General features: G+C 40.0%; 2 protein-coding genes and 2 non-coding genes across 4 annotated transcripts; 2 read left to right on the forward strand and 2 right to left on the reverse strand.

The window, feature by feature from the left end:
* The first annotated feature begins 11,328 nt into the window (after window positions 1-11,328).
* Window positions 11,329-11,435, forward strand: LOC141589241 (small nucleolar RNA R71). Its single transcript, XR_012520190.1, has one exon. It is a non-coding gene; the product is annotated as a small nucleolar RNA R71 (small nucleolar RNA).
* An 8,189-nt stretch (window positions 11,436-19,624) lies between these two features.
* On the reverse strand, window positions 19,625-20,224 carry LOC141588778 (uncharacterized). Its single transcript, XM_074410204.1, has 2 exons — window positions 20,132-20,224; window positions 19,625-20,023 (listed from the first exon to the last, which is right to left on the reverse strand). The coding sequence occupies exons 1-2, from the start codon at window positions 20,222-20,224 to the stop codon at window positions 19,625-19,627; spliced, it is 492 nt and encodes a 163-aa protein (XP_074266305.1).
* A 20,904-nt stretch (window positions 20,225-41,128) lies between these two features.
* On the forward strand, window positions 41,129-42,627 carry LOC141585790 (MLP-like protein 31). Its single transcript, XM_074406836.1, has 2 exons — window positions 41,129-41,442; window positions 42,136-42,627. The coding sequence occupies exons 1-2, from the start codon at window positions 41,256-41,258 to the stop codon at window positions 42,402-42,404; spliced, it is 456 nt and encodes a 151-aa protein (XP_074262937.1). The 5' UTR covers window positions 41,129-41,255; the 3' UTR covers window positions 42,405-42,627.
* An 8,701-nt stretch (window positions 42,628-51,328) lies between these two features.
* LOC141589468 (small nucleolar RNA R71) lies at window positions 51,329-51,435 on the reverse strand. Its single transcript, XR_012520405.1, has one exon. It is a non-coding gene; the product is annotated as a small nucleolar RNA R71 (small nucleolar RNA).
* Window positions 51,436-72,089: the final 20,654 nt, after the last annotated feature.

Consider the following 72,089-nt stretch of genomic DNA (forward strand, 5'->3'; position numbering starts at 1 on the left):
GTAACATCACCTATAACATTAGTTTGGGAGTCATTATTTTGAGTCAATGTTATAGTATCATTAATTATAACTTTGGTTTTCTCCTTTTTATCTTTTGAAGAATGATCAAGTTCATCACTTGTTCCTTCTATCTCATTGTCCTCCAATTCCAATTCTGGGGGATCGTCTCTTGAAAGACGAAAGTCGGGTTCATCCAAGTCTTCTTCCTCATCCTTGATCCTCCTCTACGCCTTACCTTCATAGGTCCACATAAATACATGTGTACTAATTCCAAGGCTTGATTTGTGCTTACTACTCTTTTAGGTTTGAATGATGATCTTACTTGTTTGCACTTGGCACACGTATCACACATCTTTTCTTGGTCTAATTTGATTTTAGGTAACCCTTCAACCAAGTCCCACTTCTTGAGTTTGTTCAAGGTTAGTAAGCTAATGTGACCAAACCGTTTATGCCATAAACAGGGATCATGAAGTGTAACTTTCATGCATGAAAAAGAGTTAGTAGGCACAGCATTTAAATCTACCATATAAACATTTCTTTTCCCGTGGCCTTCAAGAATAACATTTCTAGTTCCTTCGATTATAATGCGACAACTATCAGTATGGAAAACGACTTTGTTACCTTTGTCGCACAGTTGAGATATGCTTAGCAAGTTATGTTTTAGACCGTCCATGAGATAAACATCACTGATCGCGTGAGATTCAGAAATTCCGATTTTGCCAATGCCGATTACTTTTCCCTTTTTGTTGTCCCCGAACGTCACTTTTCCTCCGTTGAAGGGCTTGAGTGAAAGAAATAGATTCTTATCTCCGGTCATGTGTCTTGAACATCCACTGTCAAGATACCATTGATTGTTTTCTTTCACTACTTCCTGCAGAAGGGATTAGATACAGTTTTTAGGTACCCAAGCTAAGTTGGGTCCCTTATGATTTGTTACTCTATATACCAAATCCTTTCGAACCCAAACTTGTCTAATAACCGTTTTTCTAACCCTTGGGTTATTTTGCTTGGGAGGAGTTCTAGGTTTAGGGTTTTCTCTTGGTCTAGGAATTTCTTTAGGTCTATCATGACTGTATCCCTTGTGAACAGGTTTACTAGGCTTAGGTCGACAGGGATTTTGTGAAGTGCTAGGTTTCTTGGTGTAGTCAAAGGCCATGTCATAGAACCAACGAAATTTGTTATTCTTTTCTTCGTTAGGTTCATTTATGGGGGTTTCATCATCCTCGACAACTGTGTCAACAGTTTTAACATGTTCGGTATTTTTTCGTATATCATGAGTCTTTTTGACACAATTGTTTTGGATGTGACCTGCATGACCACAATAATTGCAAATCAGATATTCAGGAAGATCAGCATACTTCCTTTTTCTGAAATCAAAATCCGAAGGTGTTGATTTGCATTTAGCGTGATCTCTACGGCTGTAGCACTCATGTCCTAACCCCATCTTCATATTATTGTCAGATTGTTCGGTTAGGAAGTTTAGGACTTTTGTGCTACCCTCCCACTTATAATGGACCTTCCTAGCATGTAAGAGTTGATCCTTTAGGGTTTTAATCTCTTCTTGACATTTCGTGTGATCTACATCATTATCCTTTTTAAGGTTATCACGAAAGTCTTGGAATCGTTTGTTAAGAATAAATACAACATCGGAATGTTGTTTCTTAACATTGATCATGTCGGTCTTATATTCCTTTAATTGCTTTGAGAGAGAATCTATCTCTTTCTTTTGGTCTAAGATCACTGCTTCATCAGATGTGACCTTAGTTTCCAAAAGTTCTTTGGCTTTTCTAAGTTCTAAAGTTATAGCTTCATTAGCTATAACTTTGGCTTGAAGATGCTTGACATTAAGCTTTAGGTCTGAAGTTATAGCTTCATTAGCTATAACTTTGGACTCTAATTCGTTCTTTTCAGCCATAGTTAAATCTAACGTTGTTGCTTTCTCAGCTATAACCTTAGACTTTAACTTCTTAGCTTTAGCCTTCAGAGTGTGATTCTCTTCTGCAATTTCGAGAATCTGTTCCTTTAGATCTTTTAGCTCCAAGTCCGGTTCGTGACACTTATCGAGAGATTGTTCAAAGAATTTAATTAAATCACTTTTAGACAATTTCTTAACACGTTTTTTAAATTCAAAATAACTTACCTCTTCATCGTCATCTTCGTCTGATTCTCCGAGAAAGCAATAGTTTGAGTGAGAGTTTGTGCTTTCATCGTCGCTGTCGGAGATTAGGTCAAGACTAACGCTGCTGAGACAAAGGTTGGCTATTTCGTCATCTTTAGATCTCTCGTCATCTTCTGAGTCAAGGTCTCCCCAGCATGAAGCCATCATTACTTGTTTGAACTCTTTCTTTGTCTTCTCGCGTTTTGTCTTGTCCTTGATCTTCTCCCATGTAGGGCAGTCCTTGATCATGTGATTAGATTCTCCACACTTGAAGCAACCTCTGTTTGTGAAAGATGACTTTGATTCAGTAACTTTCTTGTTGGACGACTTGTTGTTGTTGTTGTAGGATGATTTTGTTTGTTTGTTTTGAAAGATCTTATTTTTGAACCGACGTGCAAACAGAACAGTTTCATCCTCTAGTTAAGAGTCAACTTCTTCGCTCTTTAAGGCCATACTCTTGTTTCGGCTTGGTTCAGCGTCATCTTTGTTAAGAGTAATTTCATGGGCCATGAGAGAACCAATGAGTTCTTGATACGATAGGTTTTCAAGATCTCGTGATTCCTCCATTGCAGTGACTTTGGCACGCCACTTCTTAGTCATGCTCCTAAGAACCTTTCTAGCAATGTCCTCAGTACTGAACTTCCTACCTAGGTTTTTTAGTTCGTTTATTGGTCGGTCCGCTTTGAGCTTAGATTTCGGTTACTTGTCGTTAGGAGCACCTAGACCAAAACAATATTTATAACTTCACAAACAACTCTATATTAGTAAAGAGGCAAGTAAAGGTCGGATCCCAAGGGACGGGTATTGATGTAGGATTTTCGATTGCAAGTAGTGGTGTCTAGGGGTGTCACAATTTGGGTTGAGATAAGAAGATCACTAAACTAAATAACAATAAAAGTAAACAAGCAAGATGACTAAAATGAGATGTAAACAATTGATTAAAAGCACTAGGGTGTCATGAGTTCATAGGGGATTCATGGGAATTGATCATACAAACATATTCTCAAATTATAAGCAAGCCATTATTGTTGTGATAGGATCAAGTTGGTTTATATCTTACAATCCTAGGAAGGTTTGGGTCCCGGAGCCGAATCGATTAGATTGTACAACACCTACAAGTCGACTTAATCCTCCCTACTCAACTATATGCATGGTCTAATGAGACTCGAGTTGGTTTATGTCTTACAAGTCTCATTGAAAGGGTAAGTGATGGGTAAAAAATGCAAGGATTCATAGGCTCGCATTTCATCAAACATAACATGTGCATAAGTTGAGATCACAACAAGCAAGCAAATAAATTATGTGAACATATTAAATTAAGCATGAATTATCCCCCATGTTGGTTTCCTCTAATTCCCCATTAACCCTAGTTAAGGAAACTACTCACTCATTACCAAGTTTAACATGTTAACAAGGCTGTCAATCATATTAACAAAGCAAAACATGATGAATAAATGAAGATGATTAACAATAATTAAAAAGGGATTAAGAGAATTACACCTAATGATGATTCCAAATAATAATTCAAAGAATAATATAAGTACTTGATGATTGATGGAAGGTTATCAATCTCCCAATAATAACCCAAATAATCTTCAATTACCCAAAATAAAAGATGAACAATAGAGAAATTAAAGAAATGAGATTTGTATTAAGACTTGATTAGAATTTGATTATAAGATTAAAGAGAGATTAGAATAATATAAACTACACTAAAGATTGATAACAAGAACATGATAATCTAATTAGACTAATGGGGTATTTATAATGGGAATTAGGTGCAGAAATTAGGGTTACTAAGGGCTTAAATGACGATTAAGTCCTTGAGAAATCGCTCCTCTCAAGAAAAGATGCGGGTCTCCTTTTAGCTAGTCTTTCAAAAATATGCGCATCTCGAATGGAGAAAGAAGAGGACGTGTTGCACTGGAGGACAATCCGAGCATCCAAAAGGTTGGGACGAGCGGATTGTGTAGGCGGTGGACGAGCGGCCTGGCAGCTTGGACGCTCGGATTGTGGAGCTTCTGGACGAGCGTCCCGATAGGTGAGACGCTCGGATCCTAGTCCAGCGTGCCATTTCTTCTTTTCTTCTTTTCTTCTTCCAACAATCCTCCTGGATTTTGTCGGAGATGCAAGGATCTTATTCATCATTGCCCATCTACTACATTATGTACAAAGGCCTTCTAGTCTGGTCTTCTCTGTGATGCTTGGTCATTAGATTCGATCAATTTAGCTCTATTTTGCCATGAATATGCAAGGTTTGCACTCCTCTCCTACCAAGGAAACAAAACCTCAAAGAATATGCAAAACAAAGGACTAAATATAGTAAATGACCCAAATATGCACTAAAAAGCATAGGAACGAGGCTAATTTGGGGACTAAATATGCTCAAATATTGATCACATCAAATATCCCCAAACCGAACCTTTGCTCGTCCTGAGTAAATAGGTGACAAAAACTAGGACCCTTATTTAAACTATCCTACTAATATAGCCGATATGAGACAATTAGCGGGTCTCACTCCGCCCCTTCAATTCACAACAAGACAACCATGAGGTAGGATGCCTTCTTGCAAGGCAAGGTGGGTCTTTCCAAAATGGTGACACATCCAATCATTAAAGCACACAAAATCAAGTAATGGATGCATCTACAAAAGGAATAGCCTCTTTCCTCATCTAAGTGGCGGAAATTATCTAAAGGGGAAGCAATCTAAGGGTACACACTCCTTCATAGATATGGTTTCTTCAAACTACTAAGCCTAGAAGGATACCAATAAATCACCTCCAAGTTGTGTCAAGCTAGGGTACCTTTGTCCTCAATCTTTAAATGTTTTCGTCAAGAGTAGACTCCCTATGGTGTTAGAAACACCGGAGGATCGCGGAATTCCCCCTCTTGCCTAGACAAGAAGAAGGGCCGTCCCCTCTCTACCATGCACAAAAATGGATACGATGGATAAAGGAATCAATAGGATTTGAGTTTCATTTGGGAGTTTGCTTTTGTTGTTATTTTCCCCCCAATTTCTTGTGGCATTTGACATTTGAGAACACTTTCTTTTTGCCATTTCTTTTGATGTTTGGCATTTCAATACTTGACAACTTTCAACTTTTGCATTTTCTTTTGAATATTTTCAAAGTCACCCCAATTAGTAACGAGGGTGCCTTATATTTGAAGCATAGGAGTTTTCATTTTTGTTACTCCTCTTTTCTTTTGATGCAATTTTGCAAACTTTTTGACATTTCATTTCACTTCTTGAACTCAGATTTGAATAATTTTTGTGCCCATTCCCTTTGATGACAAAATATATGGTAGAACATGGATGAATGATGGTTGCATGGTTTCAAGGGTCACTTTGGAATAAACGGTAGCCAATGAGTTATCACACCACAAGGTACTCTTGACTAGGCCTTAATCCATGGGTCAAAGGATACTAGCATGACACATCCTAGGGTGTTTTACAAGTATTCTAACAAGCAAAGTCTTAAGAAGAAAAAGTATCTACTAGGGCCTATATATACTTGTCAAGCTTCCCAAATAGACGGTTTCGCAAAATTTTCCTAACATGCAATCTATATGCCATGATGCAACTAACATATATACATCATAATGCATATGCTTCTACCAACTAGTATGCCAAATAATCTAAATGCAAGTCCTAAATTCACATTGTTTATACCGCATCAATCTTAACAAAAAGAGGTAAATGGAGATTGGAAAGATCATACCATGCGGTCTTCAATATCCTCATGTCTCAGATGTGGCGTAGTCAATCAATGTGAACAAGGGTGAACAAACACAATATATACAAAACAATATATACAAGACTATACTACAAAGGAAATTAACTTGTTTTTTTTTTGGATTTTCAATTTTTCAATTTTTTTGGATTTTTCAAAATTTTTAATTTTTTTTGGATTTTGATATAAAAGTCAAGTTATAATTTCCCATCCCCACACTAGTATGGGCATTGTCCTTAATGGCCAATGCGATAGGAATTTATACAATGAATATGCATGATTTCTAAACTAAATGCAAACTACAATAAACTACACTACATGATGCATGTGTTTTTGTTATGGCGGAGAGCATAATTTTAATTAGCTCTCAATGCATATGCATGGACTTCCCCAAACCAAAATAGACATTATTTCTAATGTCATGAATTTCGGGGGAGTTCATGCACATGGAATGCAATGCATGAAATTAAAGATTGTCATTTTGGATTTTACAAGTCGGGAACAATAATAATGAACACCTTAGTGAAGCCAAGGTGTTAGTCCTCCAATGTTTCTAGGACTCCACAAAATGATCAAGATAAAATAAAAAAACAAGAGAAGTAGACAAACCATAAGGGAGGTGTAAGAATGTAGGAGCCTCCAAAGTTTGCTAATCCTCACCCATCGTATCATCATCATCATCATCTTCCTCTCTTGAGACATCATCAACCTCCATAGATGTGGAATCATGTCCAGTCTCACTTTCACTTGCTTGTTCTTCCTCACTTTCCTCTTCATCTTCTTGGACTTCTTTTTATTAAACCTCTTCTTCTTCTCCTTCTTGGTCACCACCCTCTTCAACAACCATCTCCTCTCCACCCGGTCTACCACCACTAGAAATGCTAGGAAAGAATACTTCCCTATCCGCCCAACTAGGCAAAGGACAAGACGGATCAAGAAGTCCTTGCCTAACTAGATGTAGGAGGGGCGGATATTGGGCCTTGTAAGCATCCACTCTATCATTGTAAGCTTGCTTATGCATTTCCCTCATGAGTAGAGTCAAGTAATCATTTCCCACTTCGACATCTTTGGGTTTGAACTCGTGGTATTCAAATAGGTAAGGTGGGGTGATAATGGAGGAGGAGGGCTCGGCAATTTCGCCCCTTTGTTGTTGAATGATGTACCCGGTCTCTTCGGAGAGTGGGAGAAGGTAGTTCGGTCGGTGAACATTCAATCGGCAAATTTTGGAAGGCAAGGTGAAGGATCTAGCTTCATTTGTTAACCACCCATATTTGTTGTCAAGAGTGTTGTGCTTGACCCACTTAAACTTGTGAATCATGGTGTTCATATCAATAAGATGGCCTCCTTTAACCGGCACATAAGTGTTGTTTTTGTTGAAATTCTGGTTGAAATGCTTAGCCAAATGGGTAACTAGTCCTCCATTGACAATAAAGGCGGTGCCTTCTTTGCCACAATCGACATTAAGCCATCGTTCAACCAAAAGTCTTAAAGCATTGTATGGCTTGGTAAATTCCCTTCCAATGTTCAAGGCCGACTCAAGAAGAATCCAATCGAGCTTGGAAAGATGATTTGTGCCATTTCTAGCTATCAAAGTATTCCCAATGACCTTATGCCATACTCTAATGCCCGGATGGTGGACTAAGAGAGCACGACAATCATGAAAGCGTATGAATTTCTTTCCGGAAATTGCCATCCAAAGAGGAGCGGGGTCATACTTGATAGGAATCTTTGTATATTTCGGGTTATCACTAAGGCCTAATATCTTACCCAATTAGCCATAAGTTATGCGTCTATCAACATTTTCAAGACGAAACTCGATGTTGGTTCGAGTCTCCACCCTTGTCACTTTCGAAGAACTTAAAAATTCCAAGGTGAGGGAGGGGTATGTCAATTCTTTCATTGTAAACAATTTACCCAATCCCATAGACTCAAAGAAGGTTTTGGTTTGTTCAAGGACACCCAACTTTGACAATTCATCTTCGCAAATAAACTTAGTAGGCATTATGGTTTTCTTAGCAAAGAGAATGAATTTCTCCCTATGAGAGTCGGAAGTGAAAATTACCTCCGGATAATTGGATAATTGTTCAATGACCGGAGTTGAAGTAGTAGCTTCCATAGGGGGATTTTGTTCTTGAACCTCCAACCTTGCCTCATGGACTACCAATGCCTTTGATACTTGTTTTGCTTGAAGAGCCAATTGCCTTTTGGAAAGTGTCTTCTTTTGGGGTGTCTTGTTGCCTCCTTTAGTTCTTGCCATTCTCCTTTGCTTGATTACACCAATGAAAGATTGAAATCTTCAATTTTTAGTGATACCCAAATCGATTTAGGATGAAAATAATGTTGCTTTGTATCTTGAAAATCGACTCAAAGGTTTGAAGATTTTGGTGTTTGAATCACTTGTTGTTGCAAAAGGAGTGATTAATTTTTGTTGTGAGGAAGTTTGGATTTGATTTGGTTGAGTTTGGTTGAGGATTTTTGTTTTTGTTGATGGAGAAGATGAGGATTTTGGGGGTTTTGGGTTTTGGGTAGTGTTTGTATGTTGAAGAAATGAGAATGAATGGGAGAAGAGGGTTTTAAAAAAGACCCGTTACATTTGAAACTGCAGGGGAAGACGAGCGGATCAGGTGTCGGGACGCTCGGATTCTTCAAATTTTGGCTCAGGGAAAGACGCCTCAGGACGAGCGGATTCCTGGAAAGACGGGCGGATTCTTCGTGGTGAGACGAGCGTCTTTCTGGGTGGACGCTCGGATTCCTTTACAGTGAAAAATCCAAAACTTTTGCAGCAAAAAGACGAGCGTCTTTCTTAAAGGACGACCGTCCAGAATGAGACGAGCGGTTTCTCAGCTGAGACGCTCGGATTCACAGTCAGACCAGATTTTTGATTTCTGCAGCTCTACCAGACGAGCGTCTAGTAACTTGGACGCTCGGGTTTCTTCAGGACGAGCTGATTGTCCATTTGGCCGCTCGGATTCTTCCTTGACCACACGGATTCAGGTCCATCCGTGGGTACTTTGTAAGCCGTGTCATTTTCATTCTTCAATTCTCGTGCTCTTCGTTGTAGGGGCACTACAAAGGCATGAATAGCCTAGGCAATTGCTATTCCTACACTAAGGTAAAGCACTACACATCAATAAAATCATAAGCCCCTCCCTCACTTCTTTCAAAATGATGAATATCTTGATTAAGGCACAAAAATATAAATCCAAAAATGACAAAAATGCAATGTAATAATTGAAATTCAAGTTAGGGAGTTAGAATATTTACAGATGGTGGTTTAGGGAGGACTCCACCAAACTCTCATTCCAATGTGAGATGTCAAGGGGGCATGTTCAAGGTGTTGTTGATGTTACTCAACACCTTGAAGAACTAGTCGAAAGCTTGCTCATTATCATGATAAAGGTCCTCAATAGATCTTTGCACTTGTTGTTCTCCATGATGGTCTTGGGTCATAGCATTACCAATATAGGGATTGAATATCCCTTCAAACTCATCATCCCAAAGACCGCAAACTTCGTCTACTTGATCACTAAAAATGTCTTGAGTTGATAAAGACAAATCTCCTTCTTTCTTGTCTTGACCAATGGGGCCATCTTCTTCACTTGTCATGGGTGAGCTTTTAAAGCTCTCATTGTTGCAATTTCCTTGTTCTTTTGATGGAGCATCATTCACTTTCTTTTTCCATTGAAATTCCAACTTCTTCCTATCATCCTTCCGGCTATAGTGATCAACCATAAAACATGGCTCATGCAATCAGGGAGCTCTCATGATCTTGTCAAGATTAAAAGTGATGGTTTCGTCTCCCACTTCAAGGGTGAGATCTCCATGCTTCACATCGATCACCTCTCCCGCGGTGTACAAGAAAGGTCTTCCTAAGATAATAGGAATGTTGGAGTCTTCTTCCATGTCAACAATAACGAAATCCACCGGGATGAAGAATTTTCCAATTCTCACGGTAACATCTTCCCGTACCCCTAAAGGTGACTTTGTCGATCTATCCGCCATTTGAAGTGTGATGTTGGTACATTTGAGTTCTCCCATTCCTAGCCTCTTGCTAACCGAATATGGCATGACACTAACACTTGCCCCAAGGTCACATAAAGCTTTGTTGATTGTAGTGTCACCAATAGTGCATGGAATGAAGAAACTTCCCGGATCCTTGAGTTTTGGAGGTGAACTCCTTTGAAGGATAGCACTACTCACTTTAGTGAAGGCAATAGTCTCAAGCTTCCGGATTGATTTCTTCTTCGTAAGGATGTCCTTCATGTACTTGGCATAGGTCGGAACGTGATTGATCAATTCCGTGAAAGGAATCGAGACTTCTAAATTCTTCACAATCTCCATAAATTTTCCAAGTTGGTCATCAAACTTAGGCTTAGCTTGACGACTCGGGAATGGAAGTCTAATCACGATGGGCTCCTTCTCTTTGGCCTTTTCTTCACTTTTCTTTGAAACTTCTTGATTGGTGGGTTCTTCTTCCGTAGAGTTTTGCACAACTCTTTCTTTGTCACTAGCCTCTACAACTTTATCCTCAACTTGCTTCTTTGGCCCTTCATATCTTATACCACTCCTCAAGTGGATGGCACTAACCGTTTCATGTCTTGGGGGATTACTTTGAGGTGGTAATTGCCCCTTTTGTCTTTGAGAGCTTGAAGATGCTAGTTGGGTTATTTGGGTTTCGAACATTTTTGTGTGGGCTAGGATGTTGTTGATGGTGATGTCTTTTGCTTGGCTATCTTTTTGCATTTGAGTGAAAAATTCTTGTTGATTCTTTTGCATTTGGAGGACCGCTTTTTGAACATCAAAACCTTGGTCATTTTGTTGATTGTATGGAGTTTGATTTTGATAACCTTGGTTTTGGTTGTAAAAGGGTATTTGATTTTGGTTTCTCATGGGAGGTGGGGTGTATGTTGGTTGATGGTTTTGAACATTTTGGCTTTTGTATGAGAGATTTGGGTGGAATTTGGTGTTTTCATTGTAATAGTTGGAATAAGGGGTTCCACTTTTGTATGCTTGAAAAGCATTCACTTGCTCATTTGTTCCCCTACATTCAGTTTGGTCATATGTCCCAAAGTTCCACAATTCTCACATATTCCATTTGGGATTGATGAAGATGCCACCATGGCATTAACATGTTGCTTTGGGGATTTTGAGGCTTCTTCAAGCTTAGCCATAGCCTTTTCAAACTTCAAGTTGATGGTATCAATATGAGCACTAAGTTGAGCACCCAATTGAGTAATAGAGTCCACTTCATGCTTTCCTCCTCTAGTAGCCTTGCGAGGTCTACTATATTGTGAATTATGGACCGCCATTTCCTCAATCTTGTTCCAAGTTTGATTATCGTCAACTTCGGTGAACATACCATCTGATCCCATGTTGAGAATGTTTCTTGAGTCTTCATAAAGACCATTCCAAAATTGTTGTACCAAGAACCACTCGCTAAGTCCATGATGAGGACATGAGCGACAAGTTCCTTTGAATCGCTCCCAAGCTTCATACAAAGATTCTTCGTCCCTTTGCTTAAAACTCGTAATTTGAGCTCTTAGCATGTTAGTCTTTTCCGGAGGGTAGAACGTTTTGTAGAAAGCTAGAGCCAACTTCTTCCAAGAGTAGCCTTATCAAGGCTCTTTAACCATTGTTTCGCGGTACCAATTAGAGAAAAAGGAAATAAGACCCATCGAATTTGGTCTTGAGTCACTCCGGTTTGTGAAATTGCATCACAATAGTCACAAAAAGTCTCCATGTGAGAATGAGGGTTTTCACTAGGCATCCCCCCAAATTGGCTTTTTTCGACTAATTGGATAAATGCGGATTTTGCAATAAAATTTCCGGTTAAGTGTTGTGGTGTGGGAGTTCCATTGGGTAGGTTCTCCTCGGTTGGTACGGAATGTGATGAAAACTTAGGCATTGTGGGATGATTGCGTGGTTGATTTTGTGTTGGGTTCTCCTCACCTTCTCGTGCAAAAGGGTTGATGAACTCAATAGTATTTGGTTGAATATCTACAACCTCACCAATACTTCTCAAAGTGTTTCTAGCAAGTCTTTTATTGGTTGTCAAAGTCCTTTCGATTTCGTGATCAATAGGTAACAAGTTACCTTGTGATCTTCTAGACATGAAAAATATCAAACAACTCGAAAACAATTAGAACAAACCTTGAGGAGTTTTACTTCCCCAAGGCAAAGAAAGACACAACTAATAACAATCAAAAGAAAATCAAATCAAGTTAACACCGTCCCCGGCAACGGCGCCATTTTTGGTCGGTCCGCTTTGAGCTTAGATTTCGGTTACTTGTCGTTAGGAGCACCTAGACCAAAACAATATTTATAACTTCACAAACAACTCTACTATTAGTAAAGAGGCAAGTAAAGGTCGGATCCCAAGGGACGGGTATTGATGTAGGATTTTCGATTGCAAGTAGTGGTGTCTAGGGGTGTCACAATTTGGGTTGAGATAAGAAGATCACTAAACTAAATAACAATAAAAGTAAACAAGCAAGATGACTAAAATGAGATGTAAACAATTGATTAAAAGCACTAGGGTGTCATGAGTTCATAGGGGATTCTTGGGAATTGATCATACAAACATATTCTCAAATTATAAGCAAGCCATTATTGTTGTGATAGGATCGAGTTGGTTTATCTCTTACAATCCTAGGTAGGTTTGGGCCCCGGAGCCGAATCGATTAGATTGTACAACACCTACAAGTCGACTTAATCCTCCCTACTCAACTATATGCATGGTCTAATGAGACTCGAGTTGGTTTATGTCTTACAAGTCTCATTGAAAAGGTAAGTGATCGGTAAAAAATGCAAGGATTCATAGGCTCGCATTTCATCAAACATAACATGTGCATAAGTTGAGATCACAACAAGCAAGCAAATAAATTATGTGAACATATTAAATTAAGCATGAATCATCCCCCATGTTGGTTTCCCCTAATTTCCCATTAACCCTAGTTAAGGAAACTACTCACTCATTACCAAGTTTAACATGTTAACAAGGTTGTCAATCATATTAACAAAGCAAAACATGATGAATAAATGAAGATGATTAACAATAACTAAAAAGGGATTAAGAGAATTATACCTAATGATGATTCCAAAATAATAATGCAAAGAATAATAGAAGTACTTGATGATTGATGGAAGGTTGTCAATCTCCCAATAATAACCCAAATAATCTTCAATTACCCAAAATAAAAGATGAACAATAGAGAAATTAAGGAAATGAGATTTGTATTAAGACTTGATTAGAAGTTGATTACAAGATAAAAGAGAGATTAGAATAATATAAACTACACTAAATATTGATAAGAAGAACATGATAATCTAATTAGACTAACGGGGTATTTATAATGGAGATTAGGTGCACAAATTAGGGTTACTAAGGGATTAAATGACGATTAAGTCCTTGAGGAATCGCTCCTCTCAAGAAAAGATGCGGGTCTCCTTTTAGCTAGTGTTTCAAAAATATGCGCATCTCGAATGGAGAAAGAAGAGGACGTGTTGCACTGGAGGACAATCCGAGCATCCAAAAGGTCGGGACGAGCGGATTTTGTAGGCGGTGGACGAGCGGCCAGGCAACTTGGACGCTCGGATTGTGGAGCTTCTGGACGAGCGTCCCGATAGGTGAGACGCTCGGATCCTAGTCCAGCGTGCCATTTCTTCTTTTCTTCTTTTCTTCTTCCAACAATCCTCCTGGATTTTGTCGGAGATGCAAGGATCTTCTTCATCATTGCCCATCTACTACATTATGTACAAAGGCCTTCTAGTCTTGTCTTCTCTTTGATGCTTGGTCATTAGATTCAATCAATTTAGCTCTATTTTGCCATGAAAATGTAAGGTTTTCACTCCTCTCCTACCAAGGAAACAAAACCTCAAAGAATATGCAAAACAAAGGACTAAAGATAGTAAATGACCCAAATATGCACTAAAAAGCATAGGAACGAGGCTAATTCGGGGACTAAATATGCTCAAATATTGATCACATCATTTATAATGCTTGAAAACCTTGCGGACATACTATCCAAGGACTCATTAGGCTCCATAATGAATAGCTCATATTTTTGCATTAGCAAATCTATTCGGTGCTTCCTAACAATGGAAGTACCTTCATAAGCTAGTTGAAGCCCATCCCATATCTCCTTGGCCGTAGAGCACGAAGAAAACCGATCAAACTCTGTAGAAGTCATTCCGTTTTGCAGGAGACTTATTGCTTTGGAGTTCTTTTCGGCCTTCTTGTAGTCGGCCTCGACATAGTCCTCTTCTTTGTTTTCATAGCTACTGCCTTCTTCGGATGCTACAAGAATTTTTTGCGGTCCGTTTTGGATAATCCTCCAGCACTCCCAATCATGACCTTTCACATAGTGAGTCATCATATTTTTCCACAATCCATAATTCTTCCCATCAAAGACGGGACACTTGAGATATTTGGAATCCATTTATCACGTGATAGGCAGCAGAATATAAAACGATAAGATAAATAAAAACAAGATAGATCAGCCTCTTTGCGGTTAGGCAATCAAGAGCACGAGGCTCTGATACCAATTGAAGAGTCTATCGATCCAAAATACTCAAGAAGGGGGGGGTGAATTGAGGATTTAAAACTTTTGATAGCTTTTTTGATTATGTGTATATAATTGATTATTTAAAGTTTATTGATTCAACTTTAACTAATCAACTAACGAGCGATTAAAACAAAGTAAACGAAAGAATGAAAGAGAGGAGACACACGGTTTTTGAAGTGGTTCAGTTTCACAAATCGAAACCTACGTCCACTATTCTCGATTAATAAATTTAGTACCTTTCCACGGATTACAAATTTACTAACCCAACTCATACAACTAACTCTAGCTGTAACTCAATGAGTACCGTTAAATACTCGAGTGACTAACTTACACTAATAAGAAAGCACTAAAGATTCTTGCAAAGGTTCACGTTAATGAACAAGTAAGAAATCTATTGAGCACTATTATCTTATAACGATAACTGAACAAATGAATATACGAGTTTAAAACACACGACCTTTCAAAAATAACAAAACGGTTTTCTACTTGAAATACACGGTTTTTCTTTCGTAAAAATCAAATCAATTTTATGCTTAAGGTCTCTCTATTAAATGTTACAAAGAGCAAAGTATTTATAGGAAGGAAAGAGCAAGGCTCACTCGGTTTTTAGAAACCCTAATGGCCGAAAATAGGAGATATGTTAACAAATCATATCTTCTATTATTTCTTTCCTTAAAGCCTAAAAGCTAATAAAGAATATTCCAAAAGATAGAATATAATCTATTCAATTATTATCTTTACTATAAATTCTAAGATATGATAAGATTTTCTATAACAAGAATATATTTTATCATAAACAAATATATTAAGTAAGATATACAAGATATGTAAAGATATTCTTTATAGAATAAAATCTTCATAAGATATACCTTAAGTTACACGAGATGTCACGGATCATATGCCTCGTGACTCGTGCAAACCCTAGCTCAATATATGGGTTAGAATTTAGGTTTTAAGAGAGGCTTTGATGAAACCCTAATTAGTAGCATGGTCCAACTCATAAGTTGACCCAAAACGACTACTAGTCAACGTTCAACATAACACCGAACTCCGCACTAAACCGGGCTTTATTAAATAAATACTCTTATCAAAACATTTAAAATAAACTTTAAACAATTTTCAAAAACAATTTTGAAACAATATATGTCGTGTATAATAAACTCAGCATCTCAATGTTATAGTAGGAGAGCTATAACATTGAGCTCTTTTACTAGTAATGTTATAGTTGCAAAGCTATAACTTTACCAACTTAAGAGATTCATTCGTAGTTACCATTACGAGACAATCACCTATACTATTCTAATATTCATAGGAGATCTTCGAATATTGGCTACTTCATCATCCAAGCTTGATTAATCTTTAGACGGACTTCGTCTTCACATAATTCTTGAATGAATCTTCAGATTGTTTGATCTTCAACTGAAGCTTGACTATCATATACTTCCATCACAATTCTCTTTGTTGCTTGTAATGAATAAGTCTAATTTAAAAGATCTTAACAAACGATTACACGAAACGAGTATATATAATATTAAAACACCTTGACATCATCAAAACATAAACATATTCTATATGGTTCAACAGGAGTGATGATACTCCTTTTCTTTTCTACCGTTTCATGGATTTGTAGTGTATAGTATTTGTCTTTGTTGGTAGTACTTTATTAGACTTTGGTATGCATGTTGGCTATAAGGCCGTATTTTGAATACTCTTTAGACTGTTTATGCAGGGTTTTGGGTCGAGAGAGTGTTCCGACTCGTGTTTATATGATTGCTTGGTATTGACATGGCATTTTGGGGGAGTTTTGACCTGTGGCTACTCGATCGAGTGCCCCTCACTCGATCGAGTAACTGCAGGTGTGACACTTGAGGAGTGTTCTGATCTCAGTCTACTCGATCGAGTAGCTGATGAACTCGATCGAGTAAGGCCAGCTCAATCGAGTGCCTAACCAACTCGATCGAGTAGCACTGTTACAGCTACTTTTCGTTCTAAAACTTGGTTGAATCATCATATCTTTAAATGTTGTTATGTTTATTCTTGTTGGGGGTGTCTTATATCATTGTTTAGTGTCACCGGTGGTTATATTATTGCATGGGGTGGTGCGATCTATACAAGTTTAGATGTTATGTCTATAAATTAAAATGCTAAATCAAATTGTTTCAGGTAACGTAATATTTGGCGGTTGTAACTCTTGTTGCATTTTGGTATGGTAATATAAGGGAGCAATTCTTGCCATGTTTGATAGTCGGTGGGAAACGTTCAGTGGTGTTGTTCGAATTGATAATAGCGCATATATATAGCGCATATATATATATATATATATATATATATATCTGTGTGTGTGTGTGAGAGCCATGCTTACGTAATGTTCAGAAAGTGTCGTGGCCGTCATGAGTCGAATATGCATATTGGTTAATTTGTACAACTCTCGGTGGTCTTTATATAATTTTGTATTCTATATCAAGCTGCCTTAGATAAGTAGTGCACCATGATTATAATTTTACTACATAATTGGTATGATCGTATAACAAATAATTAGTGACATGACTGCTAGTTGGTAATAGTACAGCTTGTGGTGTGATGCACGCTTTCAGTGGTTTTACGCTTTTATGAATCAAAGTGAGTAATGTCAAAAAGTATGTTCTGTCATCATGAGTCAAGGTTGCTTTGCGATGCGTCAGTAATATCAATGTGGTACATTATGTGTCGGTTGTATGTCAGGAAAGTGTTTGATGGTGAACTTCGGGGACGAAGTTCCTTTTAAGAGGGGAAGAGTAATGTCGCCAAGGAAAAATGATGTAATTATAACAATTTTATAGTACTTTTGTGATATTTTAAAGTATGTGAATGATTGTTTGAATAGTTTTATAGTGGTTATTGTGTAATTGAGTAAGAGTTTATAATTGTTGAATAAAATAGCATCTCGTTATACTTTATTTTCAGTGATTATTTGTTATGTTGTCATGAGAATTGGATGTTATTAGCGGTAGTGGAGTTGCTATTAGTAGAATTGTGTTGTGTGGCTAAAATAATAGAGTGGAATGAACACTGTATTGTTGCGAATCTGTGGTAGGACCGTTGTTTTGTGTGTTTTGTAACTGGTAATCGTTGGCAAGTAATGGATGAAAGTGTAGTCAGATGATTGTGTTGGTGTACTTTTGAATAATATTGTGTAGTAAGTGCAAGTGATAGTCGAGTTAATCGTTCTTGTGGACACTATGTGCTCAGTGATTCAAAAAGGAAGTTGGTGATTAGCAGAGAGTCGTGTTGTGTATTGTGTGCTAAGGTGGATGATGATGTCTGATGAACATACATAGGGGGATGGTATTCTTAAACGGTAATGTTGACCTGTGTCGGGTGAGCGGTGGTGTAGACCTTGATTCCTTTGCCTTGTATCGCGGGGGAGGATGAGTCGAAATTCGGGGACGAAGTTCTTTTTAAGGGGGGAAGACTGTAATACCCGCCCTTTTAGGGACCCGTTGACCGACCTTAGACGCGTATCTTGACCTTCGGAAACCTTGCTAGTAATATCTTATGACGATGTGAGTTTTGGTTGAGTGTTACTCGATCTAGCTGAGGCTACTCAATCGAGTAGCTTGAGAGCTCGATCGAGTAGGGCTCACTCGATCGAGTAAGTTAGTTACTCGATCGAGTAACGGGTTTGCAGCGGGGAATTTTAAATCGTGTTTCGTGAAACCTCAAATCATTTCCGCTTCTCTTTCCTAAACCTAGATGCCATCTCTTCTTCTTCCATTCACCATAGTTCCTTCCTTTGAGGTCCTTGAGGATGCTTATGCCATGGGAATGGGTTGCTTGAGTCGGGTAGCGGTCTTGACGTCGGATTGCTATGCGTAGGTATGTCATCGTCATCATCATTGTCGTTGTGTTTTTAGTTAGGGTTGTAGTGATAGTGATAGATGGTTGTACTGTTTGTATAGGTGTTGCGTGGTTGATTGATATCATATGGTCGAACGTGGAATCGCTGCAGTTGGCTAAAGGTAGGTTCGCCTACTCAGTACTGTTGGTTGTCTAGTGTGTCTTTTGATGTGGTTTGATTGATGTAGCGTCAATATGATTGATTGATTGTGGTAATTGGTTGGTGTTGTGTTGTTTCGATTAACGTTGTTGTGGTGCAGCTGATTGTGATTGTTTGCCTATGGTTCTCGAGGTACGTCCTCGGCTGAGTGGAGTCACTTGCGGGAGTGGCTTCACGTCCGTAGTTCGCCCTCCGTGGAACCCGCCACGGGAGGGGATGTGCACAATAATGGACATGGATTTATCGCTCAGTTTGATGAGCGGGGCTTAGGTGGGAACGGCTGCGGTCCCCCACTGGCAGGGCTGGTCCAGTGGACAGTCGGTGACAGTGATTGATTGGAGATGTGGTGTGTGTATGTTTTATGTACTTGCGTTGTGTATGTGGTTGTTGGTGTATTTTCTCAGTTACTGACCTTGTGTGGTTTTGTCTTGTGTTTGTTTCTGTTGTGTCTGCCGTGATCCATTATGGTGAGCAGTCGGTTTTAGCAGGTTGTGATCTGGATGTTAGCTGGGTGCTTGGCGGAATGAGTCTTCCACAAGATACGACAGTAGTAGTTCACATAGCTAAATGTGGTGTTGTAGTTGTATCATTTATATGTCAGTACTTTTGTAATCACTTGTAATATAACTTAATTGTTCTTTTATCGACATTTGATTATTACTGTCCTCGGGCAACCGAGATGGTAACGCCCTTATATGCAAGGGAAGGTCTTGTTAAGGCTCCTTGGTATATGGGGGTGTTACAGAACGTACTCGGCCGAGTAAGCCCAACTCGACCGAGTACCAACATACTCGATCAAGTTCTGACGTTCCAGAACCCAACCTAAACACCCCCGACAACCAACTCGGCCGAGTAAGCCCTAGTCGACCGAGTTACCCATGATTAGAAAATTGTGGTATTACAGTCTTCCCTCCCTAAAAACGACCTTCGTCCCCGAAATTCACCCGATCTGACACAAAAGCAAAACCACAAAACCAGACAACTTAAAGAAAACGACCCACAACTAACTCGAAAACTTATAAACATGCCAAAACTGTCCCAAAACACATGCAGTTATCTCCTACCCCCTTAAAAGAAACCGATTACGATCCCGTAACCAACCATGCCTGATCGAAAAGATGAGGATAACGCTCTCTCATAGCTTCCTCCGCTTTCCATGTAGCCTCCGTGTAGCCTCTTCAACCTTATGATTAAACCACAACACCTTAAGTAACACAGTTTCCCCCTTCCTTGTCTTGCGCACTTTTATATCCAAGATCTCTTTCTCTGTTTTCGACATAAGTGCTTCATCCAACTCAATATGTTCAACCTCAAGTACATGAGATGGATCAGTCACATACTTCCGAAATTGTGACACATGAAAAACATTATGCACCTGATCAAGCGCCGGTGGCAAGGCCAATCGATAGGCCACCTCGCCTACACGATCTAAAATCTCATACGGTCCAATGTACTTCTGACTCAACTTTCCGTTCTTGCCGAATCGCATGACACCCTTCATAGGTAACACCTTTAAAAGGACCTTGTCATCCACCTGAAACTCCACCGCTCGTCGATGTAAATCTGCATAACTCTTCCGTCGATCCTGGGCCGCCTTCATCTTTTGCCGAATAAACTTCACTTGTTCAACCATCTCTTGTACCATTTCTGGTCCTAGAACCACGGCCTCCGCACTGTCATCCCAACAAATGGGACTCCTACACCTTCGTCCATATAAGGCCTCCAAAAGTGCCATTCCAATACTAGTATGATAACTTTTATTATATGAGAACTCGATCAAATCCAACCTATCTTCCCAGCTACCATCAAATTCCATCACACAAGCCCTCAACATGTCCTCCTAGGTCTTTATAGTTCGCTTGGTTTGTCCGTCCGTCGCAAGATGGGATAATGTACTCATCTTCAAAGTAGTACCCATTAACTCCTGGAATTCCTGCCAGAACTGTGATATGAACCTTGCATCCCTATCTGACACTATGTCCTTCGGCACCCCATGCAACCTTGCCACATGCTTTCGATAACCATTAGCCCGTTGCAGCTTGGTCCATGTATCTTTCATTGGAATGAAGTGAGATGACTTGGTCAGTCGATCCACAATCACCCAAATCATATTGTTGCCCTGCTAAGTCTTCGGTAGCCCTATAATGAAATCCATTGAAATGGATTCGCACTTCCACTCTGGTACCTCAAGTAACTGAACCTTACCTTGCGATCTTCGTTGTTCACCCTTGATCCTCTGATAAGTCAAACATCTAGCTACAAACTCCGCGATATCTTTCTTCATCCCGGGCCACCAAAAGGTCTTTTTAAAGCCTTTGTACAGTTTGTCAACACCCGGATGCACTGAGTAAGGAGTGCAATGAGCCTCAGTCATGATTGCCTTTCTCATCTCCGCATCCTCAGAAAGGCACCATCTACCATCATACTGAACACTCTCATCCTCGTGAAGTGAGAATCTTTACATATTGTTGTTACCTATCCTTGCTCTCCATTCTTGAATTTTAGGATCAAGCAATTGTGTCTGCCTCAAGTTATCATAAAACGCTGGTTCCACTATCAAATCCCCAATGGTGTCCCTTTTGTGAATCATATGTATACCCATCTTAGTCACTTCATCTTTCAGATGCATTAGTGACAAAGCATTGCGTAAGGAATGCACATTCTTACTGCTCAACGCGTCACCTACAACATTAGCCTTTCCCTTATGGTAGATTATCTCCATATCATAGTCCCCTATCAGCTTCATCCATCTCCTCTATCGCATATTCAACTCCTTTTGAGTGAAAATGCATTTCAAACTCTTGTGATCTAATAACACCTTAAAAGTTGCCTCGTAGAGGTAGTGTCTCCAAATCTTTAGAGCAAACACAACGGCTCCCAATTCCATGTCATGAGTAGGGTAGTTCTCTTCATAAGTTTTCAGTTGCCTCGACACATAAGCGATGACCTTCCCATGTTGCATTAAAGCACAACTCAGACAATTCTTCGAAGTGTCAATATAGACCTCAAAGTTTTCACTTCCCTCAGGTAGTGCTAAGATAGGAGCTGTAGTCAAACGCTCATTTAAAGTTTGGAAAGCTTTTTCACAACTCTCATCCCAAGAAAACGATTCTCTTTCCTCATCAAAGCATTGTCATCGGCCTATCAATGGTAGAAAAATCTTTCACGAACCTTCTGTAGTAACCACCAAGCCTAAGAAACTGCGAATTTCGCTACATTTTCGGTGCTTCCCAGTTTGACACTCTGCAATCTTGCTAGGATTCACAGACACCCCATCTTTCGAAATCACATGACCCAGAAAAGCTACCTTCTCTAGCCAAAACTCGCACTTGGACAACTTAGCATACAACTGGTTATCGCGTAGTTTCTACAATACCAATCATAGATGCTTCGCAGGCTCCTCTTTAGTCTTCGAATATACTAGGATATCGTCAATGAAGACCACCACAAACTGGTCCACGAAAGGACTGAAGATCCTATTCATCAAATCCATGAATGCAGCTGGTGCATTAGTCAACCCAAAAGGCATCACAACATACTCATACTGAGCATACCGCGATCTGAAAGCTGTCTTAGGAACATCCTCGTGAAGCGAGAATCTTTACATATTGTTGTTACCTATCCTTGCTCTCCATTCTTGAATTTTAGGATCTAGCAATTGTGTCTGCCTCAAGTTATCATAAAACTCTGGTTCCACTATCAAATCCCCAATGGTGTCCGCTTTGTGAATCATATGTATACCCATCTTAGTCACTTCATCTTTCAGCTGCATTAGTGACAAAGCATTGTGTAAGGAATGCACATTCTTACTGCTCAACGCGTCACCTACAACATTAGCCTTTCCCTTATGGTAGATTATCTCCATATCATAGTCCCCTATCAGCTTCATCCATCTCCTCTATCGCATATTCAACTCCTTTTGAGTGAAAATGCATTTCAAACTCTTGTGATCTAATAACACCTTAAAAGTTGCCTCGTAGAGGTAGTGTCTCCAAATCTTTAGAGCAAACACAACGGCTCCCAATTCCATGTCATGAGTAGGGTAGTTCTCTTCATAAGTTTTCAGTTGCCTCGACACATAAGCGATGACCTTCCCATGTTGCATTAAAGCACAACTCAGACAATTCTTCGAAGTGTCAATATAGACCTCAAAGTTTTCACTTCCCTCAGGTAGTGCTAAGATAGGAGCTGTAGTCAAACGCTCATTTAAAGTTTGGAAAGCTTTTTCACAACTCTCATCCCAGCGAAAACGATTCTCTTTCCTCATCAAAGCTGTCATCGGCCTATCAATGGTAGAAAAATCTTTCACGAACCTTCTGTAGTAACCAGCCAAGCCTAAGAAACTGCGAATTTCTGCTACATTTTTCGGTGCTTCCCAGTTTGACACTGCTGCAATCTTGCTAGGATTCACAGACACCCCATCTTTCGAAATCACATGACCCAGAAAAGCTACCTTCTCTAGCCAAAACTCGCACTTGGACAACTTAGCATACAACTGGTTATCGCGTAGTTTCTACAATACCAATCATAGATGCTTCGCAGGCTCCTCTTTAGTCTTCGAATATACTAGGATATCGTCAATGAAGACCACCACAAACTGGTCCACGAAAGGACTGAAGATCCTATTCATCAAATCCATGAATGCAGCTGGTGCATTAGTCAACCCAAAAGGCATCACAACATACTCATACTGAGCATACCGCGATCTGAAAGCTGTCTTAGGAACATCCTCGTGAAGCGAGAATCTTTACATATTGTTGTTACCTATCCTTGCTCTCCATTCTTGAATTTTAGGATCTAGCAATTGTGTCTGCCTCAAGTTATCATAAAACTCTGGTTCCACTATCAAATCCCCAATGGTGTCCGCTTTGTGAATCATATGTATACCCATCTTAGTCACTTCATCTTTCAGCTGCATTAGTGACAAAGCATTGTGTAAGGAATGCACATTCTTACTGCTCAACGCGTCAGCTACAACATTAGCCTTTCCCTTATGGTAGATTATCTCCATATCATAGTCCCCTATCAGCTTCATCCATCTCCTCTATCGCATATTCAACTCCATTTGAGTGAAAATGCATTTCAAACTCTTGTGATCTAATAACACCTTAAAAGTTGCCCCGTAGAGGTAGTGTCTCCAAATCTTTAGAGCAAACACAACGGCTCCCAATTCCATGTCATGAGTAGGGTAGTTCTCTTCATAAGTTTTCAGTTGCCTCGACGCATAAGCGATGACCTTCCCATGTTGCATTAAAGCACAACTCAGACAATTCTTCGAAGCGTCAGTATAGACCTCAAAGTTTTCACTTCCCTCAGGTAGTGCTAAGACAGGAGCTGTAGTCAAACGCTCTTTTAAAGTTTGGAATGCTTTTTCACAACTCTCATCCCAGCGAAAACGATTCTCTTTCCTCATCAAAGCTGTCATCGGCCTATCAATGGTAGAAAAATCTTTCACGAACCTTCTGTAGTAACCAGCCAAGCCTAAGAAACTGCGAATTTCTGCTACATTTTTCGGTGCTTCCCAGTTTGACACTGCTGCAATCTTGCTAGGATCCACAGACACCCCATCTTTCGAAATCACATGACCCAGAAAAGCTACCTTCTCCAGCCAAAACTCGCACTTGGACAACTTAGCATACAACTGGTTATCGCGTAGTTTCTACAATACCAATCATAGATGCTTCGCAGGCTCCTCTTTAGTCTTCGAATATACTAGGATATCGGCAATGAAGACCACCACAAACTGGTCCACGAAAGGACTGAAGATCCTATTCATCAAATCCATGAATGCAGCTGGTGCATTAGTCAACCCAAAAGGCATCACAACGTACTCATACTGAGCATACCGCGATCTGAAAGCTGTCTAAGGAACATCCTTGGCTCGGATTCTCAAGTGATGGTACTGAGTATAGAACGTACTCGGCCGAGTAAGCCCAACTCGACCGAGTACTAACATACTCGATCTGTTGGAAAATCAGATCTATATACTTAACATATTCATATATGTTTTATTTTAATTTGTCATAAAATTAATAAATGATTTTATGCATGCAAACAATATAAAATGTAGAGAAGAAATCTTTATCTCACCATATGATTTTCGGATATATGGGCACAAGTGAGTTCTCCTACTCACTTGTTCTTGAGCTCTCCAAATGGAAGAACAAGGATTCAAATATAGAATCCCTCCCAAAAGCATATACCCAAGGAAACTCATAATAACCAATATTATTTAGATCTAGTAATAATATTAGTTTTACTATAAAATTGACACAAAATAAATTGTATTTTTCTCTTGAAAATTTCGGTCAAGAGGGAGTATTTTGTGTGGTTTATTTCTCTAGAAATCTCATAAGATGTAGAGAGCATATTAATTTTCTTACTCTAGAAAATTATTGTCTTGAATGAATGAATGAATAATAAGAAAAAGAACCTCTCCTTTTCTTTTCTTTTTTGGCCGAAAAAAATGGCTTGGGTATGTTGCCCAATATTTTTCATTTTTGCTCTTCACAAGAGACTAGCCATGCAAGCCTACAACCTAGGGTTATGATTGTGTCTCCATTTAAAAATAAACAACACAATATAAACAATACACTCCCACCCTTATTTTCGGTTTTAAGCATAAAATGGAGAATCCATTTTATTTTGTCATTCGTCAAATTTGTCACATGTAACATGTTACATGACATGTCACAATGTAATGTGTTTTTATCATATTAAAAATTAACATACTCATAAAATATGTCATTTACAAAATCGACTAGTAATTCGTAATTACTCGTACCAAAAATGTTTCCAAATTATAAACTACAACATTCTGTATTTATAATAATTTATTCATTCCGTTTCAATTGTTTCTGTAAACAATAATTTCATCTAAGTAATAAAACAATTCGATTACTTAGACCGTGTCTCATTTAATCATATTTACAATAAGATACGTAAATTATACTCACAAAATCATTCGTCAATTTTAAGCAATTTAATTAACTCGTATCGGTATACGATTAATTAAATAATCAATTAAGAGTATTTCCCTATAGGTATGACCTAAGGAGATCAACTGATCACCACCGTCGCACGACAGTAATGTCAAACTCTAGTCAGCCAATCATTACCGATATGTGTGGACCAAGGTTGGTATCAAAATATTACATCCCACATGTATTCTTAAAATGAGATTTAATAATGATATTTAAATCATGTGATCGCACTATTGTTGAGGACACATTTCCCAACACGATCAAGTTCTGACATTACAGAACCCAACCTTAACACCCCCGACAACCAACTCGGCCGAGTAAGCCCTAGTCGACCGAGTTACCCATGATCAGAAAACTGTGGTATTACAGTCTTCCCTCCCTAAAACAAACTTCGTCCCCGAAATTCACCCGATCCGACACAAAAGCAAAACCACAAAACCAAACAACTTAAAGAAAACGACCCACAACTAACTCGAAAACTTATAAACATGCCAAAACTATCCCAAAACACATGCAGTTATCTCCTACCCCCCCCCCCCCCCCCCCCTTCTTAAAAGAAACCAGTCACGATCCCATAACCAACCATACCTGATCGAAAAGATGAAGGTAACGCTCTCTCATAGTTTCCTCCGCTTCCCATGTAGCCTCTTCAAACTTATGATTAAACCACAACACCTTAAGTAACACAGTTTCACCCTTCCTTGTCTTGCGCACTTTTCTATCAAAGATCTCTTTCTCTGTTTCGACATAAGTGCTTCATCCAATTCAATATGTTCCACCTCAAGTACATGAGATGGATCAGTCACATACTTCTAAAGTTGAGACACATGAAAAACATTATGCACCTGATCAAGCGCCGGTGGCAAGGCCAATCGATAGGCCACCTCGCCTACACGATCTAAAATCTCATACGTTCCAATGTACTTCTGACTCAACTTTCCTTTCATGCTGAATCGCATGACACCCTTCATAGGTGACACCTTTAAAAGGACCTTGTCATCCACTTGAAACTCCACCGCTCGTCGATGTAAATCTGCATAACTCTTTCGTCGATCCTGGGCCACCTTCATCTTTTGCCGAATCAACTTCACTTGTTCAACCATCTCCTGTACCATTTCTGGTCCTAGCACCACGGCCTCCGCACTGTCATCCCAACAATCACAGCAACAAAATCAGAAAGGCTCTTCTACGAACTCGTCACCTATACATACATCATATAATCAAAATCTATCCTAAACCCCCAATAAATCTGATTAACTAGGATTTAACAACAACAACAATATGACCATAAGACAAAAGTACGATGCTTACCGATGAATTGACGCAAAAGAAAGATGTAAAACTCCCTTAAATCCGACTTTAGGAATGATTAGAATGATTAGAGGAGTTCTACGTAGTTTGGGTTTTAAAAGAAAGATTAAGAAATGATTAAGAACTAATGAGGCGTCTTTATATACTTCTCCAATCATTATAATCAAAACCGCGGATAAAACCGCGTCAGACATGCAACTCGACTGAGTACAGAACGTACTCGACCGAGTAAGCCCAACTCGACCGAGTACCAACATACTCGATCAAGTTCTGGCGTTCCAGAACCCAACCTAAACACCCCCGACAACCAACTCGGTCGAGTAAGCCCTACTCAACCGAGTTACCCATGATCAGAAACCTGTGGTATTTAAACGAAAGTTAATAATTACTGGGGGCTGCTTGGTTTGGGGTCTCTAGAAAAAGGAAATAAATGAAAATGTTTCATTGCTTTTGGTCGTGTTTGTTTAGTGTATTTTTACTTGCCCTTACTCCACTTTTACGAATAGGATTACCCATTATCCCTCTAAAATGATTCCCATAGCCCCCAAGGACATCAATTTTCATTCCCTTACTAACAACAAGCAACGCCACAACTATCATTTTCACCCACCGCAGACAACCACCTCAGATGATGTCGGAACCACCATAGTTGCCGCATCGGCGGCCACACACACTCCATCGCTGGCGACCTCCTTCACTTGCCAGTCATTACCACCATCTAACACCCCCTACTTAACTAACAATCTCCGATTCCAAACTACCACCATCACCGCCGAAACCTTCTCTCCCATTCCTATAAACACCAAATCTTAGGGTGGTTCAGAATAGGTCGTGGTTCACGAGTGTAGATATGTTGTTTATGTTTGGATTAATGGTTGTGAGACGAGCTTAGGGTGGTGCGCGAAGAGGTTTGATGATGAGGTGGGACGCCGGCGGCGCCGATCTGGCAGATAGTAGGTTGTGTTGTTGGTGGTAGATGTCAGTGGAGAATGGGGTAGAGTGGCGGACATTGGTTAATCTCATTTCTTTACCTTGATTCCCTTTGTTAATTATATTCCATTTTCCTTGTGTGTCCCAATCAGTATACACAAAAGACCAAACTTCACATTTTTATCCATATGAGACACTCATACATAGAATTATACGAGTTTCTTATACTACCAACTTCTTCGGTCCCGGTCTTTTGCTTATTTATATATATGATCTTGATTGTCTCGATCATTTAATTAATATTCTATTATGATAATGTTTATAATGGATAATTTTTTGATTAACTTACACTATAGTCTACCTATCATCTAATAACGTAGTTACAGATGATCGATCATCTTCTTTTTAGTTTTTACGCTAAAAACAAACGTACAAAAATGCATTAATAAAAAAATTATTAAGAGTGTATTATCAAGTAACTATTAAGATGGTTCAGTACAACATTATTCTAATTCTAATTCTAATTCTATAAAAGGGCATGGTGGCTTCACAATATCTCATCCATCAAATTCATTAGCTTTTAAATTGCATAAATAAAAAAATTAGATTTCTTATTTACAATTCTTAAGAGCGTATTATCAAGTAACTATTAAGATGGTGTGTCAGGAAAGTTTGAAGTAGAAGTAGACATTAAGTCATTGTTTTGGTAAAAATTAACCGATTAGTTGTTTAGATTAGTGAGTCAAAGTGACCGTCTATAACTACGAGCGAATCAAGGACTCATGATGCAAACTAAAGTAAAAGACAACGAAAGAAAGATCAACGCAAGGAGTTTTTGGTGACGCGGAAAACCCGGTGTGGGAACAACCGCGGCGGGAGTCGGAATCCCACCAATATTAGCACTATAATCGGAATATTTTAGCAAGCAAGGAAATAACAATGGTGTTTTCTCTAGTAATTGACGGAAATAATTCTTAGGATGAAGATGATGCTTGTTGTTGTGTGTTGCCTTGGAATGAGATGTCTCTTGACTGAATTTGCTCTTTCTTTTATAGTTGTTCTTCTTAGGGTTTAATTCCTCCAGGCTCCTCCGGGTCAGCCTCCTACTTTTCAGGAGCCGTTACCCCATTTTTTAGGGGTCAGTTACCTGATTTTTAGGAATTAAATGTGCTGACCTTTTCTTCTTTGACTGTTTCCTCTTAAATCCCCCACTAAATGCTCAACTAATGCCACATTAAATGCTAGTCTTTATTTTTCCAAATCCTCAATTAAGTCCTCCATTTATTGATAATCTTTATTCATCTAATATTGCTGCTTCCTCTAGAGTGTCGTTTCCTCAGGCTCCTCCATAGTCAGGCTCCTCCGGAGTCAGGCTCCTCCGGAATCAGGCTCCTCTAGAGTCGAGTCACTCTAGAATCAGGCTCCTCTAGAGTCAGGCTCCTCTAGAGTCGAGTCACTCTAGAATCAGGCTCCTCTAGAGCCAGGCTCCTCCGGAGTCAGGCTCCTCTAGAGTCGAGTCACTCTAGAATCAGGCTCCTCTAGAGTCAGGCTCCTCCGGAGTCAGGCTCCTCCGGAGTCAGGCTCCTCCGGAATCAGGCTCCTCTAGAATTTGTTTCCCGACTTCTAGGTCCAGTCGCCCAAAAATAGGAAGTAGGTGAGTTGACCCTTAACCTCTTTGACTGCGCTTGTTTTAATATCCCATGTGTGCTTTTCTCATCCCACGGCCCAGATTCATCCACGACATTGACCCTCTCAAGCCTTGATTGTCCACTCGTTGCTTGCCACGTGTAACAATATGAAAATGTGAATTTTGCCCATAACAATTGCCCCCAATTTTCCTCCCCAGCCTCAAGATGAGGAGGGAAATTAGTCTTTCAGGTTCTGGATGTGGTCGTCATTTTCTTAGAACAAATAGCTGCCTGATGGATACACCGGGCTTAGTTCTGAACCCCCTCTCTGTACCCTGACTTGTTCTCGAGATTTTTACTCTGGCAGACTGATTTCTGGGTCTTTTTTTTTGTGCTGGTTTGGAAGTAAGGCTATGTAGGTACCCTGGCAGAGCGCTGCTGGTAGATTCTAATTGGAGTGAGGTTGACGGATAGGCAAAGGTGCCTCCTCTAGGATATTTTTCCAGGCTCTCTATGGTTCTCCTACTCTGGAAGTAGCAGCAAGTAGATGCCGAAGGATGCTGATGGAAGCTGATGGACGCTGGGTCCTGATAGAGATTGCTGGGTCCAGCGGTTGGAACCGGTGGATGCAGGGTCCAGCTGGGACCAGCCTCCTCCTGACTTTATCGTTCTGCCTCTGAGTGTCAGGGGTAATTCTGGTGGCGAGAACCTCGAGCAGAACTTGCTCCTTGAATTAGTATGCAGCTGGTACCTGAAAAATGTCAGTGATGCAACATAGGTGTATGCGACGATATACTAACGCATGATCCACTCTGTATGGTGGCTAGACACGTTGTGACCTTTATATGCTGTGAATGCATTGTCTATCAATGTGTCGTGAGAATGATCACGTTTGAGCGTGTGTTATAATGTCGTGAGTGTTCTATCATTTGTTTTGTATTCTGCCGTTTTCTGGCGTACTTTTGTTTTGTATTCTGCCGTTTTCTGGCGTACTTTTGTTTTATCGTGCGTGCACCTTTTTTCGTTGTTTTATTGCCGGCCTTCGTTGATTGGAGGCTCTAGGATTCAATTGCCTACTCTGTTCAGAGGGGCCCCGCTTGCGTGGGTGCTGAGTACTACAGGAGCCTCGTTCGTCCGATCTATGGGTACTCAGCCATAGGCCCACGCTTCACTGGTAGAGTTGTATCTGGTAGACTGTGTACCAACATATATCGTCTTAAAAATTGAGGGTGCTGGCTATAAAGCCTGAAACCTCAGTCTGGCGGAGTTGCATCTGGTAGACTATGTACCAAAATATGCGATATCTTTGGCGAATTGTTGGGAGGCTCTTCCCCCGCATGTCTTGCACTGATTTATTTGTGGAGGGCATGCAAAACACGACACCGATCACCTTTCTTTCTTTGAGCAATAGGTGGTTATATTCGGCGGGTTGTAGAATGCCCCGGTTCCTGCATGACTCTTTTGTTTGCAAGTTTTTTCTTCCATTATTTCATTTTATCCGTGAGAATTTGGTGTTTCAAAGATTCTCAGTTCTGCATATCTCCGGATCCTCGGTCGTTCGGACTCATTGATGGTTTGACGACATGCACGCCCCCGGACCATGGATCTCTACCGCCAAGGATCACAATGTAAGATAACGAACAACCAACCACTGAATACCTCACCTCCTTGTTGATCCTCCAGAAATTGTTCTCTCTGAGTGTTATTCTGGAAGCAGAGTCATCTGATGGATCTTCCAGCTAGCATGATTATCTATTGGATCTGTAGAAATACTGGTCCTGGCTTGGATGTTGCCCCCAGAGTAATGAGAGCGTACGCCCCGATTCGGTCCGCAAGGGGGATCTGTCTGGTTTTGGATGGTTTGGTGCTTGACTTTCGGGGACTATTCAAGCTTGGACGATCGGGTCCCCTCCCGGTACCCTGGTCTATGCAGGTAGCGAGAGACTTAACGACATAGTATAATGTATCGAGCTTCTTCCTGTGTCGTACCACCACCGCACCGACTTCCACCTCGATTCTTGGTAGATATTGGAACAGTGGTTCTCCGAAACTGGGTTTGCCACAAGAGCCTCTCTAGATGTATGGTCAGCACCATAGGTAGCCCTCCTGGGCCCTGAGTCTTCCTCCAGCCGCATAACAGCGATTGCCTTTGTTTGTACTTCCTCGAAGATAGTGCATGGGTACTTGGTTAGGTCCTTGTATAAATCTGAATCCTGGTGGAGTCCTTGGCGGAAGGCTTCGATAGCTATGGCTAGACCTGGCAAATTGGGTTAACGGGTCGGGTTCGGGTCAGGCCATTTCGGGTCGGGCCATATCAGGTTTCTCAAATTTTCGGGTTAGCTCGGGTCGGGCCGGGTCATTTCGGATTCCGGGTCTGTTTCGGGTTTGTTTGTCGGGTCTAATTCGGGTCAAGCGGGTCGGGTTATTTTGGGTCAGGTCATTTTCGGGTCAATAATTAAGAGAGAAAAAGGCATTTCAAGTCTTTTGGGGTCAATTAGAGTTATATTTTGGCGGGTCATTTTCGGGTTGAGTGGTTTCGGGTCGGGCATTTCTGGTCGGGTCTGTTACAGGTTCATGAAAACTCGGGTCATTTTCGGGTCGGGTCGGGTCAATTCGGACTTCGGGTGTCATTCGGGTGCGGCAGTTCGGGTCGATTTCGGGTCTCGGGTCAACCTTTTCGGGTCGGGTCAATCGGGCCGGGTTGATTTTGCCAGGTCTAGCTATGGCTATGTCACACCGGGGAATTGCTACCTTCTCCCTGTTGAACCTGTTCAGGAAATCTCAGGTAGTCTCCTCTGGTCCTTGAACTATTCGATACAGTGTTGGTTTGCTTTTTCGGTTTTTGCGGTGCCGCCGCAACCGCCGGTAGAAGGCGTTAACTAGGTCGGAGAAGTAGGCTATGCTCTTGTTGGGCAGGCTGACGAACCATTGCAAGGCTGCTCCGGACAACGTGGACCCGAACCCCTTGCACATACAAGCTTCCTTTAGGGACCCTGTTGCGGTTATCACCATTATTTTCTGCTTGTAATGGTTGATGTGATCGAGAGGATCCGTGGTCCCGTCGTAGAGTGTCATGGTTGGTGGTTCACATCCTTTGGGGACACCAACGAGGGCTATGTCATCCACAAAAGGTGAGTCTGCGTAGCTATTGCGTCTTTGCCTTCTCCGGGGGTCGTGCTACGCCCGGAATCTTGTACATCAGTCCCTTAACTCCGGTGCCGCCGCTCCCAGGTAAGCTACCCGTTCGCAAGAGGGTTAGAGGGAGGTGGAAAAGAGCAACATTTGTACCTCCGAACCAGGTTCCTCCGGGAACCGATTGCCCGGTTGATTCGCCAAAGGTGTGGTGTAAATAATGGTTCCTGGTTGGCATTCGGGTGCTCACGAGAGGAGGTTCCTCCAAGCCGGTTCCTCAGAGAAATGACGACTTGGCCGGATTCATCACGTTAGTGCTGGATCCTGGATTCCATCCTGTTGCTGATGGACGGGTGTTCCTGCAAGAGATTGCAAGTTAGTCCCTGGCAAGCAATTATACAAATTACTACCTGGAGTCTGCTGCAGACTTGGTGGTCGATCAAAAGACAGGAACCCTAATCCGCTGGGCTCGATGGCTCCTCTGGGTGGTACTCCTTCGAGATCCAATCTGGTGACCAGTTCTGACGGAATCTGCCGGAACAATCCTCCACTGGTGGCTGAAACGGGGGCCTCAGAAGGTGGAGGTAGTGGAGCAGATGCTGGCCTAGCCTGTGCCACCATTGCGATCTGGTTCCTGAGATCCTGATTGTCCTTCCTCAAGCTTTCAATGGCCCGGTGCATGGTATCAATTCCTTCTAGCACCACTCGTATTGGATCTGGTGGCGAGGCTCCTGATTTCTTGGGAATTCCTCCTGATGCTGCCTCCTGGATATGGGTCCTAGTAAGGACTTCACACCTGTTGGGGCCGCTCTCCCTGCTAGATTCCGTCACACTGGGTGCTGCTGATGCTTTAGGTACCTGCGGTGGCTTGAAAGGTGGTGGCATGGCTTTGGGAGACACGCTGACGGGGACCATCTCCGGGCCGCATTGCCGTGACGCATGGATCGGTCCCGTGGATTTGGAAGAGGCCTTCCACCAGAAGATTGAGGGGGTGCTCCCTGGGTGCTGGACGGATTCGAACTGGCTCCAGACATGGCAATGAATAAAATTGCGCTTGCGAAATTAGGTTATAGAGAATGATCACTATGCCCCACGGTGGGCGCCAAATTGTTTTGGTAAAAATTAACCGATTAGTTGTTTAGATTAGTGAGTCAAAGTGACCGTCTATAACTACGAGCGAATCAAGGACTCACGATGCAAACTAAAGTAAAAGACAACGAAAGAAAGATCAACGCAAGGAGTTTTTGGTGACGCGGAAAACCCGGTGTGGGAACAACCGCGGGGGGAGTCGGAATCCCACCAATATTAGCACTATAATCGGAATATTTTAGCAAGCAAGGAAATAACAATGGTGTTTTCTCTAGTAATTGACGGAAATAATTCTTAGGATGAAGATGATGCTTGTTGTTGTGTGTTGCCTTGGAATGAGATGTCTCTTGACTGAATTTGCTCTTTCTTTTATTTTTATTTTTTTGATGACGAGGGGTTGAATCCCCCCGGGTCCATGCATTCCCGCACCACCACATGGATCATGTAAGCCACCCCTTTGGGGGTTGCAGTGGCCAAGTGATCATCGCCCCAGCTGGTAGTCGAACCCGGGACCTCTCAACTCCTGCACTTCTGCAAGCTTCAAGGTTTAACCCGGCTACCACTGGACTAACACCACTTGGTTTGCTCTTTCTTTTATAGTTGTTCTTCTTAGGGTTTAATTCCTCCAGGCTCCTCCGGGTCAGCCTCCTACTTTTCAGGAGCCGTTACCCCATTTTTTAGGGGTCAGTTACCTGATTTTTAGGAATTAAATGTGCTGACCTTTTCTTCTTTGACTGTTTCCTCTTTCCTCTTAAATCCCCCACTAAATGCTCAACTAATGCCACATTAAATGCTAGTCTTTATTTTTCCAAATCCTCAATTAATTCCTCCATTTATTGATAATCTTTATTCATCTAATATTGCTGCTTCCTCTAGAGTGTCGTTTCCTCAGGTTCCTCCATAGTCAGGCTCCTCCGGAGTCAGGCTCCTCCGGAATCAGGCTCCTCTAGAGTCGAGTCACTCTAGAATCAGGCTCCTCTAGGGCCAGGCTCCTCTAGAGTCGAGTCACTCTAGAATCAGGCTCCTCTAGAGCCAGGCTCCTCCGGAGTCAGGCTCCTCTAGAGTCGAGTCACTCTAGAATCAGGCTCCTCTAGAGTCAGGCTCCTCCGGAGTCAGGCTCCTCCGGAATCAGGCTCCTCTAGAATTTGTTTCCCGACTTCTAGGTCCAGTCGCCCAAAAATAGGAAGTAGGTGAGTTGACCCTTAACCTCTTTGACTGCGCTTGTTTTAATATCCCATGTGTGCTTTTCTCATCCCACGGCCCAGATTCATCCACGACATTGACCCTCTCAAGCCTTGATTGTCCACTCGTTGCTTGCCACGTGTAACAATATGAAAATGTGAATTTTGCCCATAACAGTCATCAGGAGATGTGTTCCACGAGTTGTTCGTAACTAAACCTCACCATGTTTCCAACATTGTTCCTGATCAAGTTCATGCTTGTGATGTGCATGAGGGTGAATTTGGCAAACCCGGTTCAATTATTCAATGGGAATACACTCTTGGTAAGTACTCCCTCCGCCAAGTTAATAATTTTCTATTATTTTTGGTACAAATAAAGAAAGAAAAATGAGTGATTTTAGACCGTACAAAATATATAACCTTTGTACGTGGAAGATGTCCCACATACAAGAATTTACGTGGAAATAAATAACGGATTTTTCTATATGATATTCCTCTATTTTCTCGAATTTTACATGGTATTCCTCGTTTTTGAAAAATATCTATGGTAGCCTTAAACTTAGTAAATAGTAATGTTAATAGCCCAAACTACTAGAGTTTTCAAATAGTTAAATTTTGTAAAGAAAATATGTTTTCGATTGAGTGAACGATATTTAGGTTAACAAATTATTGTCAAAAGATCAACAAAAAGTGCATAAAATGAGGGGTACTCACATATTATCTTTGACAAAAAAAAAAAAGTAATATACAATCGATTTTAAACAAATATTTATTGGTTTGCAGATGGGAAGAAGAGCATCATAAAGGAGGTAATTGAAGCCATAGATGAAGAGAAGAAGATGGTAAAATTCCGATTTCTCGAAGGAGACATACTCAAAGATTACAAGAGTATGTCATTGGCTCTTCATGTGATACCAAAGGGTGACATTGATGCAATCTTGTGGGAACTTGAGTTTGAGAGGCTTGACGATTTTGGTCCTTATCCAACTAATGCCATGGACTTCTTAATCAAAATGACTAGAGATCTTGAAGCCCATCATCTTAATGCATGATTGATTCGTTATTGGTTATTTGGTGTCGTGTCGTGTTGTGTTGTGTTATGTTGTATGTGCAACGAGTGAATAAATGTATGTTTGATTTGGTTTAATTAAGAAGACGATTCATAACATACAGTCCTATATTTACCTGGTATAGGGTATTGTAAGAATGCTATTGTTAAGCCGTTAGACAATTTACATATGTATTTAATTAAATCGTCGCTTGTCAAATGCCTTTTGTAAATATATCGTTCATATGCTCGTGTAGAAATGTGCGATGTCTTGATGATCAACCTCCCCGCGAGCACATCAGACATAAGTTTATTTTATATGTTTGATTCTTTCTTTCTTTTTTTTTTTTTGCTGAAAACACCGTAAGGTGTTACTATAGCATAGATAAATCAAAGAGTACAGCGTTCTGAGCACTTGTCGGTAAAGAGTCCGACCATTCTACGCGACCAGTAATTCTAGGTACGATATGAGCTAAACAATGCGCTACACAGTTATTGACTCGACTAGTGTAAGACCATAAAACCGACTCAAAATCATTACAAAGACTTAAAATATCCTCAACAACTTGTGAAAAAACACTTCTTCCGCTCCGCTTTTCCTTAAGAGAATCAACCAGCTGCATACAGTCGCTTTCCATTACCACCTTCCGCAAGCCTTTCGCTTTCGCCTCGTTTAGACCCTCCCACATTGCCACCGCTTCAGCAATACTCGGCTCCCAATACTCCGTTCTAGCAATAGCGATCCCCCACAGCACCTCCCCTCCTTCCCCCACGGCATACCATTCCCGTACTTGTCCCTTCTCCTTCCTTCGCACCCGCATCCACATTTATTTTGACATAGCCCCTTGGAGCTGCTTTCCACGCCTCCACCACCTCCCCATTCCCACAACGACCAGGCCCGCCTCCTCCTTTCCGGGAACAACCTACTACCCCTTCCCCCTCACCCTCATTTAACACATCACAAACCCGTCTGACAACCCTCTCCGGTTCCACCTCTACCCCATCAAAGACTACCTTATTCCGGTGCTCCCAAATCGCCCAACACCCCAAAGCAAACTTCCCATACTCCGCTTCGAATAAGAGGATTTGGTGCAATATTGTACTCCAAGTTCAGAAGTAAATATTTTATAAATTTATTTAAGAAAAGTTCAGAAAAATTAAGTCTGAAAGAATAGGGCATAACTTTTGCATTAAAAGTTAGTTTAACGAGTTTTATTAAATTAGAGATTTTCTACGGTGTACCCCTATGTTTTTTTTCAATTCTATCATATACCCTCAATTTTTAAGAAACATCTAATATACCCCTAAACTTTTAGATTATTTTCTTAAATACTAAAGTATCCAAATTTGGAATTTTTAGGCGTTAAATTTTGTCGCGAAATGCATAAAAATGTATATTGATAAGTAATTAATGAGAATGACGCGAAAGTGGTGATTTGCTCCCATAACTTAAGCTAATTGTGAGATTAGGCCCCATAACTTACAAATGTAGTAATTAGGCCTCGTAACTTTGACAAAAAGTGAAATTCAACCCAACTTTTTATTTTCAACCAAAATTGCACAAAAAAACCCAAGATGTGGGAGTCTAGTGGAATTCCAGGGTAACCTCAAAGCCTCCTAAGGAGGAATTGCGAGGTCCTGGGTTCGATTCCCTAGATGAACACTTTCCTGGGGACCTGACGCCCGGAGAGGGAATAATCCCCGCGGGAAAGAACTCACATGGTACAGGCGCCTAGCAGGGTGGCCTGTATCCGGGGAGGATCCAACCTCCTCGTCATCAAAAAAAAAAAAAAAAAAAATTGCACAAAAAAATTCAATTTCATTCATCAATACAATTTATAAGTGTAAAATAAAACTTATTAAAAATTTTAAATTGTGTATGCAATTTATTACACATTGTTGGAAACAAATATTTGAATGAATTAAATTAAATTGAAAATTTGTTAACGTACTCTCATATGTATGTGAATTATAATAAAATTAGTAAAAAATATTAAAAATATTCTAAAAATTATGTTAAATAAATTAAAAAAATACTTTTAAAATGTTAATAATTATTTAGTGTACAATGAACTTATATATAAAATGATTTAATGATATGATTTAAGTTGAAAAAAAAAATTTAGTTAGATTTCGCTTTTTATCAAAGTTATGGGGCCTATTTACTACATTTGTAAGTTATGGGGCTTAATCTCATAATTGGGTAAAGTTATGGGGGCTAATTACCACTTTTCCGAATGACGATGTTGATAGCTCATCAGCGTATTTACTATTTAGGTTGAGTAATCAACTAAAGCCGACCAAATATAATATTTAAAATTGTAAAGTTTAGACATTTAGGGCATTTCTAGAGCATTTTATAGATTTCAGGGATATCTTAAGTATTTCTAAAAATTTACGAATATATCGTAGAAATCAAATAAATAAGGGATACAACATAAAAAAAATTCATTAAATTAAGTAATCAATGAATCGGGTCTTAGTCAACTAGAAAGGAATGATTGATGAAGCTAGACAAATAATTGACAAAGAAATAATTTAAATTGATTGGATTCACAGTTAGTCATTGGGTTTGGGTGTAACTAATTGATTTGTAGCTATTTACAGATAAATTTAACTCGTCGAAGTTCGAGGAGTGAGAGTGTGTTTAATACATGAGGTTTTATTCGGTTTTTCTAACGTGTGTTGATAAGTTTCGTTATCGGGTCTGGGCCGCATCCGCATGAAGGAGAGAGAGTCTGACTTATAAGTCCAAGGAGGTTCCATCCCAAAACCAATTGGCAATGGGTGGAGTAACTCCTTGGTTTATATGATAGACAACTCTCTCCTCTTTTTCCAATGTGGGATACTCACATGTGCCTTTATCATGGGTGAGCTGTATCTTGACACTCCCCCTCACATGTGAAGTCCCTATTCAGCCAGATTGGATTTTTTTTAAGTCTTTTGTCCAACTGCAATTTTCTTGGCCCAACTTTTCTTTTTCTATTTTTCATGCCCGGGTCTTTGTTTTAGTTTTTTTTCGACCACGGGCTCTGATACCATGATAAGTTTCGTTATCGGGCCTGGGCCGCACCCGGATGAAGGAGAGAGAGTCCAACTTATAATTCCAAGGATGTTCCATCCCAAAACCAATTGACAATGGGTGGAGTAACTCCTTGGTTTATATGATAGACAAATCTCTCCTCTTTTTTCAATGTGTGATACTCACATGTGCCTTTATCATGGGTGAGCTGTATCTTGACATGTGTCCTAAGGATACACATTAATAAATCGAATAAGAAAATATTCATAACATATTCTCACTAACTATGGTAAACGTAAGTTTATACTTGCATTTTCCATGAGAATATGTTATGAAACTTTTTTTTTATTCGGCTTATTAATGTGTGTCCTTAGTAGGGGTGATAACGAGCAGAGCCCGAGTTTGGCCTGGCTCGGCTTGTGCTCAATAACCAAAACTTGAGCTCGAGCCGATCTCGAGCTTACCTGATCTTAAAAAAACATGCTCGATCGTTGTTATCAAGCATTCAAGCTTGCCAGAATTAACTCGAGCTCGAGCCAACTTAACCTCAAATCGAGCCTATATATGGTTATTATTTTTGTGATTTTTGTTCTTCTGATATTTTCAATAACATGGCTCGAAAGTTATATGTAAAAATATTTGTCAAATCAGTGAGACATTTGATATGTGTGATAAAAAGATAGAACCTTCATAAAATATTTTTATAAAATATGAGCAATATCTTATATACTCACACAAGTTCGAGCAGCTCGCGAGCTTTTCGAGTCGAGCCAGTGTTTGCTTTGCTTGACTCGTTAAGATCTCGAGCCGAGCTTTGACCGAGTCGATCTCGAGTTGCGTGCGAGTTGTCTCCTCTCATTATCATCCTTAGTCCTTAGGGTATAAATTAGAAAAACCGTTATTTTAATACCAACTAATACTAATAATGAGTTGGGTAGCTGGATAGCAGTTTATATATTAAACATCCCTCTCCTAAATTCTTTCAATAAGACTCTCTTAAGACATATTATTCGTGTTAAGATTAAAACAGGTCGAATACCACATAACCTGCATAGATAAGACAAGTTTGTTGCTAATAGGTCGGCATTTTCCTTTATTTTATTTATATAAATGATACTCCCTCTCATTCAAGCCAAAGGTAACACTTGCTGTTTCACACTATTTATGGTCGTAGTGAATCTTTGATATTATTCATAATTTATAAGACAAAATATAGTCATGTGAGATCTTGTTTGATTTATTGTTATGAATGTTATAAGAATATCAAATTTTTATATTTTTAATGTGTAACTAAAAATATTCACGTTGCAAAATGTCTCGGCAAGTGTGATAAATCAACTGTTAGCTTTGGTTTGGATGGGAGGAAGTATGACATTTAACCCGTCTTAAATGAGAATTTTTGAATTTTTGAGAATTTGTGAAATTTTGTAAGGTGTACTATCCATATTCTATTTGTGAACTATCCATTATTAGGGAGTACTTATCAGTCGCGGTCTTGCTTATCGATATCATTTTGAGTTGTCAGAATTGCTTATTATATACAAAGTATTATTGCGTACCAAATAAAATATACAGAGTATTATTTTATGTGTTTTTTTTTGAAATAGAAGAATAATTTCATTAATAGAACGTCATGCAACACTTACAAAGAATAATTATAATCGAAAACGAATCTATTAGAAATCAAAGAAAAATGAATTTCTCGTAAACTAGGGATCTCAAACCATGATCTGACAATTTGGCTCGACCTCGTATTGCTATCTTCATGCAGCTTTTGATGAAGGGATCCTTCGTATGTAAAAGGAAAAATACCTCTTACTAGTGCCATAGATCGTTGACAAATAACTTGTATCCATTGAAGTAATGTGCGACGAACTATCAACGAATTACTCTTGTCGATATGTTGATAATGTTTTATGAGCAAATTTGATCATGTATTTGCATTTTAATCCATTTTTTATTTAATTTTTCTTTTTCTAGTTAAAATGAGCGCATTGAGAATCGAATCCACAACATTATGGTTAGAGTAAGAGAGTTCTTACCACTTGAATTAGTTCTTGTTTTGAATCCATTTGTTATCTAATAACATAGCTACACCTCTCTCTCTCCCCCTTTTTTTTTGTCTTTGCCCCCTAATGCAATGTAGACAATTGTTTGGATGAAATATTTTACTTCTTACCCATTTTGTCTTTTTTTTGTTTTTATTATTATTATTTCTAATAAATTATGAAGTGCCAGACAGTTTCTAAATAAACAAACTTGTTTAATTATTTTAATGAAATTAAATTAATTATTTTAATGAAATTAAATTAATTATTCTTAGACCAACCTACATTCTCCCTATAAAAGGGAAGCATGGCCTCTCAATATTTGCACCCCTCAAATTCATTAGCTTTTAACAATATATAAGAGTCTATAATCAAGTACGGAGTAATTAATAAGATGGGTGTGTCAGGAAAGTTAGAAGTAGAAGTTGACATTAAGTCATCAGGGGATGTTTTCCATGAGTTGTTCAAATACAACCCTAATCATATGTCCAACATTGTTCCTGATCAAATTCATGCTTGTGATTTGCATGAGGGTGAATTTGGCAAACCTGGTTCTATTATTCAGTGGCACTATACCCTTGGTAATTACTTTCTATTCTAGCATTTCCTTCGTTTTTGAGGGGCGTCTAAGGCCCTGTTTAGTCATGAGCGTCAGGAATTCGGTCTCCGATTTTGATCATCGAATTTATAAGTTTTATTGACTTAGTTCAGTCCAAACCTTATTTAAAGATTGTACATTTATATTCTGAGCGTCATTTATTGTGACCGCAAGCTAAGAAGCACTAAAGGGATCTTAAAATAAATGGAAGTCTACTTGTACATTTATATTCTAAGCGTCATTTATCGCGGATTTTAAATTTGCGATATTGATTTGTAACGGTTAAATTTAACCACGGGTCTGGGCCGCGCTCAGACAAAGGAGACAGAGTCCACGATATAAACCCAAGAGGATCCACTTTAAAACCAATTAGCAATAGAGGGAGTAACCTCTTGCCTTATCGACGTGGGACAACCCTCACATGTGGGACTTTGGGTTTTTTTCGTAACCAATCGTATAGCCTTGCAAAACTTAAAAAATTCCGAATATTTGTTATTTAGGTATAGAACGATTAACTCGGTATTGACCAAAAGTTTAACCTGATAGTTGAGGTCCAATCAACGGTTAATTAGTTCTACCTCATCATTTATCATCATTCATTTAATTATTATACGAGCAGTAATTGAGTTTGTTCTTACCGTTATTAGGTTTTAAACAAGAATTTGTTTTTATACAGATGGGAAAACAGGCTTGGCAAAGGAGGTCATTGAAGACATAGACGAAGAGAAGAGGATAATAAAATTCCGAGTTATTGAAGGAGAATTTCTTACAGAGTACAAGAATATGTGGGTAACTGTTCACGTCATACCTAAGGGAGATATCGATGCTGTCTTGTGGGAGGTTGAATTTGAGAGGTTCGACGATTTCGGGCCGTACCCGACTAACTTGATGGACTTTTTTATAACTCTGACCAGAGATGTTGAGGCGCATCATCTTAATGCATGATCAATCCATAATTGGTTACGTACTTATTTGGTAAAATGGAGTTTGTCTTGTGTGTATGTGTAAGTGTGCAACGAGTGGTCAATAAGTGAATTTGTGATTGTGATTGTGATTGTGATATGTGGATACAATTGATTTACTTTGAGAATTTGTGTATAAGATGCATATAATAACGGTACTAATGTACTATATTTATCTTGTACTCTAATTGTTTCATATTTTAACAAATAAATTGTTCCTTTTAATAGTTTATGTTTTGTGAAAATGTGAAAAAACAAATCTGTAGAAAATACATTATTCAATGTTGTCCTATATTTTGGAGATGTTAGAAAAGAAGTATGAAAATGGGAAAATGACTACTAACATTGTACAAAGAAGTAAAAGTGTCATTCAACAATCCAAGTGTCAGTCAAAATGAGAAAATTACGAGTGGATTCATCGAACCTTTGCACCACTCGGTAACGGTCACTTGTCAGCTTCTGTATCTTTCGACTGTAGGCGAATGATACGTGCAATTTATATAGACTTTTCAGTCTCTTATTGCACGCATTTCTATGCCATTTGTATCGCTTTATATTGCAAAATGCCCCGAATTGGCTACTTTGGTTTGTTCTGTCTTAATTGCAGGAATGGACCTAAAAGTAGTGGAATCGTGCCTTAGTCGTCCCACTTTGCATGCGTTTTAAGGAGGCAGAGATATTAGAGCAGAAGTCATACCTCGGGAAGCGTGAAGGAGGGTCTTAGGAAGCTGACGAGACGAAGTCAAGGCTGATCCCAGTGGAAAGTGCTCGATCGAGAGCTTTGGATGCTCGATCGAGTGTTTTGGCAGTTGCTGGAAGTCGATTGAGTGATTTTTATACTCGATCGAAATGTGCTGAATTGGAAGAGTTCGATCGAGAGCCTCAAGTGCTCGATCGAACAGTTTTGCTGGAGAAGTCCTCGATCGAGTTGTCTGAAAGGACTCGATCGAGTGGTTTGCTAGATTACACGGGCTGACTAATCCGTGTTAGGTTTATTTTGTTAATAAAAACGCTCCCCCATATAAGGAAGTGTTTATTAGGTCTTAATTACGTTTTGACACTTATACTTTACTCTAAAATTCTGCTTTGCTTCTTAATTACTGTTGCTCTTTCCTTGACTCCGGATCTTAATCTTGTAACCTTTCTCTTCCTTTACTCTCAATCTGTTTGCTCTTAATTATTGTTCTTTCATTCATTGTCTTTATTTGATTTGTTTATGTTACATCTTAATTGTCTTTCTACCATGTCTTCTCTTAGTTATTTCATGATTATTGTCATTGTTGTCAATCTCAAAAGCATGAGTAGCTAATCTTCTTATGTTAGGATTAGGGAATCCATGGTAGTGACGAGACGATGTAGTAAATAGACTAGGTGATTTACTTGTGAGAATCTGTCACCATAGCAATAGAACTGTAATATATTTAGTTGAGTGCACGCTTCTAAATAACATTAATTCGGTTAACTTTGTTCCTGGATCGGAAGATTGGAATAAACAGGCCTGCTATGAACAGTAGACTACCCTAATGAGGACGGAAGTTAAGTTAGTGGAAAGCCATGGTTTATAGCGGACCGGAAGAACCTTTCCCTTGCCCTTCTCACAATAGATTGTCTAAGCTATTTATGACTGAGTCGATGAACTGCCATGGTGAACCGAAATCCTGACATACGCTCTTTTATCTGATCACTTATCTCTTATTTCCTCGCTTTATCGCTCTTACTTTATTTCTCTTGCCTTTAACCTTTAGTAGTTTAGAAAACAAAATACAAACACCCCCCCTATTTGTAACTTAGATAGACGGACTTACAGATAGATACCTTGCCTCCCTGTGGAGATCGACCCTACTTATCACTAGCTTCTGTTAGTTATATTTAGGTATTTATTTTTGGTACATAACGACCGTATAGAATTTTGGCGTCGTTGTCGGGGAGGCGATAGCCTTATCTGTCTGTTGTTGTTTCGTTTATTCTCTTGGTCTCAGGGAATTTTTAATTCCTTGAGATAGTTCTCACTTATTTCATTCAGTGTTGTGTATGCCCAGGCCTAACAGGTCAGAATTAGTTCCTGCTGATCCTGAGCCAGAAAGATCTTTTCGTCATAGACTAAGACTGCAGAGGAAGTTTCAAAAGGAAGTCTTGAGTACTTTTGAACCCGAGCTACAACATTTTTTGTTTGCAGAAGATCCGTCTTGTGAAGAAGACAACTCTATTTCTGCTATAAAGCCAGTGAAGATGCCTAATATTGCGAGTCACTCAGAGCCCACAGTTGCCTCGATCCCTAAAGGTTTCAGTCTAGCAACTGAGGATGGCAATACTTTTGACATCCGACCATCCTACATCAATTTGGTCGAACGAAACCTATACAGAGGCGTGGCGGGTGAAGATCCGCGTAAACATATGGAGGTTTTCACTGACTATTACTCTACCATTCCCGCCACTAAGGGAGTGACCCAGGATAAGATTAAGGAAGTCTTGTTTCCTTTCTCTTTGACCGACGGAGCCCTAAATGGCTCACTGATCTTGATCGCACTGCAGTCGGTATTACTGACTGGGAGAGCCTGGCCCTTGCCTTCTATAAAAGGTATTTTCCTCCACAACGAACTAACCAGCTGAGAGGGAAAATTACAAGTTTTAAGCAGACACCTGATGAGAACTTGTATGAATCTTGGTGTGACACCCTTAAATAACGCGATAAATGAACACCTAAAATCTACGGAAAAACTGGTAGGATATGTTTGTAATTGGTCCAACTATATAAAAACCTGTAATTTCAAAAATTTTCTAAACCAATCACAACATTTCCAACATTCCCAAGAGGCGGGTGCCAAAACCTGCAATGCTAACGAACTAATTTACATGCCATGCTAAAGACGGGGAATTATAATGATACAAACCAAAATAGAAAAGGGAGACATATGTCCCTTCAAATTATATACAAAACCAAAAATTAAAAGGTTTACTATAAGAATAGCCAAACTAGGTCCAAGGTTCCTTATGCTCACTAGCTCAAATGCGTGACCCCAACAAAGCATCACAACTTTGTCAATCGCATTTTATACAAACACGAAAGCCACAATTCAGTGGGGAGTAACTTCGAGTCCTCCCAGCCACGAATCGTCATAATTAATGTAACATGTAGTAAAACATGTAAACAATATGATAATTAATCTAATATTCTAATTTCCAAGTATTATAACATATGAATACTAAATTGACCAATTTAAACTATCATGTGAAACATATAACAAATTGTAATCCAAACTCTATCAACCATAGCCGGCTTGCATCTCACCTTCTATGATTCATAGAATCATCAAACAAGAAAGGGCAATATATCAAAGACAGGCATAAGTTCTTAGCACGGTCAATAGTCACTCTGTAACTCGAGTCTATACCACGAGGTAGGGAAGGTAATCGAACCGGTATCTTGGCTCAGCGGTTAATATTAATAAAACATGGCCAAGACACAACACAACCCTAGCCTAAAATCTGCCTTGAGACCTAGACATGCGGATACACACCACCGCACCCAAGACCCACAATTTTTCTAAAACAAAGTGAGTACCCTAAGGAGTCCACCAAAGGGTTGGCTAGTACTTAAGCTGACCACTTACTATCAAAATAAGTAACGAGGTCATGCCCCAACTTGGATATAAATCCACTAGTCAGGAACACAAAGGCTATCAAGCAGTGAACATATACTCGTCAAAGACTATAAAGACCTATCTATGATGAAGGCCGAAATACTCACCTAGGACCTAGTCCCAGCTAGTCCCAGCTTGAATACTTTAGCCCACACCACACAAGACAAGTAAGACACCCATTTAACCATAAGAGGACAAAAGTCCAACTTACCAACCTAAATGCTAACATTCTATCATGTGAAAGGCTATATAAATGTCTATTCAGCAAACAATCCAACAATATCCTCAATAAGTATTCAATACTAATTTCCAATTCTAACAATATTAACCATGTTAAAGGCTTCAGGGAATCTAGGGCCGTTTCTACAATATAAGAAGCTACTTAAATCAACTAATTACACATGTGAAATAAAAATATAATAAATGGCCTAAAATAAGAAAAAGGCCGATTATCCAATTCATATAAAATTTCATCCAACCGAATTTTTACCCGCAACCCCAGCCCTGCGACAGGTACGGGTTAAATTGCGGCTGACCAATCACTCAATTGACTGACATCGAATCAGTCAAAGGGACTAAGGCTCAGTTTTCGGCACAATCATCAAAACATTACACTTATCACTATAAAATTCATTTTGAGCCTATTAATTACAATTTCAATTTATAAACTATCCTAACATGTGATAACTATCAATATAAGCATAATTTTTACCATTTACATAATTTTTAACCACTAATGTGATTCATTTCCTAAGTTTAACCATATGTCACTTATTCTAATTATATCATTAATGAACCTAAAATGACGAACAAAACATGGAAAACCGCGAAACAAGCAACGGGCCGACCCGGGCCAGCCGTGGCTGCCCGGTCGCTGCCGGCTCTTGCCGCCACCCCCACACCTCCTTTTTTCCATTTTTGTTCAGTATGAGACCGTCTGAAACATAATTAATCGTTCCCAATACTAACATGTTAACTAAAACTAACAAAAATACATGGATTAAACATGCATGCAATCATTTTAACATGTGAAATTAACTACTTAATTAAAAATCACAAAAACATACAAAAATCAAAGCATGTGACGATTTTTCGTCGAGTAACTCGAAATATGTTACCTTAAGCTAGAAAAAGAGCAATTAGCACCTTAAAACCCAAACCCTAACTAGCAACTATCCGCTATCTTCCACAATATACGAGTCCCCAAACTCGTCTTCCAATTCTTCACCTAAACAAACAATAAAAACACACAAATAAGTACATAAAACCGAAATTACCCAAAATTCGTCTTAAAACAACTTCAAGAAAACTGAAATTAAAACATACTAGGTTGTAGATCTCGACGGGGGGATTCCGGAAATATAAATTATGCGAAAAACCGATAAGAAACGAGAAAGATATGGTGATTTTAGCTTAGATTTTATGATAAAATGGTGTTTGATGATGGAATGTTAGAGAAGGAAGAAGAAGAATAGAAAAATCAGAAAAAAAAAAGAAAGGGGAAGGGGGTTTGTCCGCGGGAAAGGGAGAAAGGAAAGGAGGGAGTTGGGTTTGAGTCGGGATTTTACGAGTCGGTTTTGGCTCGTTTCGATAATAATTAAAACCGTAGGTCAAATGCAAATTCCGACAAGACCAAAGTTCTTAAACACGAGATTACAAGAAAATTGAGTATTCATACGACCCATTTCCAAATTCGTTTACCCAACGTTCAAAAGAATTGTCATTTTCCCCCCGATATGCCCTTATTTCGAAATAAAAGATTTTTACACGGTTTAAACTATTTTTAAACATTTCGAAATTATCAAAATAAATACTTTTCTTCAAAATATAATAAAATTATATTTCTTTGAATTATTTTTACTTTAAATACATTAATGTCAAATTTTACTTGATTAATTAATTATTTTCGAAATATATTAACGGTCCGAAATTACGGGGCGTTACAATCACCCCTCCTTTTAAAAAGTTTCGTCCTCGAAACTCAGAAGGAGAAATTATAGTATACAATATCTTAATAATATAATTATAAGAAAATATAGGTATCTTTTCAATGAAACGGTGATACTCTCGTTGATCAGACAAGAACATCCACATTCATATCAAGACATAAAAATATTTCTACACCAATAAATGAGAAAACCCATTATTGGGACGTCACCAACAACGAGATTCAACATTCACTAATGTTAAAACCATTAAAAATCATAAAAGCATTTTCAATATTTTTGGTTTAAAGTTCTATAATAAGAATAATATCTTACTAAATTATGAGTAAATACGGCTTAGTAACTCGGAAAAAGAGTAAGAAAAGGAATACCTTACGAGAATAACTCAGGATATTTAGCTAACATAGAAGCTTCAGTCTCCCAAGTCTCTTCTTCGACATTTCCACAACGCCAAAGAATACGGACTAGAGGTACAACTTTGCTCCTAAGTTGCTTATTGGCTTTTTCAAGAATCCGAATTGGCCTTTCTTCAACTGCCAAGTTAGGCTCCAATTCAAGAATCTCTTCTTGGATTATATGGCTAGGGTCACTAATGTACTTCCTCAATTGAGAAACATGGAAGACATTGTGAACCTTGCTCAGATTTGGAGGCAATTCTAAACGATAAGCAACAGGACCAATCTTTTCAATCACCCGGTGATAACACCATTTCAACCCCTATATTTTGATGTCCCAGACCCATTTTCTCATGATAAATCAAGCATTATGAACTCATTTAGTTAGTATTAGCCTAGTCCGAGTTCTTTTCCCTCATGCTTAGTGTAAGACCTCTTTTGAGCATTTTTCCCGTACTTATGAACCCTTTTGTAGGTACCATGCTCGAAAATGTAAGAGGGACGGAACTTGGAGCGGAATTTACTCGAAGAATGGAAGCAACTAGGAGGAATTACAACCGAAAGAGTTAACTTCACCCGGCCGGGCACAACTTTACCCGACCGGGCACAACTTTACCCGGCCGGGTACCTCTCAAGTTTTTGGCGTTTTCAGCTTTTTTCAGCCCATTTTGACTTTATACCCGGGAGGGTACAATTATACCCGCCCAGGTATAATTGTACCCGCCCGGGCATAATTGTACCCTCCCGGGTACAATTTACTCCCTATTTAGCTGATTTTCGTCTTCTTCTTCTTGTACTCTCACCTAACTTTTTGGAGGCATATATATACTTGATTTCCCAGAAAATTAGGGATCGAATCCTAGTTTGAGAGAGAATTTGTAAGGTTAAGAAAGAGAGACTCAAATCTTTTGTAACTTGGCAAACATTCTTCATAAATTAAAAGATTATTATTATTGTTCTTATCTTGTTCTTCCTTATTGTTCATCCTTTCAATAGTTGGTATTACTTCTTTCCTTTTTCTCTTTTCTCCCTTGTTCTTCAATTGTTTTCCATTGTTGTTTGTTGTTGTTAGATTTCTTTTTGTTGGAATTTGTTGAGACTTGTTGTTTGTTGATAACTTAGTTAAATTTGCATCTTTGTTGTTTGATTGTTGTTGTTTTCACCATTGTTCATCTTTTCCTTGTTCATCTTTTCATTATTTCTCTCTCCTTTGTTCTTCTTGGGATAGTTGTCCTCAAAGACTTAATCTTTGAGTTGATTGTGTTAAAGATTGTGTCTTTTTGTTTGTTCATCCTTGCTATTAGATTAAAACCATCTTTCTTCCTAATTATTGTTGGGTTGTTGCATATTTAAAGGTAGGATTCATCTTATCACCATGTTTATGCTTAAAGACTCTATCTTTGTTGTTTTCTTTGCCTTTAGAAACATGATTAGTGAGTAGTCTCCTTCTAGGACTCGGTTTGACCCAATATGGGTAATTTCACTAATTAATCATTATTAGGCTAATTTGTGGGGGAAATTGGTTAGGGTAGTCTTGGGGAATTTTCATGCTTAAGGTTTGGTTTCCGGGTAGTGTCGGCTTTTGACCCTTGTCCACCAACGGAAGTTGGTTAGGTTGTTAGTCGAGTATTTGGGAACCGACCCTTGTCACCAACTAAGGTTGAGACCGGAAGGGAGAACCGAGGGAGGGTGCCTCTAGGCTAGTGTTTGAAATCGACCTCCGGAAGGGGGAGTGGGATGACCTGGAATATGATGAGGGCTTAATGACCTTGACCATTTACTTGACCTCCTTGGGAAAATGCATGTTCTTGGGGTTGTCGGGTTTTGAGTTAGGGAGACCGACTTTCGAACCCGGGAGGGGGGTTAGTCGGAGTAGCTAGTGTCCTAGTGCGAGACCGGAAGGGAGGTTCTAGGCGAATAAGAGCCATCTCCCCCTTACCTTTCTACCCCTTTTGATTAGCCGAGACGATTAGTATGCGGAATTACTCATATTCATGGTCGGACCGAGTTCTAGTCTTTCTCTTTATTTGATCTATCTCCTTTCTTTAGATTGTTTTTACCTTATCTTGTTGTTTGTCCTTAAATTTGTTAGTTTAGCGTTAGTTTGTTACTACCCTATTTGTTATCTATCGACTTAGCTAAGCTCAAGAATATAGACAATTAGTAATCACCCCTACTCCTTGTGGATCGACCCTCTAGAGTGTACAACGATAAAATCGTGCACTTGCGAGGTTTAACTTGAGACCATCAAGTTTTTGGCGCCGTTGCCGGGGAGTACGGCTTGATATTAATCGTTTTTGTTCTAGTTTAGACTAAGTCCTTTGTTACTAATCCTTTCTTTCAAGTGCTTAGGTCTTTTGCATGAGTAGGCAACAAAGAAGAGGTCAACCAACATATCCTATTGATCTTGAAATTGAAGCTACGGCAAGAAGACTTAATTCATTAAGAAGAAGGGGTTTTCTAGATATACCACCAATTGAAGAAGCTAATCACCAAGAAGCTACCGAAGTGTTTGAAAATCCTTTTGGGGTTTTAGAAGAAGAGCCTAACACCATGGGTGATCCGGTTCCGATAAGAGACACTATGGCTCCTAAGCACATAGTCAATCCAAGCATTCAAAGGCCACGAATTCAAGCTAATAACTTTGAGATCAAAAATGCCTTGCTCAACCTTGTTCAAGACAACCAATTTGGAGGAGGTCCCTTGGAGAACCCAAATGATCATTTAAATGATTTCCTTGAAAATTGTGATATGTACAAGTCAAATGGGGTTTCCGATGACGCGGTTCGCCTTAGGTTGTTCCCCCGTTCTCTTAGGGGTTCGGCCAAGGATTGGTTGAAGAATTGTGACCCGGATTCCTTCAAGACATGGGATGAGTTGGCTTCGGCATTTTTGACCAAGTATTTCCCACCCTCAAGAACGGCCAAAGTCAAGAGTGAACTACAAAGCTTTACTCAAGAAGAGGATGAGACATTATATGAGGCATGGGAGCGGTACAAGAAGCTCCAACGGTTATGCCCACACCATGGCATCTCCGAGGCCGAGCTAGTGAACAATTTCTACAAAGGGTTGACTCAAGACCTTAGGCTTTCATTGGATGCGGGATCGGGGAAAGGTGCCTTAGACATCTTGGGGCATAAAGCGGCAAAGGAACTAATTGAGGAGATGGCGTCAAGAACTATGGAATGGGGAAGTGATAGGCAAATGAGGAAGGGCAAGAGCAAGGACTCTAATTCGGTTTTGAATGTGGAGGTTAAGGGTATGCTAGATGAACTCACCCAACAAGTTGCTTTGCTAAATTCAAAACCTAAAGGCTCCGATATGAGGCAAGTCTTGTCTTGTGAGTTGTGTGGTGAACAAGGGCATACTCCCATTGGGTGTCCCTTGATTGCACCCCTAGGTGAGGAATGCTATGAGCAAGTAAATGGGATTTGGGAGTCAACTAGTGCAAGGCAAGGGTTCAACAATAATAACAACAACCAATTTGTCAATGGAAAAAGAACTCACCCTTTCTTATCTTATGCTTCACAAAACATTCAAAATCCCACCACTTCCCAACCTCAACAACAACCAAGGTTCAATCAAAACTCTCAATTCCAAAGACAAATTCCACCCGGTTTCCAAGGGAAACAATTCATCACCCAAAACCAACAACCATTTGGGGGTTTCAAGGGGCAAAATTTCAATCAACAACAAACCCAAAATTTCCAACCACAAAACCAAAACTTCCAAACCCCTCAAAAACCATCTTGGGAACAAGCTTTTGAACAATTGGTTATTGCAAATCAAAAATCCGACTCAAAGCTTGATAACCACATTGCCTCACAAAACCGGGTGAATGATGAAATACGGGCATCACAAAAGGCTACGGAAACTCATGTGGCCCAAATTTCTCAACAATTGAGTCAATTGGCTCAAAATCCGGGAAGTTTCCGGGTAATACGGTTAACCCAAGGGAGATGAATGCGGTGTTTTTGAGGAGTGGTAAGCAATTGGAGGAGGTTGAGAAATCTCCTAAGTGGAAGAGAAAAAGGGTGACTAATGAAGTTGTGAAAGAGCACCCGGTTGAAATTGTGAAAGAAGATGAGATTGTGGTGGAGAAGTCTAAGGAGGTGGAGATGGTTGATCCTCCAAAGCAAGATGAGCCTATTGTAACTAAGACCAAAGAATGTACTCCACCACCAAGGGAGTATGTAGCACCGGTACCCTTTCCAAAAAGGCTTGCAAGGCCTAGAATTGAAAAGAAATATGAGAAGTTTGTTGAGATCTTGAAGGGAATGAATGTAACTATTCCTTTCCTTGATATGATTACCGAAATTCCATCTTATGGCAAGTTTCTTAAAGAACTTGTTACCTTGAAGAAGAAGAATGGAGAGGTGCAAACCATCAACCTCTCTAAGGAATGTAGTGCTATTCTTACTCACACCAACAAGCTTCCAAACAAGCTAGAAGATCCGGGTAGCTTCTCTATCCCTTGTTCTATCCAAGGGGTGGCTATTAAGAGAGCTTTGTGTGATTTAGGGGCTAGTGTGAGCCTCATGCCACTTTCAATATTCAAGAGGCTTGATTTGGGAGATTTGAAGCCAACTAGAGTTTCACTTCAACTTGCCGATCGGTCGGTCAAATTTCCCATTGGTGTGATTGAAGATGTACCCTTGGTAGTTGGGAAGCTTGTCATACCATGTGATTTCTTTGTTATGGATATGCCGGAGGATTACAATGTGCCTATTATTTTAGGCCGACCTTGTCTTGCTACCGGTGGAGCTATGATCGATGTAAAGAGTGGCAAGTTGTCTTTACAAGTGGGTGAAGATAGAGTGGAATTTGAACTCCACAAGTCAATGGAAGCTCCTTCTCTAGGTGACACTTGTTGCATTGTTGACATTCTTGAGAATCCCATGGAGGAGCATGACCCAAAAGCTTCCTCTATGGATCCTTTGGAGACTTGTCTTGTTAGTGGGTATGAGGTCGATGACAAAGATGTTGAGACTCTTGCATATGTATGGATGTTGGATTCGGCTCCTATTCATGAACAAGCACCCAAATTTGAAGTGTTGGAAGTCGGTAAGAAGGAGGAGAGTTCCACGCCTCCTCCTACGGTTGAACTTAAACCTCTTCCCTCTTCTTTGAAGTATGAATTTCTAGGAGATAATTCCACTTTTCCCGTCATCATCAATAGTGCACTTGATGAGACCCAAACCTCAAAACTCATTTCTTTGCTCAAAAGGTTCAAGGGTGTCCTTGGGTACACTATTGGTGACCTCAAGGGGATTAGTCCCTCTTTGTGTACTCATAAAATTCTTCTTGAAAATGAGGACGCATCCTCAATTGAGGCACAAAGAAGGCTTAACCCCATCATGAAAGAGGTTGTAAGGAAAGAAGTCCTTAAGCTACTTGACGCGGGCATTATCTATCCTATTTCGGATAGTAGGTGGGTAAGCCCGGTTCATGTAGTTCCCAAAAAAGGAGGCATGACGTTAGTGCGAAATGACAAGAATGAATTGATTCCTACAAGAACGGTAACCGGGTGGAGAATGTGCGTGGACTATAGGAAGTTGAACAAATCCACCCGGAAGGATCACTTTCCTTTACCGTTCATGGATCAAATGCTAGAAAGATTAGCTCAACACAACTATTTTTGCTTCTTGGATGGCTATTCGGGATTTTTCCAAATCCCTATCCATCCAAGTGACCAAGAGAAGACCACCTTTACTTGCCCATTCGGCACCTATGCATATAGGAGGATGCCGTTTGGGCTATGTAATGCTCCCTCTACCTTTCAAAGAGCTATGATGTCAATTTTCTCCGATTTCATTGAACAAGAAATGGAAGTTTTCATGGATGATTTCTCGGTTGTTGGGAAAAGTTTTGAAAATTGTTTGATGAATTTGGAGAAAGTTTTGAGTAAATGTCAAGAATCTAACCTTGTACTCAATTGGGAGAAGTGCCATTTCATGGTACAAGAAGGTGTTGTGTTGGGACACATAGTGTCCAACCGAGGAATTGAAGTTGATAAGGCTAAGATAGAGGTCATAGCTAGTCTCCCACCTCCCACCAATGTTAAGGGGGTGAGAAGTTTCCTTGGTCATGCGGGCTTTTATCGCCGCTTCATCAAGGACTTCTCTAAGATCGCGAGACCCTTGACCGAGTTGTTAGCCAAAGATACCCCTTTCTTGTTTTCTAACCGGTGTCTTGATGCTTTTAATAGGTTAAAGGAAGCTTTGACAAGTGCTCCTATTATACAACCTCCGGATTGGAGCTTGTCGTTTGAGTTGATGTGTGATGCGAGCGATCATGCCTTGGGCGCGGTATTAGGCCAAAGGAAGGATGGAAAGGTGCATGCAATTCATTATGCAAGCAAAACTCTTGATGATGCTCAAACAAATTACTCAACAACGGAAAAGGAGCTCTTGGCCGTGGTTTTTGCAATGGAAAAGTTCCGGACCTATTTAGTGGGAGCTAAGGTTATAGTGTTCACCGATCATGTTACTTTGAGACACTTGCTCATCAAGAAAGAGTCCAAGCCTCGGTTGATTAGATGGATATTACTTCTCCAAGAGTTTGACATGGAGATTAGGGATAAGAAAGGAGTTGAAAATGTGGTGGCCGACCATTTATCCCGGCTAATCAACCTCAATGTTGACAATGGGCTTCCTATCAATGATTATTTGCCCGATGACCACTTGTTGTCCCTAAGTTTGGGTGAAGCACCGTGGTATGCGGATATTGTCAATTACTTAGTCTCGGGGATAATACCGCATGATTACGACTATCACAAAAAGAAGAAGTTCTTCCATGATGTGAGGCACTATTATTGGGATGACCCATGTTTGTACAAGTCTTGTGCCGATGGGATGATAAGAAGGTGTGTTCCAAGAGAGGAAGCTACCTCTATTATGAGCCATTGCCATGACTTGCCTTGTGGTGGCCATGCAAGCTCCAAGAAGACGGCCGCTAAAGTGCTTCAATGTGGTTTCTTTTGGCCCTCTCTATTCCGTGACGTTGCCTTTTATGTTAAAGGATGTGACAAATGCCAAAGGAGCGGGAACATCACAAGGAAACATGAAATGCCCATGAATTTCATGCTTGAGGTTGAGCTCTTTGATGTGTGGGGGATAGATTATCAAGGTCCCTTCCCATCTTCGTTCGGAAATGAGTACATACTTGTGGCGGTCGACTACGTTAGTAAATGGGTTGAGGCGATCCCGACTAAGACTTGTGATGCTAAGGAAGTGATCAAGCTACTTCAAAAGGTCATCTTTCCAAGGTTTGGGGTCCCGAGAGTCCTCATTAGCGATCGTGGTACTCATTTCGGAGAGAGAGCATTGGAAGCTTTGTTGAAAAAGTATGGAGTGCAACAAAGGAAGAGTCTTGCCTACCATCCTCAAGCTAATGGGCAAGCCGAGATTTCCAACCGAGAGTTGAAGACTATACTTGAGAGAACCGTTAACAAGTCAAGAAAAGATTGGTCCTTGAAAATTGATGATGCTTTGTGGGCTTACCGGACGGCCTTCAAAACACCTATCGGTACCTCACCATTCCGATTGGTGTATGGCAAGGCTTGTCATTTGCCGGTTGAACTTGAACATAAGGCATATTGGGCCATCAAGCATCTAAACTATGACTTGAAAACGGCCGGTGAGAAGAGACTTCTCGATTTGAATGAATTGGAAGAATTTAGGCTAGAAGCCTATGAGAATGCCAAGTTGTACAAGGAAAGGACGAAAAGATTTCATGACAAGCACATACTTAGAAGGGAGTTCAAGGAGGGGGAATTGGTTCTTCTATACGATACCCGTTTGAAGTTCTTTTCCGGAAAATTGAGGTCGAAGTGGACCGGACCCTTCACCGTGGTCCGATCTTTCCCTCATGGGGCGGTGGAAATAAGCCAAGGAGACCGGACTTTTAAAGTGAATGGTCAAAGACTAAAGCATTATCATGTTGGAAATCCCGTCCAAAAGGAAATGAAAATCCTTGAAACCTTTCTAGTGAGTTAAGATTCTTTTCCGTCCTCTTCATGAAAAATTGTTGGCTTGTTTACTTGGTCGAGCCTACGACGTTAAACAAGGGCGCTTCTTGGGAGGCAACCCATGCAATAAAATTTGATGAATTGAAGTGGGATTTTTGATGATTGATCGAGATATGTTGCTTGTGTTGTGTCGAGAGATGAGTCACCTTGAGAGGGCAAAGTGGAAGGAGGCATAATGGGTGGAAGTGATAGTGGGGATTGAAAGGTGCTATCTTGCCTAAGGAAGCCGATTTGACATTGGAAGGTGCTATCTTGCCTTCAAAGGGTGCTAAGTTCATTGATTTTAAGGCCGAGGGACCTAGTTGTACCCCAGAGGGTACAATTGTACCCGGACGGGTGAAACTTATACCCGACCGGGTAAAGTTAACTCCCTCGGCTGCATGATAAAAACTCGAAAAAACGGAGCAAAAAGGCATTTTACCCGACCGGGTGAAATTATACCCGACCGGGCGAAATTATACCCGACCGGGTACAATTATACCCGTCGGCTGCAGCTCGTTTTTCCACCCGATTTTTGTCCTTTATCCCTTATTTCCTTCATATTTTTTATCATTTTCCACCTACCTTATTCAACCTCAACACTCCCTCTCTCCTAAAAACACAAAACACCATTAAAATACCACCAAAACTCAACCTTCTCCTTCATTTTTAACCCACTTCCCTTCATCAAATCTCTCCCAAATTTCACTATTGTGATCCTCACAACCTCTAGTTTATGATCCCATAAAAATTTTCGAGTTCCCTCCACTCGGATTTTTGGTTTCCGGAAATACCCTTGATCCAAAAACTCAGTATTTTTCGTTTTTCTTTGCTTGGTGGCGGTCCTAAGGCCATTGTGGTGCACTTGAAAAAAAAAATTCGTGCTTTTGGTGATTTTTCGGGTTATTAAGGCTTATCTTCACTTTCGGGGTCTAAGCTTTGAGGGTGGTGAGTTTTTGAAGACATTCAAGCTAGTAAAGGGTGAAGCATGGCAACTTCTAGGCAAAGGGCCGCCTTGAAAAATGCATTATCATCTCGCTCTAAGGTAAATACTCCCCCTAGCTATGCTAATAGTTCTTTTGGCATTTCTTTTAAAGATAAAAAGAAATTAGCATTGTTTAATGAAATTGTGGGGAGGAAATGGGAGCCTACAAGGTGGGCTTGTGGTGAAACTATGAATAGAATGGGTATTAATGAGGAGGTAGAGGTCCTTTGTGAAAGAATTGGTATTAGCAAAATTTTCAATGCCGATGTCGAGACCTACGCCCCCCTTGCTTCGGAATTCTTAGCCACCTTTGAGGCGGTTTTTGCTTCTCCTTATAGCAATTCGACCGTCTCCTTTCAATTGGGAGGAATTCAAAGGAATATGTCCTTAGAAGAATTTGGGCGACATTTTGGTTTTAAGATTTGTTCTTGGGGTGGGTATAGGCCGGCTCAATCTAGTGAGGACATTGCTTCCCGTAGTGCCTTTTGGAGGCTAATTACCCGGAGGTCGGAATTCTCTAGCGGGAAAGAAAGTTCCGTTAAAATTAGGAATGCCGTACTTAGGTACCTTGCCCGAATTCTAGCCTCTTCCTTATTTTCCTCGGCCGAGACGCACCACAATTGTAGTGTCTTGGCCCTCCACCTTTTACAAGATGCCGTCTACGGACGAGAGATGACCATAGACCTTGCCACGGCGCTAGCCAAGCATTTCCTTGGCATTATAGCTAAGCCGAAACAGTTGATATCTTGTGGGGGTCTCATTACAATTTTGGCTAACTCTTTGGGAGTAGTGCACAACTTCATCAAGGTGGAGGGGGGGATTTGGCTTGAGGAGGCTCATTTGCCTTGGCTACGGGAAGTTAAAGGTCGTCTAATGTATGCTATTACCGATTCTCGTTATCTCTTATTGCCCAACCCTATTGCCACAACCGTTTCCAACCCATTGAATTGGGGGATGCCTTACCAGGACGATGAATATGAGCTCGTGAACCGTAAGTGGAAGAAGTTGACTCATCAAGGGGAAGTGGGGTTTATAGTGTATGGACCGGGGGATATGGAACCTATTGAGCAAGTTCCCAATATACCTCAACCCGAGGTGTTCCGGGATGACTTGGGGGAGGGAGCAACCAAGGACAACCCAACGTCACCCAACCCGAGGTCCGTGAAGAGGCACCGAATGTAGGTGGGTCGGGAGGTGTTCATTACTCTACTTATGATGTTGGAGGGGGTTCTACTCCCATGGAAACCGACCAACAACCTAACACCTCCCAACCATCCCAAAACCCCGAACCTACCTTTGACTTCTATCCCAATTATAACTTTGGCACCCCTTTGAACCAAGACACCGAATTCCACTACCAACCCCAACCACAACCACATCAACCTAGCCGAGCTTCCTTCCATGTACCATCCTCTAGCCAATGGGAGGACATGTTCGGCATGGTGAGGGAGACAAGAGACTTTGCTAAGGAAGCTAGGGATATTGGGACTAGTAACCGAACTTATAGTGAGGAGACCCGGAGGATAATGCTTGAGAACCAAAGAATTTTTGACGAAAGTCGTAGCTATGCAAGGGACACGAGGAACATGGCCATGTCTTCCCTCCTATATGGGAGACGGAACGCGGACCGTCTCCATGCCTTGTCCGGGACCCAAAATGAGATGATGAGACAATTGGAGGAGCTTAGAGCTAGGAGCTTTGCCGCCCGCCGAGACCCCTCTAACCAACCACCACCCGGATTGCAATAGGTGGTGGGTTTTGCGGGAAGCTTGCTAGTTGTCTCTCCGTGTCATTTTCTCCTCCTCTCTTTCTCCCGTGGTGATTGGTGTGTTGGTACGTTTAATTCTCTCTCTTGGTTATTTCTTGACTTGTTGCCCTTTATCTTGATTTTATTTGGAATTGGCCCGGTGTGTTTCACCTAGCACCAACACCCTTGATGAAGTCGGGTGTGTTCTATTGCTCCCAAATTTAAAATCCAAAGCCTTCGGTATGCTCCCCGTATTCAATCCAAATTTTATTCGAACCTCCCACATATCCAAATGTCACATATTAATTATTGCATTTAGATTCTCTTGTAATATATCTAGTATTTATCATCATTTAGTTTGCATTCACGTAGGTTGCATTAGAATTTAAATTTTGTAATATATTGTCACATTTAGTTGCATTCATAAAAAATTGAAAAACCCAAAAATATGTCATTTATTTTCACCTAAAATGCCTCTTAACCACGCTTCATCCGTCATTGGATGTTGTACATAATAAGTGTGGGGAGGAGGCCCCAAAAAAAAAAAAAAAAAAATACAAAAACAAGTTCTCTACTTTTTCAAAAACTCAAAAACAACAAAAACATGTATTTACTTTTCGAATATCCTCCACACATTCATTTCCATCAAAAATTATGTCAATAAATAAGTGTGGGGAGGACATTCTCAAAATTTAAAAATACCAAAACATGTTACTTAATTTCAAATATTTAAAAATCCAAAAATATGTTATTTAGTTTTGCTTTTCACTCCCTATGCTTTTGTCCATTGAGGACAATGTACATTTCAAGTGTGGGGAGGGAAATATCCACTCTTGTGAATATTTGTTTATAATTGTAAATGTTTATAAATTAGATAAAATGCCTAAAAATTGAAAAATCTCTGAAAAATTCAAAAAAAAAAAAAAAAAAAAAAATTGCATTGTATATATATGTTTTGTCTAACCTTTTGGCTTGGTGCATTGACCACTTGAGGCAAAAGGGAGCTAGAAGACCGCTTGGTATAATCCTTCCTATCTCTTGCTCCTTTTACTATTCTTTCTTTTTGGTATCTTGCATACTTTGAAGGAGAATGGGAATTTTGTTGCTTTGGGTGTCTCCTTGGGAGACCGTTTGGAATTTTGGTGTTGATGTGCTGCTAGGTTTAGCCAATTTGTTGCACGTTTCATTTCATGTTTGTTTAAATTTCCGCATGCATTTGTTCACATGTAAATACTTGTTGCATTTCTTTCTTTTTGCATTAAGTTTGTAAATAAGTTTTTAAGAAAGAGCATGGTCAAAGGAAGGGAACCAAGTACCCCCATGATGAACTAATGTGCCCAATTGTGCCTTTCCCCTCCTCGTGACTCGCACCCGTGGCCTCTTAGTTAGCCGAGGAAGGAGGGCTTGACCAATGAGTTTAGACCGATCTTGTGAGACCTAGGGCCGTAGACTAGACCTTTGGCTCGACGTAGCTACTCAAAGGTAAGGGTAGAGCCTCCTAGGGCGGGTACATTCATACCCCGCCCTCATCTAGGTTCGAGAGTAGGTCTCCTCGCGAGACGTGTCACATCATTACGCACAAGTGTGTCGCATCGTCCTTAGATCATGAAATTGCATTGCATTTTTGTGCATACGATATGAAGCAAAAATCAGTTTTTATGAACCTCACATAGCCAAATAGCCTTGTTTTCTCCCCTACATCGTTTCCCTTTTTGATTCACCCCCTTTGAACTTAGCCTTTTCATTTGGCAAACCCACTTAAAATAGCTACATTCCCATAACCACCCGTCCTTAATCAAGAATTGGTCGGTTTTTGTAGTTGTGTTGTAGGAGGTGATTTGGGTCGTGATGGTGGATGGCTTGCACGTCCATTTGGGTCGGATTTCTATGTGAAATTGGTTTTGTGTATAAAATAAGAGGTTGTAAATTGTAATGAAAAAGCAAAATAGAGAAGTGAAAATGTCGTGAAAAATCAAAAAAAAAAAGATAGTAAGTCAAGTTGTGTATATTTGTCATAAAGAAAAGAAAAAGGCAAAGCAACACCCCTCCTCATCAATAAATGGGGTAGAAAAAGCCGTTGCTAAATAAAAAGGGGCAAATTGATGTTTTTCCAAAGATGAGTCGGGTTTACACATTTTTTGCATGGCTTGGGAAACCGAGTCGTTGTTACGGTGTAGACGTTACCATTTGTTGAAATAAAAAGAGTTTTATCGAATTTTTCCTACTTGAGTTGGGTTTATGCAATTTTTGCATAGTTTTGGTCATCATTGCTATGTTAGGGCATAGACGTGTCTCATGTGTTGCAATAAGAGATGGGATGTGATGTGTCGACGATTCTTGATTTGAGCCCCACATATCCAAACGGTGCTTGCACCAATCCCGTTTCGACCTTCTCCTTAGCCCCGTTGTAACCCTTGCTTCATGTTTTGTGCATTTTCCCTCGGCTTGCATTTCATTGGACATAGGACGATGTTACACATTAGATTGCGGGCACGTTTTCGCTAGTCGAGTTAGTTGAGTGATTTTGGTTACTTTTTGTCACAAAAATCACCTTGTTCTTTCATTGAGTGACGAGTGAAAACCGTGAGGATGTCGTTGCCTTGGTCCCCTTAGTCATGGGACCTTTGGTTGAATCTTGTGTCGGTTTTGCAATTCTCGGCGGACTTGCCCTTTCTTCCCTTTCCCCGCTCTTGAATTTGTTTCTTGAGCATTGGTCACACAAGGGTTGCTTTTGTCACATTTAGGGGGTTGGCACCTCAATTGGCACTTCTGAGACGGTACTCCCTACCGAGACCACGTTTTGTTTGAAAAATCCGACCACTTAGATGAGGAAAGTGGATCATTTTGTTAGATGCATCCTATTTATTGATCACGTGCTTTCATGATAAATGTGTCGAAAATTTTGTAGCAAGACCCAACTTGCCTTGCAATAGGGCACTTTTCCCTCATGAGTGTCAAATTGTGAGTTGAAGGGGCGTTGAGTGCGCTAATACTCGATCGGCTATTAATTTAGAGTAATTGAGTGATGCTTATATTGTGCACACGCTCTTGATAGATATTATTGTAGTCTCTTGTGCTTTGGTTTTGGACTTACTCGGGGACGAGTAAGGGTCAAGTGTGGGGAGATTTGATAACACCATTTCAACCCCTATATTTTGATGTCCCGGACCCATTTTGTCATGATAAATCAAGCATTATGAACTCATTTAGTTAGTATTAGCCTAGTCCGAGTTCTTTTCCCTCATGCTTAGTGTAAGACCTCTTTTGAGCATTTTTCCCGTACTTATGAACCCTTTTGTAGGTACCATGCTCGAAAATGTAAGAGGGACGGAACTTGGAGCGGAATTTACTCGAAGAATGGAAGCAACTAGGAGGAATTACAACCGAAAGAGTTAACTTCACCCGGCCGGGCACAACTTTACCCGACCGGGTACCTCTCAAGTTTTTGGCGTTTTCAGCTTTTTTCAGCCCATTTTGACTTTATACCCGGGAGGGTACAATTATACCCGCCCAGGTATAATTGTACCCGCCCGGGCATAATTGTACCCTCCCGGGTACAATTTACTCCCTCGGCTGCAGTTTTCGTCTTCTTCTTCTTGTACTCTCACCTAACTTTTTGGAGGCATATATATACTTGATTTCCCAGAAAATTAGGGATCGAATCCTAGTTTGAGAGAGAATTTGTAAGGTTAAGAAAGAGAGACTCGAATCTTTTGTAACTTGGCAAACATTCTTCATAAATTAAAAGATTATTATTATTGTTCTTATCTTGTTCTTCCTTATTGTTCATCCTTTCAATAGTTGGTATTACTTCTTTCCTTTTTCTCTTTTCTCCCTTGTTCTTCAATTGTTTTCCATTGTTGTTTGTTGTTGTTAGATTTCTTTTTGTTGGAATTTGTTGAGACTTGTTGTTTGTTGATAACTTAGTTAAATTTGCATCTTTGTTGTTTGATTGTTGTTGTTTTCACCATTGTTCATCTTTTCCTTGTTCATCTTTTCATTATTTCTCTCTCCTTTGTTCTTCTTGGGATAGTTGTCCTCAAAGACTTAATCTTTGAGTTGATTGTGTTAAAGATTGTGTCTTTTTGTTTGTTCATCCTTGCTATTAGATTAAAACCATCTTTCTTCCTAATTATTGTTGGGTTGTTGCATATTTAAAGGTAGGATTCATCTTATCACCATGTTTATGCTTAAAGACTCTATCTTTGTTGTTTTCTTTGCCTTTAGAAACATGATTAGTGAGTAGTCTCCTTCTAGGACTCGGTTTGACCCAATATGGGTAATTTCACTAATTAATCATTATTAGGCTAATTTGTGGGGGAAATTGGTTAGGGTAGTCTTGGGGAATTTTCATGCTTAAGGTTTGGTTTCCGGGTAGTGTCGGCTTTTGACCCTTGTCCACCAACGGAAGTTGGTTAGGTTGTTAGTCGAGTATTTGGGAACCGACCCTTGTCACCAACTAAGGTTGAGACCGGAAGGGAGAACCGAGGGAGGGTGCCTCTAGGCTAGTGTTTGAAATCGACCTCCGGAAGGGGGAGTGGGATGACCCGGAATATGATGAGGGCTTAATGACCTTGACCATTTACTTGACCTCCTTGGGAAAATGCATGTTCTTGGGGTTGTCGGGTTTTGAGTTAGGGAGACCGACTTTCGAACCCGGGAGGGGGGTTAGTCGGAGTAGCTAGTGTCCTAGTGCGAGACCGGAAGGGAGGTTCTAGGCGAATAAGAGCCATCTCCCCCTTACCTTTCTACCCCTTTTGATTAGCCGAGACGATTAGTATGCGGAATTACTCATATTCATGGTCGGACCGAGTTCTAGTCTTTCTCTTTATTTGATCTATCTCCTTTCTTTAGCTTGTTTTTACCTTATCTTGTTGTTTGTCCTTAAATTTGTTAGTTTAGCGTTAGTTTGTTACTACCCTATTTGTTATCTATCGACTTAGCTAAGCTCAAGAATATAGACAATTAGTAATCACCCCTACTCCTTGTGGATCGACCCTCTACAGTGTACAACGATAAAATCGTGCACTTGCGAGGTTTAACTTGAGACCATCACCCGGAAAGGTCCAATATATTTAGGGCTCAGCTTCCCTTTAACACCAAATCGTTTCACCCCTTTCATAGGTGACACTTTAAGGAATACTTGATCATCAACCTCAAAGGAAAGTGGTCGACGACGGACATCAGCATATGATTTTTGACGGTCCTGAGCGGCTTTCATCCGCTCCCGAATGATTTTAACTTGTTCAATGGACTCGGTCACCAAATCAGGTCCTAACATTGGAACATTTTGGGTTTGATCCCAACAGACTGGAGTACGGCATTTTCTACCATACAGAGCTTCATATGGTGCCATTTTAATGGAGGCTTGATAGCTGTTGTTATAAGAGAACTCAACCAGAGGTAAACATTTCTCCCAAGAAGTTTGGAAATCTAAAGCACAAGCACGAAGAAGATCCTCTAAAGTTTGAATTGTTCTCTCAGTTTGACCATCAGTGGCAGCGTGAAAAGCAGTGCTCATCAATAGTTTACTACCCAAGGCCTCTGTAATGCAGTTAAACGAGAACAAAATCGAGGATCCCGATCTGAAACTATATCTTTAGGAACCCCATGATAGCGCACTATCTCATCCACATAGGTACGAGCTAGAACTTCTAATCTCCAGGTCTCTTTGATAGGAATAAACCGAGCACAGTTAGTCAATCGGTCCACAACCACCCAAACAACATTCTTCCCAGTGGAAGTCCTGGGTAAAGCCATCACAAAATCCATGGATATAGACTCCCATTTCCAAAGAGGAACATCCAAGGGTTGAAGCAAACCCCCGGGCTTTTGATGCTCTATCTTTACTTTCTGACAGGTGAGGCATTTACTGACATACTCCATAACTTCAATTTTCATCCTAGGCCACCAGAATTGCAATCTCAAATCTTTATACATTTTGGTACCTCCCGGATGAATGGAGTAAGGAGAGAGGTGTGCTTCATCAAGAATTCTTTTTCTCAAATCAGCTGCACTCGGAACATAGATTCTACCATGATAACGAAGATACCCATCATCATCAATCTTACAATCCTTAGCTTGCCCAATTTGAATTTTGGCTCGAATGGATATGAAAGTAGGATCATTAAGAAGGCAAGTACGGATCTCACGGTGGAAGTCAGGTTCGGCTGACATGGCATCAAGATGATGAGAGCCCCTTTTTACAAGGCTTACTCCTAATTTTTGAAGTTCTAAAACAAGTTCAGGAGGTAATTCCTGAAAAGAATTCAAAGAATGACAGGATTTTCTGCTAAGAGCATCAGCCACCACATTAGCTTTTCCTTCATGATAAATTAGATCGGCATCATAGTCATTCACCAATTCTAACCATCTTCTTTGTCTCATGTTCAGCTCTTTTTGGGTAAAGAGATATTTCAGGCTCTTGTGGTCGGTGTAGATGTTGCAATGGACTCCAATGAGGTAGTGTCTCCAAATCTTTAAAGCATGCACCACCGCAGCTAATTCAAGATCATGAGTCGGGTAGTTAACTTCATGAACTCTAAGCTGTCGAGAGGCATACGCAATGACTTTCCCTTTTTGCATCAAGACACAACCTATACCATGCTTAGAAGCATCGCAGTAAACATCAAAGTCCACTCCTTCTTCAGGTAAGGTCAACACCGGAGCAGTAGTCAACCTCTTTTTCAATTCCTGGAAGGCATTTTCACACTCCTCAGACCACACAAACTTAGACTCTTTCTTCAGCAACTGAGTCATCGGCCTAGCAATCTTTGAAAAATCCTTCACAAATCGCCGATAGTAACCCGCCAAGCCAAGGAAACTACGGATTTCAGAAACATTGGTCGGACTTTTTCAATCAACAACGGCTTCAATTTTGGCAGGATCTACCATAACGCCATCTTTTGAAATGACATGCCCAAGGAAGGTCACTTTAGATAACCAGAATTCACATTTAGAGAATTTAGCATACCATTTTTCACGGCGCAAAATCTCTAGAATAACACGAAGGTGTTGGACATGTTCTTCTTCAGATTTAGAATAGATCAAGATGTCATCAATGAACACCACAACGCATTTGTCAAGGTGTTCTCTGAAAGTACGGTTCATCTGATCCATGAATACTGCTGGAGCATTGGTCAAACCGAATGGCATCACCGTAAACTCGAAATGACCATATCTCGATCGAAAGCGTTTTAAGAATATCGACTTCTCGGATGGAATTTGATGATAGCCCGAACGAAGATCAATTTTAGAAAAAGTAGAAGCACCACGGAGTTGATCGAAAAGATCATCAATTCTAGGAAGAGGATATTTATTCTTGATAGTAACTCGGTTAAGTTCACGATAATCTATGCATAATCGCATAGATCCATCCTTCTTTCTTACAAAGAGAACAGGAGCACCCCAAGGTGAAAAGCTAGGTTGAATAAAACCTTTGGCAATCAAGTCATCCAGCTGAGTCTTCAGCTCTTTCATTTCAGACGGTGCCAGCCTATAAGGAGCTTTAGCAATAGGGCCGGTACCAGGAATAAGATCAATAGCAAATTCAACTTCCCTTTCAGGAGGAATTCCCGGTAGCTCATCAGGAAAAACATCGGGAAATTCACATACTACTGGAATGTTCTCTTTAGGAGGCAGAGAAGAAGAATCAGAAGTAGTCACCATACACAAGAAGGCTTGATGACCCTTTTTCATCGCATTGATAAACTTCATAGCAGAAATTAATTTAGTACCGGTTTGTCTTTTAACCATTTGATAAGACACACGGTGACTCAAGGGCTTGTAAGAATTATTTTTTACGGTCTCGACATTCAAATCGAGCATGATAAGTATGTAACCAATCCATGCCCAAAATGACATCAAATTCTTCAAGCGGAAATTGGAAAAGATTTGCTGGAAATATAGATCCCATAATAGAAATAGGGACTTCCGGATAGATTTTAGAACAGGAAAAGACATCACTAGAGGGTAAGGATATAGATGTGCTTTCTTCTTGTGATGATTCAAGTGATAATTTATTGGAGAGTTTTATTGAAATAAAAGATAAAGAGGCACCCGTATCAAATAGTACCAAACAAGGAACATCAAAAATAGAAAATGTACCAGTAATGATATCAGGATGTGCCTCGAAACACGCTCGGCTCATAACAAAGATACGACCCTTCGGCCTCACTGGCCTCACTGGGACGACATGAGTAGTAGGAGCCGTCACCTTCCTCTCCGGGCAAACATTGGCCTTGTGGCCCGGTTTGTTACAAGAAAAGCATATAATATGATCAACAAAGCACTTACCAGGGTGTGCTGGTTTCTTGCAGTTATAGCACACTCGGTCTTTAGTACCTTTATTGTCATGAAAAGCTGAAGATTGACCACCCCGGTTAACTTGAACATTAGAAACAAATCTTCTCTTGTTTGGGTCAGAGGGAGATGAGATGAACCTAGGTGAAGGAGTAAAGGGCCTGGAAGAGGGATATAAAGGCCTCTTGCCAAGACTAGAACTAGTTGCACGAGCTTCATTTTCAATCTCTTTCAATGAATTCTCGGCCCACAAAGCATCGTTGTAAATTGAAACAAAGCTAGTGGAGTCTCGGCGGACCATGCTTTTAATCTTAGGAGAGAGCTTTTCAAGATAAAAGAAAGCTTTTTCGTTGTCATCCTTCACCAATCTAGTGGCATAATGAGCCAACTCGTTGAATTTATCGGTGAAGGTCTGAACTGGAAGGCTTCCTTGCTTTAACTCCATGAATCCTTTCAACTTCTGCTGTTTCAGTTCTTGCGGATAGAATCGGGCCTCCACTAACTCCTTGAAACGTACCCAGTCAAATCCTGGTTCAGCTGAAACGGTAGGCCCAGTCATGGACCACCACCGGTCTGCTTCTCGTACTAGGAAGTGAGAGGCTAGCTTCACTTTATGTTCCTCCTTAACATCATACAGTGTAAAGCTTTTCTCCAACTCCCGAAACCACCCTGTAAGAGCAGCTGGATCAATCTCTCCACCATAAGTGGGAGTGTTGATTCGGGTTAACTGATTAGCCACCCAAGTATAGGTGCCAGGAGTACCCTCAGCAGGCGGAGGAGGAGCTTGTTGATTTTGTTGGTTTTGGAGAATTTGAGTAAGAACTAGTAAGATAGCATCATCAATGTCTCTTCTTGGCGGAGCCATCTTACAAAAGAGAAAATTAATTAGTACCTAACAATTAGCAATCACAAACAGACTACCACATAAAATCCTAATTCTACCCATCCTACCCATCTCTCAAGTTTATTATTTAAAGGTCAAATGATTTTAAGTGGGGTGCACAAACGTGCGTCGGGAGCAATAGGCTCTGATACCAACTGTGACACCCTTAAATAACGCGATAAATGAACACCTAAAATCTACGGAAAAACTGGTAGGATATGTTTGTAATTGGTCCAACTATATAAAAACCTGTAATTTCAAAAATTTTCTAAACCAATCACAACATTTCCAACATTCCCAAGAGGCGGGTGCCAAAACCTGCAATGCTAACGAACTAATTTACATGCCATGCTAAAGACGGGGAATTATAATGATACAAACCAAAATAGAAAAGGGAGACATATGTCCCTTCAAATTATATACAAAACCAAAAATTAAAAGGTTTACTATAAGAATAGCCAAACTAGGTCCAAGGTTCCTTATGCTCACTAGCTCGTCTGTGACCCCAACAAAGCATCAACAACCTGTCAATCGCATTTTATACAAACACGAAAGCCACAATTCAGTGGGGAGTAACTTCGAGTCCTCCCAGCCACGAATCGTCATAATTAATGTAACATGTAGTAAAACATGTAAACAATATGATAATTAATCTAATTTCCAAGTATTATAACATATGAATACTAAATTGACCAATTTAAACTATCATGTGAAACATATAACAAATTGTAATCCAAACTCTATCAACCATAGCCGGCTTGCATCTCACCTTCTATGATTCATAGAATCATCAAACAAGAAAGGGCAATATATCAAAGACAGGCATAAGTTCTTAGCACGGTCAATAGTCACTCTGTAACTCGAGTCTATACCACGAGGTAGGTAAGGTAATCGAACCGGTATCTTGGCTCAGTGGTTAATATTAATAAAACATGGCCAAGACACAACACAACCCTAGCCTAAAATCTGCGCAGACCTAGACATGCGGATACACACCACCGCACCCAAGACCCACAATTTTTCTAAAATAAAGTGAGTACCCTAAGGAGTCCACCAAAGGGTTGGCTAGTACTTAAGCTGACCACTTACTATCAAAATAAGTAACGAGGTCATGCCCCAACTTGGATATAAATCCACTAGTCAGGAACACAAAGGCTATCAAGCAGTGAACATATACTCGTCAAAGACTATAAAGACCTATCTATGATGAAGGCCGAAATACTCACCTAGGACCTAGTCCCAGCTTGAATACTTTAGCCCACACCACACAAGACAAGTAAGACACCCACTTAACCATAAGAGGACAAAAGTCCAACTTACCAACCTAAATGCTAACATTCTATCATGTGAAAGGCTATATAAATGTCTATTCAGCAAACAATCCAACAATATCCTCAATAAGTATTCAATACTAATTTCCAATTCTAACAATATTAACCATGTTAAAGGCTTCAGGGAATCTAGGGCCGTTTCTACAATATAAGAAGCTACTTAAATCAACTAATTACACATGTGAAATAAAAATATAATAAATGGCCTAAAACAAGAAAAAGGCCGATTATCCAATTCATATAAAATTTCATCCAACCGAATTTTTACCCGCAACCCCTGACCTCGCGACAGTGCGGGTTAAATTATGGTGACCAATCACTCAATTGATCGACATCGAATCATCAAAGGGACTAAGGCTCGATTTTAAGCACAATCATCAAAACATTACACTTATCACTATAAAATTCATTTTGAGCCTATTAATTACAATTTCAATTTATAAACTATCCTAACATGTGATAACTATCAATATAAGCATAATTTTTACCATTTACATAATTTTTAACCACTAATGTGATTCATTTCCTAAGTTTAACCATATGTCACTTATTCTAATTATATCATTAATGAACCTAAAATGACGAACAAAACATGGAAAACCGCGAAACAAGCAACGGGCCGACCCGGGCCAGCCCGTGGGCTCTTACGGCCGCTGCCAGGAACTCTTCGCCGCCACCCCCACACCTCCTTTTTTCCATTTTTGTTCAGTATGAGACCGTCTGAAACATAATTAATCGTTCCCAATACTAACATGTTAACTAAAACTAACAAAAATACATGGATTAAACATGCATGCAATCATTTTAACATGTGAAATTAACTACTTAATTAAAAATCACAAAAACATTCAAAAATCAAAGCATGTGACGATTTTTCGTCGAGTAACTCGAAATATGTTACCTTAAGCTAGAAAAAGAGTAATTAGCACCTTAAAACCCAAACCCTAACTAGCAACTATCCGCTATCTTCCACAATATACGAGTCCCCAAACTCGTCTTCCAATTCTTCACCTAAACAAACAATAAAAACACACAAATAAGTACATAAAACCAAAATTACCCAAAATTCGTCTTAAAACAACTTCAAGAAAACTGAAATTAAAACATACTAGGTTGTAGATCTCGACGAGGGGATTCAGGAAATATAAATTATGCGAAAAACCGATAAGAAACGAGAAAGATATGGTGATTTTAGCTTAGATTTTATGATAAAATGGTGTTTGATGATGGAATGTTAGAGAAGGAAGAAGAAGAATAGAAAAATCAGAAAAAAAAAAGAAAGGGGAAGGGGGTTTGTCCGCGGGAAAGGGAGAAAGGAAAGGAGGGAGTCGGGTTTGAGTCGGGATTTTACGAGTCGGTTTTGGCTCGTTTCGATAATAATTAAAACCGTAGGTCAAATGCAAATTCCGACAAGACCAAAGTTCTTAAACACGAGATTACAAGAAAATTGAGTATTCATACGACCCATTTCCAAATTCGTTTACCCAACGTTCAAAAGAATTGTCATTTTCCCCCCGATATGCCCTTATTTCGAAATAAAAGATTTTTACACGGTTTAAACTATTTTTAAACATTTAGAAATTATCAAAATAAATACTTTTCTTCAAAATATAATAAAATTATATTTCTTTGAATTATTTTTACTTTAAATACATTAATGTCAAATTTTACTTGATTAATTAATTATTTTCGAAATATATTAACGGTCCGAAATTACGGGGCGTTACACTTGGTGCCGTTTCAAAAGGTTGGTGAGGTCTCTTCCTCATCATGGTTTCGATCAGTGGTTTTTATGCAACCAATTCTACAATGGGTTGTATGATGACCACCGTGCTATATTGGACGCCTCATCTAATGGGCGATTTCAGAAGAACAATGACGATGACAAGGGATGTGGTATCATAGAAGAAATGGCTACCCATTGTGCTGAGTATGGGAACCCGAGAGGAGGTATTCGTACTGTTTCTCCAGTAGATAGCGCAGTTGTGGCTCAGCTAGAAGCCATGAATGCCCGTTTTGATAAGCTAGAGTTGCAGACTGCTGGTGATCAACAGACGGTTCACTTGTTGACTAGACAAGAAGCCGTTACTTGTGAGAGATGTGGGAGTAATGACGGTCACACTGCTGTTGACTGTCTAATTGAGAAGGAGCAAATCCTTGCCTTTCAGCAATATAGGCAAGGAGGTTCCTATTATAATAATGAGAGTGGAGTCCATCCTAACTTGAGATGGACTAGTCAGAATGTGCTTAATCCTATCCCTCCTCGGCAGCAGCAACAAGCTTATGTTCCTCCTCACAAAGCTCAACAAGGCTTTCAAAAGCCTTTATCCTTTCCACCGCCGCATCAAGTAGCTTCTTCTAGTGGAGTAAGTGAATTGGCTGAGTTAAAGTCGATGATCCAATCATTGACTAAACAGTTGCAGATGAGTGA

This window comes from Silene latifolia, chromosome 6, assembly GCF_048544455.1.
Source record: "Silene latifolia isolate original U9 population chromosome 6, ASM4854445v1, whole genome shotgun sequence".
NCBI lineage: Eukaryota > Viridiplantae > Streptophyta > Magnoliopsida > Caryophyllales > Caryophyllaceae > Silene > Silene latifolia.

Coding starts and splice junctions, on each gene's coding strand:
- LOC141588778 (XM_074410204.1), bottom strand. CDS start 20,224: ATGGCACTTTTGGAGGCCTTATATGGACGAAGGTGTAGGAGTCCCATT. Junction 20,024..20,131: donor TGGTTCTAGGACCAGAAATG/GTACAAGAGATG, acceptor GTGGAGTTTCAG/GTGGATGACAAGGTCCTTTT.
- LOC141585790 (XM_074406836.1), top strand. CDS start 41,256: ATGGGTGTGTCAGGAAAGTTAGAAGTAGAAGTTGACATTAAGTCATCA. Junction 41,443..42,135: donor TCAGTGGCACTATACCCTTG/GTAATTACTTTC, acceptor GTTTTTATACAG/ATGGGAAAACAGGCTTGGCA.